This window comes from Bidens hawaiensis, unplaced genomic scaffold (genome assembly GCF_021521415.1).
Source record: "Bidens hawaiensis isolate Kalapana, Puna unplaced genomic scaffold, B.hawaiensis_p1.1 tig00015252_1, whole genome shotgun sequence".
In the NCBI taxonomy this organism is placed as follows: Eukaryota; Viridiplantae; Streptophyta; class Magnoliopsida; order Asterales; family Asteraceae; genus Bidens; species Bidens hawaiensis.
Genome location: NW_027492360.1, coordinates 290,400 through 353,418, shown reverse-complemented (window position 1 = coordinate 353,418; position 63,019 = coordinate 290,400). Strand labels below are relative to the sequence as shown.

Genomic DNA, 63,019 nt, shown 5'->3' with positions numbered 1-63,019 from the left:
TCTTTGTAAATAGAAAAGGTTTTGATACTTGTATTTTTTCTTGTAGGTTGTGCATCGAGTCTTCACGGACACATCATACGACGATGCCATGAGCGCAGCCCTCAACGCTTCTCATGAGGATGGGGAAAAGGCCGGCTTCCTGCTTGGTCTGGGGTTCGTTGAGAAAGGTATCCCGCCTTCCAACTTCCCTTTGTACGATGTGGATACTGAAGCTGTTTATGACCAAGTAGTGAACCAGTATGCCGCCTTCCCGCATCCGGTGGTGGAGAAGGTGAACGAAGTTGCTGCTGCTGATGATGGGCTAGCTATCCTTAAAGCTTTCCTTGAACCGCCACGCTCTACTGATGGTGCGGGTCCAAGTGGAAGTGGTCCTGAAGCTTGATCCTGAAGATCCCTTTCCACCATTAGCGTAGATTTTTGTTTTTGTATAGCTTCTTTTTTATGCGGGTATGCACCCAGCAATCTTTGTAATATTTGAATTTTGATGGAATAAAGATTGTGTTAATTCCTTGCCTTGTTTATTTTACGCATGTTTTGATTTAACTTAGCAATTTCTTTAGTACTTAGATAAGTTAACTTTTTAACGTGGCAAATTATAAGTTTGTTTCGCTTCCTCTTTCATGATTATGCGGGTATGACCGTCACTTACACTTAGTAGGATGGCTTAACTTTACTTATATCTGACCTGCGTGGAAGTTTTCCTCATCTTTTCCTTTGAAATTTTCTAAGTGTTTAGAATAAGTTAACCTTTGAACATGGTAGATAATAGGTTGAAGTTTTGCCTCCTTGTTCGTGATTGTGCGGTTAAGACCGTCACTTGCACTTAGTAGGATGGCTAAACTTTGCCTACATCTGACCTGCGTAGAGGTTTTCCTTAAAACTTTTGAAATTTTTACGTTTTGTGTTTAAGCGGGTTTTGCCGCCTTCCACACGTAACGACTTACTTCTTCCCATATTTATGCGGTGAATACCGGCACATCAGTGTGGGAAGTTCATAAGTATAAAGGTAAGGCTATCAACACATTGTGAAAGGAGAATCATTTCCATTAGAAGTGGCTCTAGGCCTTTTCTTTACAAGTTTGGAATTGATCTACATGTAACATTTGCGTAATTGAGCTCCATTCCATGTTCTTGGGATGGGAGTGCCATCGAGCCTTTCGAGCCGGTACGCGCCCTTTCCCAGAACTTTTTTGATAATGTATGGCCCTTCCCAAACCGGGGCCAGTTTTCCTGGGCGTTGTTGGTTCGAAGCCTCGTTGTTACGCAGTATGTAGTCTCCTACATTGAAGTTGCAGAGTTTTACCCGCGTGTTGTAGTACTTTTGCATTTGTCGCTTGTAGTTCTCTTCACGCACTGCGGCTAAGTCTCTGCGTTCCTCGGTTAGCATAGGTCTAACCGTCTTTCCGCATCATTGTCTTCTGGCTGAATCAAGACCCTTGGTGAGGGTAAACCAATTTCGACCGGGACCATGGCTTCAGTGCCATAAGTGAGACTGAAAGGGGTTTCTCCCGTACTGGCCTTTTTCATCGTTCTGTTTGCCCAAAGGACGTGCGGAAGCTCGTCCACCCAGCCGGATCTGTGTTCCAAGAGTCTTTTCTTTATGCCTTCGATGATGCTCTTATTTGCTCTTTCTACCTCACCATTACCCTGCGGGTGCGCCACTGAGGTAAAAGTGTGGGTGATTTGAAGTTCTTCCAGCCACTTTTGTAGCTTTTTGTCCGCAAAGTTGGTGCCGTTATCGCTCACCAAATTCTGTGGAAGTCCAAAACGACAAATAATAAATTCCCAAATAAAGTTCTTGATATGTTTCGCGGTTGTTTGGGCTAAGGGTTTTGCTTCTATCCACTTGGTGAAGTAGTCGATGGCTACCACTAGGAACTGAACATTTCCTGCTGCTGTAGGAAATGGGCCTGTCACATCGATGGCCCACTTCTGAAATGGCCATGAAGAGGTGACTGGAACAAGTTCATTTTTCGGGCGATGCGTGTTGGGTGCGTAGAGCTGACAAGACCTGCATTTTCTGATGTATGCCAGCGCATCCGTATGCATCCCCGGCCAAAAGTATCCCGCGTTGTTTAGCTTAGCTACAACAGCGCATGGACCTGCGTGTACTCCACAGATGCCTTCGTGTACTTCCCTTAGGAGGTAGTCAGCATCTTGGTTGTCCACACATCTTAAGAGTGGGCCAAGAAAGTTACGTCTGTAAAGGATGTCATCGATGAGTTGATAATTCAGTGCTTTACAGCGTAGTTTTCTTGCCTGTGTTTTTTACTCTGGTAGTGTACCTGCCGCAAGGTATTTTATTATTGGTGTCATCCACGTTTCTGTGCCGGTTTGGATGACACAAATTTCCTTGTGCGGGACCGAAGGTGCCTCGAGGAGTTCAATGCGGATGTCCTTTCCCAAGTGGGTGAAAGCTAATGATTCAAGCTTGCTTAACGCATCCGCATATTTGTTTTCACTACGCTTGACGTGTATGACTTTGCAATCGTTAAAATCGCGCATAAGGGTTTTTGCTTGTGCGAGGTACAGGGCCATTGTGTCGTTCACGGCCGTGTACGTCCCGTTGATTTGATTGGCTACTAACATGGAATCCACGTGGGCTTCCAAGTGTTTCACTCCCATCTTACGCGCAATTCTCAGCCCGGCCAAGAATGCTTCATACTCGGCTTCGTTATTCGTACTTGGAAAATCCAGTCGAATAGCGTAAGTGTATTCTTGGCCTGCTGGGTTGGTTAGTTTCAGCCCTGCGCCTGAACCCTCGTTACTGGCTGCTCCATCAGTGTAGAGTCGCCAGACATCATTTATGTCCTGTGCTGGAGAGGGTTGAGCCTCTTCCTGGCACTCTTTTTCCCGCGATGCAGGCACTTCCGCAATAAAGTCGGCCAAAACCTGGCCTTTTATGGCTGGTCTTGGCTTATACTTTATCGCGTATTCCCCCAACTCAATTGCCCATTTGGCTAGGCGTCCCGATAACTCGGGTTTGCGTAGAACGTTTGCAAGTTTGAAGTGTAACACCCCGACCAAAGGCGGATTATACATCGGGGCGCCACATATTGTTTCATTACTCGTGACACTATTGGGTGTCAATATTTAATAAATACATTCATTCGCGCACGCGCAAGGTAAACACAAGATAACATAAATCAATATATTATAAGGCAAAATATTAGAACAACAAATAACTTGTCTTGATACATTTTAATCTAGGTCCAAAATAAAGAAAACTTCCTATGTGTCCACAAGCTCCAAAACGGCTACTGCAAACCTGAACATGTGTTAAAATAAACGTCAAACACTTGCGTGTTGGTGAGAAATCAAGTTTAATAGATAATAGATAACAATAAATCTGCGCGCAACACGTGTATGTCTGGTGTTTAACAAGGGTGTAATCAGATTGTGATCAAGCCTAAATAGATCATAGCTCATAGTTCATAGTTCAATCCGTGCTCCCAAATGAGCAAAAAAACGAGAAAACATCTGTGCAAGTGTAAACAAAGAAAACCGTAAACGATAGGTCTCCCGTGTTCATCTAATGGATCCATGAAAACTTCGGAATAGGCCGAACAAAGCGGTTAATGATACACATGCAAATAAACAGCCAAGTAAACGTCCTCAACACATGGGATACTGCGCGACTAAAGTTCATAAACAAGTTTAAGACTCAAGTTTGTACGAACACATGAACATCCCAAAACATTAAAAATAAAAAGGGATTAGGTACGAGATTACTCACTTGATAAACGATGCGGTGTAAGATAAAGCAAGAACCAACTTTAAACAAGCACAAGTTAACCTAGAATTAAAGATTATTGTTTTAATGATTTGTTTTAAGTCTTGATTATAAGTTAGCATAATTAATAAGTAAATTATTATATATAATATATATTACCGGAAAAGCAGGGCAGAACAGGGAGGAAGACGGAGGCAGAGAGGAGGCGGCAGAGAGAGCAAGGAGGAGGTTAAATTAAGTGTTGGTGTGTGATGTGTTAGGAAAAATAATACTATTATTTATAGGGAAACCCTAGGAGACATGAATCCAGAAAAAGGGGAAAAGATTCCAAGACAAACAGAACAAGACAAAACAAAAGATAACAAAAGATATCAAAAGCAAGTTCAGAAAGTAAAAGATATCAAAAGATATGGCAGCAGGGAAAAAGAGAAAAAAGGCTGACAGGGAACAGTAAAAAGGCATGGGAGGGTCAGATAAAGGTACTGGTCAAGCATGGAAAAGCAGATCTCAAAAGATAATGTCAGTCACTTTTTCTGCCAACCAATGGGGTTGGTGCGCATGCTGCGCCAAAAGTGGCTTTTCAGACATAAGATAGGTCAGGTCAACAGCACAGAAGATAAGACAACACAAAAGCAAACGGCTAGATTCAACAGAAGAAAACTCAAAGGGTTTAGCGCGAGAAGGCTAAGGCGCGCCGCGGGAAGAATCACATTTCTTAGCGCGCCGCGGGAGGAACTTCAATTCCTAGCGCGCCGCGGGAAGAACTATAATTCTTCGCGCGTCGAGGGATGAACTACGATTCTTAGCGCGCTGCGAGAAGAACTACAAATCCTTAGCGCATCGCGGGAAGAACTACCGTTCTTAGCGCGCTGCGAGAAGAATTACAATTCTTAGCGCGCTGCGAGAAGAGTTCGTCTCGCGTATCGCTGGAACAGATGGTCTTCACGCAGGCTTCCTTGAAAGGAGTCTGGCGCGTGGAGCTGCGCAGACAACCTCAGGCGGGAAGAAACAAAGGACAAGGAAAGAGTTGGAAGAGGGAAACAAGGCTTAAGGGCGGAACGACGGCAAGAGAGAGAAAAAGGCGGGACGGCGACAAGAGGGAAAAGAAGGCGGAAAGAGAGAAGAAGAGGGATGGGACGGCGGAAAGAAAGAGAGAGAAAGAGGCGGGAAGGAAAATATATTATTATTATTAAAAGTAAAATATAAGTATAAATAAATATTAAATCATAAAAGAAAGAGATCGGGTCAGAGAAATGGGTACCTGGGTCGGGTCGGATCGGGGCAGATGTTACAGTCTCCCCTACTTTAAGAAATTTCGTCCCGAAATTTATCTCGAAGTAGGTTGCGCAGAGAACAGGTGCGGGTACTTGATCTTCATTTGATCTTCCATTTCCCATGTAAACTTGGCTCCGCGCTTTGACTCCCAGCGAACTTTCACGATAGGGATGCGACTGCGCTTGGTTTGCTTAACCTCACGATCCATAATCTCAACAGGCTTCTCAACGAAATGCATAGATTCATCAACTTGAACTTCATCAAGTGGAACGTGAAGGTTCTCGTCAGCTAAACACTTCTTGAGATTGGATACATGGAACGTTGGATGCACATTACTGAGCGCGGGCGGCAGGTCAAGTCTGTAGGCAACTTTCCCTACACGCGCGAGAATCTTAAATGGTCCAACATATCGAGGAGCAAGCTTACCTTTCTTCCCAAAGCGGACAACACCCTTCCAGGGCGACACTTTGAGGAGAACAAGATCACCAACTTGAAATTCGAGAGGCTTCCGCCTACGATCTGTGTAACTCTTCTGTCGGCTTCTGGCAGTCAGCAGATGATCACGGATCTTGGCGATTTTATCGGTTGTCTCTTGAACAAGTTCGGGTCCTGTGATTTGAGCTTCTCCCACTTCGCTCCAACAAATCGAGGAGCGGCACTTACGACCGTAAAGTGCTTCAAATGGGGCCATACCGATACTGGAATGATAGCTGTTATTATAAGAGAACTCAATCAAAGGCAGGTGTGAATCCCAATTACCTCCAAAATCAAGAACACAAGATCGGAGCATATCCTCAAGAGTTTGAATAGTTCGCTCAGACTGACCGTCAGTCTGAGGATGATATGCCGTACTCATGTCCAAGCGAGTTCCTAGCGCAGATTGGAGAGATTTCCAAAAGCGAGATATAAAACGGCCATCGCGATCGGATATGATGCTCAAAGGAGTACCATGACGGCAGACAATTTCCTTGACATAAAGCTGCGCGAGTTGCTCAACATGGTAGTTTTCACGAATAGGCAGAAAGTGAGCAGACTTAGTCAAACGATCCACTATTACCCAAATGCTATCATGTTTGCTTGCTGTCAAAGGTAACTTGGTAATAAAGTCCATCGCTACACATTCCCATTTCCACGTAGGAATTTCTGGTTGTTCGAGCAAACCAGATGAGCGTTGGTGTTCAGCTTTCACCTTAGAACAAGTCAGGCATTTAGCTACGAACACAGCAATATCCTTTTTCATACCGGGCCACCAATAAGTTATGCGCAAATCCTTGTACATCTTATCAGCGCCAGGATGAATAGAATACCGAGATTTATGCGCTTCACTCATGATATCAGCGCGAAGATTCTCATCACAGGGAATCCAGATGCGATTAAGATAGCAGAGAATTCCACTCAGATTAGGGACAAAGTGCGCTTCCGCGCCACACGCTAACTCGGCGCGAAGGTTACCATTACTGATGGATGCGCGCTGCGCGTCACGAATACGCGATTCAAGGTTGCTTTGAATCGGCGCGAAGTGAAGCTGCGTGCGCGGCAAAATACAGTTGAGCTGGCAGGGTTTTCGGCTGAGCGCATCGGCTACCACATTAGCCTTACCAGGATGATACCGGATCTCACAATCGTAATCGCTGATGAGTTCGTTCCATCGGCGTTGCCTCATGTTAAGTTCCTTCTGATCAAAAATATGCTGAAGGCTTTTATGGTCAGTGTAGAGGATACACCTAGTACCATAAAGGTAGTGTCTCCAGATCTTCAAGGCAAAAACAACTGCACCAAGTTCGAGATCGTGAGTTGTATAATTCTTTTCATGAACCTTAAGTTGCCTTGATGCGTAAGCGATAACCTTGCCTCGTTGCATAAGAACACAACCGAGACCTTGGTTGGAGGCATCGCAGTACACGACAAAATCATCATTACCCTCAGGTAGCGCAAGAACAGGAGCTTCACACAACAAACGCTTGAGCGTTAGAAAGGCTTCTTCTTGCTTCGAGCCCCAAATATACGGTTTACCTTTGTGCGTTAGAGCTGTTAAAGGCAAAGCGATCTTCGAGAAGTTCGAAATAAATCGCCGGTAATAACCAGCTAAGCCCAGAAAGGAACGGATTTCGGTAGGAGTGGATGGCGTAATCCAGTTCTTGATTGCTTCAATTTTGGATGGGTCGACATGAATACCCATCATGTTCACAACATGGCCAAGAAACTGTACTTCATCAGACCAGAATTCACACTTGGAAAGCTTAGCATAGAGTTGCTCAGCTCTAAGCTTCTGCAACACCAACCGAAGATGTTGCTCATGCTCGGCCTTGGTCTTAGAATACACCAGAACATCATCGATAAACACAATCACGAATTTATCCAAGAAAGGTCTACACACCCGATTCATTAGATCCATGAAAACGGCGGGTGCGTTGGTTAAACCGAAGGACATGACCAAGAATTCAAAATGGCCATAACGAGTTCGAAAAGCAGTCTTCGGAACATCTTCATCGCGGATGCGCAACTGGTGATAGCCAGAGCGGAGATCGATCTTGGAAAAAACAAGAGGCACCTTGGAGTTGATCAAAGAGGTCGTCAATACGCGGTAAGGGATACCGGTTTTTAATGGTGAGTTTGTTTAACTCGCGGTAATCAATACACATGCGAAACGATCCATCTTTCTTTTTAACGAACAACACCGGAGCACCCCAGGGCGAAGAGCTAGGGCGGATGAATCCTTTAGCAGTCAACTCTTGAAGTTGGCTTGCCAATTCTTGCATCTCAGCGGGTGCAAGACGATAAGGAGATTTAGCTACGGGGGAAGCACCAGGGACAAGATCAATACGGAACTCGACTTCACGAGCGGGAGGGATACCAGGAAGATCATCAGGAAAAACTTCAGGAAAATCGCGCACAACAGGGATATCGCGAAGCTTCTTTTCTTCAGCAGGTTTAACCACATGGGCTAGAAATGCAATACACTTCTTCCGCATGAGTCTTTGGGCTTCGGCGCAAGACATAAGTTTAAGACCGCGGGAGGGTTTTTCGCCGTAGATATGAAGATCACCATTTTCTCGACGTATGCGAATCATCTTCTTGGCGCAAATAACTTCGGCGCGATTATGCGTAAGCCAGTCCATACCAATGATAACATCAAAGCTTCCAAGAGGCATGGGGATGAGGTCGATCAGAAAATCGTTTTCGTTAAGGTTAAGCGTGCAATCTTTAATCACTGAGTTAATTAAAACAGTTTCACCGTTAGCCAATTCAACTGAAAAATTCTCTTTTAAATCGTTGCGCGGTCGCGCAAGCTTCTGCTCAAACGCGCGAGAAATAAAACTTCGATCGGCGCCAGTATCAAAAAGTACAGAAGCATAAAATCCGTTGAGCAAAAATGTACCATTAACTACGTCATTATTCGCTTGCGCTTGATGCGCGGTTATGTTAAAAGCTCGTCCGCGTGTCACTTGGTTCGAAATCTGGTTCACCGGATTCGCTTGCGTAATCTGAACTTGTAGTCTCAGGCATGCGTTCCGGAAATGACTGGGATCACCGCAGTTAAAGCACGACCTGGGTCGTGGGTTTTGGTAGGTTGGTTGAGGGTTCTGCGGGTAGACTGGTGGTGTTTGCGCAATTGGGTTGGCGGGAGGGACTCTACAGTATTCGGCAGAGTGACCAACACGGCCACATCGGTTACATTGTCGACACGGGGTTTGGGTTGGGTGATGAAGTCTACAGGTTGGGCAAAAGGGTTGATTTCCTGTGTAAGGTTTCTTAGGTGGCGGGGCAGGGAGTGCGGGATTGGTTAAGGCATAGTTATGGACTACAGGAGGGGTTGGGTAGGCTGTCAGTGGGTTAGGCGCGTAAACTGGAGGTTGGTAGATGGGTTGCTGGACAATGGGCGGGTTGGTAAGCGCATAGGCTTTGCGCCTGCGCTTGAGGTTGTTACGGTTTGAGGGTTCTGGTTTGGTTTCTGTTGGTTCAGGGGCAGTCTTGGTGAGTTTGGTCTTTTCTGTTCCCCGCAGGAACAGGGTTCCTGCTCTGACATGGTTGTCGCTGAGCACAGCGGCCAACTCGATGGCGTCAGAGAGGGTTACTGGGTTTCTGGCCCATACAGAATCTTGAATTTCCATGGGGAGACCCCCAAGGAATTTCTCTATGGCTCGGCGGGAAGGGGTAACAAGGTGAGGGATCAGCAAACTTAGTTCATGGAAGCGCGTCGCGTACTCGCGCGCTACGCCACTGTACTGATTAAGATTCCAAAATTCTTCCTCCAGGCGCTTAACTTCGTTGGGAGGGCAGAATTCTCGCGTCAGAATTCCTTTGAATTCCTCCCATGTCATGCTGGAAGCAGCTTCTGCGCCACGCGCATGAGCTACTCCATTCCACCATGTAAGCGCTCTAGATTCCAGGACACTGGAAGCATACAGGGTTCGTCTGTCTGAGGGGCATTGGGTGTGGAGGAAAGTGTTTTCTATTTTCTCAAGCCACTGGAGCATCACGGTGGCTCCTTCAAGACCTGTGAACTTTGGAGGGTTACCCGCGTTAAAGGACTTAATGTTGTAACCAGAGGTGTTGGTATTGTTTTGGCTCAAAGCTTGGGCTATTGCGGCGGCCATTTCCTGGGAACGTTGCTGCGAGCGTCTGCGCGCGGCTTCTTTCTTCTTAAGATGGCGAGCTGATAGTGGAGGCATTCTATAAAAGTTTTAATTTTAGTTAATATCTTGGTTTTAGCGCAAAGTATAACCCTATAAAGCTTGGTTTCGCGGAGTTAGATACTATCAAAAGTTAAAGTAAAATAAATGACCCTAAATGCAGACTTAATAAAGGTAACAAATCCGAATCAAGAATCGACAATTCATGTATCACCATGACTTTCCGAATTCCCAATTTAAAATATACGAGCAAACGAGTATTGGAGATTGACGATTCATGTATCACCATGACTTTTCAATCTTCAATAAAAAATATACAAGAAAATGAGTATTGGAGGTTGACAATTCATGTATCACCATGACTTTTCAAGTCTCCAACCTCAGAACATAATCGTAAATGGAAATTGAAAATCAACTATTCATGTATCACCATGACTTTTCGGATTTTCAAATCCAACAAACGAATATGTAAGTAAAATCAATAAAAATCGAAATTCAACAAAAATCGAAATATCGCGGAATAAAACATAAAATCATATACTGCGCAAGCGCGAGCATATTCATAAATAACGAGTAATTAACAATAAGCGTGCAAACATGAGATTTCTCTCATGCGCGAGAAGGGACTCTTAGGTATTCTAGGCCGTTACGTCTAACCACCTATCCTAAAGTCAACGAGCTCTGATACCAATCTGTAACACCCCGACCAAAGGCGGATTATACATCGGGGCGCCACATATTGTTTCATTACTCGTGACACTATTGGGTGTCAATATTTAATAAATACATTCATTCGCGCACGCGCAAGGTAAACACAAGATAACATAAATCAATATATTATAAGGCAAAATATTAGAACAACAAATAACTTGTCTTGATACATTTTAATCTAGGTCCAAAATAAAGAAAACTTCCTATGTGTCCACAAGCTCCAAAACAGCTACTGCAAACCTGAACATGTGTTAAAATAAACGTCAAACACTTGCGTGTTGGTGAGAAATCAAGTTTAATACAATACATAGATAACAATAAATCTGCGCGCAACACGTGTATGTCTGGTGTTTAACAAGGGTGTAATCAGATTGTGATCAAGCCTAAATAGATCATAGCTTATAGTTCATAGTTCAATCCGTGCTCCCAAATGAGCACAAAAACGAGAAAACATCTGTGCAAGTGTAAACAAAGAAAACCGTAAACGATAGGTCTCCCGTGTTCATCTAATGGATCCATGAAAACTTCGGAATAGGCCGAACAAAGCGGTTAATGATACACATGCAAATAAACAGCCAAGTAAACGTCCTCAACACATGGGATACTGCGCGACTAAAGTTCATAAACAAGTTTAAGACTCAAGTTTGTACGAACACATGAACATCCCAAAACATTAAAAATAAAAAGGGATTAGGTACGAGATTACTCACTTGATAAACGATGCGGTGTAAGATAAAGCAAGAACCAACTTTAAACAAGCACAAGTTAACCTAGAATTAAAGATTATTGTTTTAATGATTTGTTTTAAGTCTTGATTATAAGTTAGCATAATTAATAAGTAAATTATTATATATAATATATATTACCGGAAAAGCAGGGCAGAACAGGGAGGAAGACGGAGGCAGAGAGGAGGCGGCAGAGAGAGCAAGGAGGAGGTTAAATTAAGTGTTGGTGTGTGATGTGTTAGGAAAAATAATACTATTATTTATAGGGAAACCCTAGGAGACATGAATCCAGAAAAAGGGGAAAAGATTCCAAGACAAACAGAACAAGACAAAACAAAAGATAACAAAAGATATCAAAAGCAAGTTCAGAAAGTAAAAGATATCAAAAGATATGGCAGCAGGGAAAAAGAGAAAAAAGGCTGACAGGGAACAGTAAAAAGGCATGGGAGGGTCAGATAAAGGTACTGGTCAAGCATGGAAAAGCAGATCTCAAAAGATAATGTCAGTCACTTTTTCTGCCAACCAATGGGGTTGGTGCGCATGCTGCGCCAAAAGTGGCTTTTCAGACATAAGATAGGTCAGGTCAACAGCACAGAAGATAAGACAACACAAAAGCAAACGGCTAGATTCAACAGAAGAAAACTCAAAGGGTTTAGCGCGAGAAGGCTAAGGCGCGCCGCGGGAAGAATCACATTTCTTAGCGCGCCGCGGGAGGAACTTCAATTCCTAGCGCGCCGCGGGAAGAACTATAATTCTTCGCGCGTCGAGGGATGAACTACGATTCTTAGCGCGCTGCGAGAAGAACTACAAATCCTTAGCGCATCGCGGGAAGAACTACCGTTCTTAGCGCGCTGCGAGAAGAATTACAATTCTTAGCGCGCTGCGAGAAGAGTTCGTCTCGCGTATCGCTGGAACAGATGGTCTTCACGCAGGCTTCCTTGAAAGGAGTCTGGCGCGTGGAGCTGCGCAGACAACCTCAGGCGGGAAGAAACAAAGGACAAGGAAAGAGTTGGAAGAGGGAAACAAGGCTTAAGGGCGGAACGACGGCAAGAGAGAGAAAAAGGCGGGACGGCGACAAGAGGGAAAAGAAGGCGGAAAGAGAGAAGAAGAGGGATGGGACGGCGGAAAGAAAGAGAGAGAAAGAGGCGGGAAGGAAAATATATTATTATTATTAAAAGTAAAATATAAGTATAAATAAATATTAAATCATAAAAGAAAGAGATCGGGTCAGAGAAATGGGTACCTGGGTCGGGTCGGATCGGGGCAGATGTTACATGAAGTTGGAGAGAATGGTGATTGGGTGACCCTGGAAATATCGTCTTAACCTGCGTGAAGCGTGTATAAGTGCTAAGACTAATTTTTCGAGGGTAGAGTACCGGGTTTCTACGTCTGTTAGGATACGGCTGACATAATAGATTGGCATCTGGATGCTTTTCCGTTCAACTAGCAGGACCGCCCCGGTTGCTCTATCTGTTGCGGAAAGGTATAGGATTAACTCCTCTCCCGCTTTTGGTGCTGTGAGCGTTGGGAGTTCGATCAAGCGTGACCGAATCTCCTGAAAAGCTGCTTCCGCTTCTGGTGTCCAGCGGAAGTGCGTTTTCTTTAAACAGTTTCTCAACGTTGACACGAAAGGAAACGACTTATCCGCGTGGTTTGCCAAAAAGCGATTAAGTGCCACTAGTCGTCCATTCAGTGTCTGAGCCTGTTTGATGGTAGTAGGTGATTCCATTTTGATAATGGCTTCGACCTTTTCAGGGTTCGCTCTGAAGCCATCTTTAGTGACGATGACCCCCAAGAACTTCCCTTCTTCCATTCCAAAGGCACACTTGCTCGGGTTGAGTTTCATGTTTATCTTCCTAAGCGTGTTGAAAGTTTCTTCGATGTCTTTCAACATCGCTTCTGCGTCAGGGCTTTTGATGACCAAGTCATCCATGTAGACTTCCAAGTTCCTCCCAATTTGGGCATGAAACTGGTTGTCCATCAGGCGTTGGTATGTGGACCCGGCATTCTTAAGTCCAAATGGCATCATTTGGTAACAAAATGTGCCATCGGGCGTCCGAAAAGCGGTTTTGTCCTGATCATCAACGGCCATGTGGATTTGATGGTACCCCTTATACGCATCCAGGAAGCATTTAAGGCGAAACGGTGCTAACGAATCCACCTTAAGATTAATTTCGGGTAACGGATAACAATCTTTGGGGCATGCTTTGTTTAAGTCCTTGAAATCTATGCACATGCGCCATTGTTTGTTATTCTTCGGTACCATAACGGGATTTGCAACCCATGTTTGATATCTGCTAACGCGTACGATGCCTGCGTCAAGGAGTTCCTTGACTTGGGTTCTACACGCGTTAGTTTGTTCTGGCCCCATTACTCTGCGCTTTTGTACGACTGGCGTAACAGCCGGATCGCACCTGAGCTTATGCTCTGCCTTACTTCGGGGTACACCAGTCATGTCAGCTGGTGTCCACGCGAAGATGTCAGCGTTTTTCTGTAGTAAGCGTTTGAGTAAGGTGCGTGTGGGATCAACAACTGTTGGGCCAATGGTAACGGCCTGGTCAGGGTATTTGCCGTTGAAGGCCCATCTTTCCGGTTCGGTGATGGTTGGTTTAGCCATCTTTGGTTTGGGTTTAGATGAGACAGATGCGATGCATACCTGGGGAATGCCGGTGATCATCGCTACACCCTCAGCTGTTGGCCATCCCATCATGCCGTGGACTGAAGATACCACGGCGTTGAATCTTGCCATCCCGTCTCTTCCGAAGAGAATGTCATATGTGTGGTGTGGCTTCCTCATCACGACAAAATCCACGTCTTCTGTTCGTGAGTGATTCCCGTCCGTAAGAGTGACGGGGAAAGATAGGATACCCAGGGGGGTGTTTGTGCTGCCGTCGAACCCTTCCATCGAGGCGTAGATCGTTTCCAGGCGTTCTTTGTCTTCGTCATCTAGCTTGTCGAAGAACTGCCTGTACATCACCGTTGACGAGGCGCCGTTGTCAGCAAGAGTGCGAGAAGTGATGTAGTGCCCCAGCTGGCTTTTGATGACGATAGGGCCTTCTTTGCTGGGTCCTCCTGGCACTCGTGGGAAGCGCACCTCAGCTTCCTTCCACGCGCATGGTTCTGTCGCTCGCCTTTTTCTTCCTCTGATCTTGCCATGAACCATGTTGATGCTGATGTCAACGGGCTTTCGTCCGTTGCCTCTGTACCGGTTATCATTCCTTCCTCCCTTCTTGATTGATGCCACAAGGTGTGCCAGTCTTCCATCCTTGACGAATGTTTCAACAATATCCTTCAAAGATGTACACTCCTCCGTACTATGACCTTTTGTCCCGTGGAAGTCACATGATTTGCTTTGATCCGCATTAGGTCGCTGCCGGATCATTGGAGCTTTTGGCCATGGTAGTTTTTCGGTGGCAAATATCTCCGTGACGCTTTTGGTGAGTGGCGTCCACCGGTGTTTTCGGCTTGAAGGGTGTGTGTTATCTCTTCCGCCAACAAGAGGGTGAGAGCTGGATGAGGTGTCAAAGTTTACCCTTGACTGCCAAATACCTAGCTTCCTCTTTTTGTTCTACCAGGCGATCCGAACATTGTTTTCTCTAGTCCTTTGCGTGTAGAGGTGTGTACTCTGGGGAAGATCCCTTCCCAGTTGCTTCTCCGTCTCGGCAAAGCGCTTGGCCGCCGTCATGATGGCATCCCATGTGGATGGCATGCCGTCCTTACCCGTCAATGTGCGGATAAGCTCTGGGTATTCGGCGCCCTGGATGAAAGCTGCGCGAACAAGATCTTCACTTATGTTGCCCAGACTCAGCTTTTTGGAGTTGAAGCGAGTGATGAAGTCTAGTAAAGATTCATCCTCCTCTCTAACGCAGTTGAGGATCGTCCACTGTTCTTCAGTATATTTCCTCTGTTGGCTGAAGTGTTGGCTGAACTTGTTCTGAAAGTCCGCCCAATCATAGATGTGGTGGACCGGTAAACGATCGAACCATGCCCTGGCCGCTCCAACCAGAGTCATCTGGAATATATAACACCACGTGGGTTCCGTCCAGTTACTGACGGTTGCCCCCGCAATGAATCTGTTCAAGTGGTCGTCTGGGTCGGATAGACCATCATAAGTGCCGATGTTGGACATTTGTTTGGCACTTCTCGGGGCGATTGCTTCCGCAATGTCCCTTGCAAACTTGGACTTTCCTGCATTTGCAGCAGTTGGTCTAAAGGTTTTGGAGAAGTCACGTGGGTTTCTCCCCGCGTTCGTTGGTTTAAAGGTTTCTCCAAAATTCCTTGTCGGTTGGAAGTCCGTTTCCTTACGTTTCCCTTTTGCCTTATGGCTAGGGTTTGCGTCGGTATCGGATTCTTCCCGCTCATCGTCCGAGTACTCGCACTCACTGTTCATGTTGAGATGTTGGCGAGTACTGCCGAATTCGTCAGCCTGTTGAAGTGAACGCAAGCGTTCATCCAACTCAGCTTGGAACTCTTTCTGACGTGCTTCGGCCCACGCCTTAACTTGATCGAGTGTTTGGCGAGGGACCCTCGTCCGTTTCTCCAACAGGGCATCAGTGAACCCTAGTGAAATATTGTTTACTGCACTTGTCCCGGCTTGGGTAACCGGGGTAGTGTTCGTAAAATTTGTGTAACCGCCGGTGTTTCCCCCAGTTGCTGGGGTTGTGGTTACCGGGGTTTCTTGGTCACTTACTGGTTTTGGGACCGGAGTAACGTTAACCATTTCTTCAGAAATTTTGAAAAAACTAAGAATTAGTTCTAGCTTTTATGCACGGATGGCGCCAATGAAGAAACACTAAGTGACCCTGGGCAGATTACGGATAATCTGGGGGTTAAGTAATGTTTCCCACGAGGATAAGGTCCAGCAAAGAAGGTTGTTCTTCAGGTGACCTGCAAAACAGACACCGTAAGCTCGTCACTGAGAAGGGGGGGGGGGTTCCTCCTTGTGACCACCCTCCGGCGTGAGAATCAGACTAGATTGCTCTGAATATAAGTGTATATTAAGAGATTGCTAGAGAAGATAAGATAATGATATCAGATGATGTCCTTACCATTCCAAGGTGTTGGAGTATTTATAGCCGAAGGTAGGTTTCCTAGAAGGTACAGCCGGCTGAATAGTATTCCTGTTCTACCAACAGTGGGCTACGCACAAGCCATGCTGGTTGGTGGATAGGCTGCGGCCGACAGTGACAAGGTCGGCTGTATACTGTTCCTTTACTGCCGGCTATGCACTGTTCCACCAACTGTAGGCTGCGCACGTCCCATAGTAAGGGTTGGTGAGTAGGCAGCGGCTAATAGTGAAACAGTACTAGAGGGTGCTCCTCCTCGTACTGTTGTCGGTGAGCTGTCACCCTGTGATTGGTTCATGGGCTGTTCTGGTCAGATCGTCTGTTTTGCCCATACCTTGGCAGGTATAGTACAAAAGATCTTCCAGAAGCATACGGACTGGCTCATTTGGGCGGGAGTATTCCCGCCTTGCTCATTCCTTCAGGTGACTACTGAAGTAGCAAGAGTTAGTGCCTTGTGCGTGTAGCCTTGCTATTAGTGCGGGTAGCCTTCCCTGATGGCTTGTATCCGCAACTGCGGGAACAAGCGGGGTACTTCACCATTGGGAGGCTTTCCCTGCGGGTACAGCTGGCGTACTGCGCGTAAGGTCTTCTCTGAGCATGGTGGGTCCTGCGGAAGCAGTTGGTCGTTGCGCAGACGTCCCTCTTCAAGGTGAGTCTTGCGGGTCTAACTGGGCTCTGCTGGGACCTACCTCTTCATTTCCCATGAATTTACAGCAGAATGGATTCTAATGAAAACTTGTTTTATAAAAGATGCAGCCATTGTTTTACATAGGTGCATTGGTTTTGTTTAGTTGATACACCATTTTATTCTGGTGAAACTAAAGATATAGAAAGAAAGCAGCATGAATCTTTAAGCAGAAGTTTGTTCCTGAAGTGGGTGCTATTTCCACCATTAGGAAAGCCACCATATAAGTATTTTTTAAGTCCAAAGAGTGGGGGCATGTGGTTGTGTTTTATTCACTTATTCCTCATCCACAATTATCTGTCATTTTACAATTGCTTCACTCTTATTTATATCACTTTATGGTCACAAATGGAGTGTTTTTGTTTCTAGTATTTATATGTCAATAATTTGTAACAATTATGTGCCATCAAACATCCATTCCAACTTTATTATTTTGTACTTTTAGTTTCTTACTATTGATCTTGTGATAGAGCGGAAGTAAACATGCATAAACACGCTCTTTCGAGGCTATAATATGTTATATAGACGATTCTAAATATGACACGTATCGTCAAATAATAAGTTTATATATATTCGCCAACTAATAAAATATGGCAACTAACGAAAGTCTAATATCAAACACTTTTTCGCTTACCAAACCAAGATCAAGAAGTGTCAAAGCATTAGGATAAAGGCTTTAAAGTCAAAATCGAGGCTCCAAATGAAAGCATTTGAGCTCGCGACTCATTTAAATTGCGTATGCATATTGTTATAACGTTTTTTGTCCATAAAGTTATGACTATTTTAAGCTGGATTTCTTTCTAGCCAGCTTTTTAAGTTCATACAAGAATCTTGTAGAAGTGTCCCACATTAGAGAATTTGAAACTTGTTAATCCTGTTAGTGAATAATCTTCATTAACCACCGACCACACACACAAAGCAAGCACCTGATGAGTGGGGTTGCCATTGATAATTTGATGGGTCAATTGGATATTTTCTTTTCATGCTAAAGAGAATCAAATAATTGGTCTAAGATACAAAAATCAAGAACCCATACACTGATACACACCTGTCCATGATAGCAACTTTGCCTAGATGGGACACACACCAAATTACTAGTTTCACAAGTGAAGAATCATTTTGACAAATCAAAATACATTCATCTTTTAACTGCTTATGCTACTACATATTGTTACCAATTATGCTGTGTGACTCATGTTACATAAATGAGTTAGTGTTGTTCAAGTGCACCCGTACGTGGAATCGGTTTTTGGGCTTTGAGTTAGTGTTCAAGTGTGCATCATGCTTAACAAAATGACCTCTCAACACAATGCGCATGGAGCACCACTTGTTGTGACTAAAGGGACCTGGTCAACTCATTAGTTGACTTGGTCAACCTCTCATGACTTCATGATCCAACATATTAGGTGTTTTATACACTAAACTGCATGATGTTATGTTTCTTTTATTGGTTGATGATCATGTTCTTTGTAGGTGTTACATGTAGGTAATAACTAAAATATAATGGAAGCAACATAAACCGACGTTCAATTATAGTTTTTACAATCGAATTTTGTTGTTCGGTTATGGTTTTATGGTATAAATAGTACCCGAACCAAACAGTCATTAAATTTCAACCTTAAATTTCTTTTTATAACTATAGCCTAGTTTTTTTATAAATTATTTATATAAAAATAGTTTATTGGAATTTTGAGTAATGTATCACTTTTGACTCATTATTTTACAAAATTAACAAGTTTATACTTTCATTTAGCTTGAAACTTGGTTGGATTTATAAACTAAAGTTAAATTATACTTCAACTGGCACATACTAAAAACCGTTGTTTAACTGATGTTAAACATAAGAAATAGAACACTTTCTCTTATAAGTTTGATTTGACACATAATCAAGTGTGTAACAATAATGTGATAATGCTACCAAAAGTTACATCTTTAAATACTATTAAAGCAATACAATGTGGACATATGACTTTTAACTAGGCTGTCCACATGTGTAATCCAGTCATCAAATTACCATTTTCAGAAGCTCTAATATTGTGTCATGTGTCATGTTGACCAAATACTAAAAAATTTATTTAAACCTTACTATTTTCCATCAAAATCATTTTAATTTCTCTCACTCTCCTCTCTCTCTCCCTCCCTCTCTCTGGTTACTAACTCCACCATCCACCATCTTCTATATTCCGGTAATGTAGATCGGGATTAATCGTTTTCCGGTAAGGTTATATGTTATACTCTAATGGCCAACAATGTTATTTGATTTTCCGGCAAGGTAATATCTTTTTTCCGGTAAGGTTTTCCGATATGGTTTTATAGTTATTTTAATTGTTATATGATTTTGTAGTAATCTCTTTAGGTTGTATATCAAAATCCAAGATTGAATTGATATTTTGAAGTTATTACGGTTTTCCGGTAATATTTTTGTTTTTCGTTTTTGTTTGTATTTAATCTCTATCTCTCTCTCCCTATCTCTCTCGGCTTACTAACTCCACCATCCACCATCTTCTATATTCCGGTAATGTAGATCGAGATTAATCGTTTTCTGGTAAGGTTGTATATTATACTCTAATGGCCAACAATGCTATATGATTTTCCGGCAAGATGATATCTTTTTCCGGCAGCATCATATTTTCTTCCGGTTATTTTAGATCTAACCTTTTTATCTTTGTTTTCATTGTTAATTGATTTTTTTAAAATCAATTTAGGTTTTAAATCAAAAACGGCGATGAAGCTAATATTTCTACGTTTTACGTTTTTCCAGTAAGTTTTTCCGTTCATGTGTTATACCTATAATAATGGTTGTTTTATATTTATTTAAATTTTTATATTTTTCCTGTTTTTTTCTTTCACATGTTGTTCTTCTAGGTTCTAAATAAAAAGTTTCATCCATGGACATTATCATTATTCTTTTTCCGGTAAGGCCAATAATAAATTGTAAATCAGTGGTTTAACGTCATTCCATAACATGTAGCATTACCGCGACTAATTTTTTTTATTTCTAAAACGATTACAATTTTGAATTTTAAATTCCAAATTTAAGTTAAAGTTGAAATTTGTAAATGGTTGGTCAATATTCCATAACGTCTAAACTTACCATCATTACAATTTGTTATTTTCTAAAACTATTTGATTAAAAAAGTTTAAACTTCCAAATTTAAATTAAAGTTGATTTGTTTATTTAATTGCTGGTCAAACGTTTAAGTTGGTCAAACATTTTTAAATTGTCTGGTCAAACATTAAAGTTGATTTTAACTTTAAGTTGAACTTTTTAAATGGGTGATTAAACAAACATTCATAATTTCTAAAATTACCATCACTAAAATTTATTATTTCTAAAATGATGCAATTTAAAATTTATAAATTTCCAAATTTAAATTAAAGTTGAATTGTATGAATTACTGGGTAAATTTTTCATAACATGTAACATTACCACGATTAAAATTTATTATTTATAAAACGAATATTAATATTTAATTTTCTCATTTCAGGTTATGTTCACAAGTTGATATAGCTAATTTCATGGGTTGAAGATTTGTTGATAAGATATCTTATTTTTTGTTTAATATTGATGTATATTTTTGTTATTATTCATGTATTTATGTATTTTTACAATTCATGTAATTTATTTGATTTTTATATAATCAATCATATATAGTTGTTGGTTTTGTCCATTTAATATATTTTAATCAAAACCGATGTATTAAAGAAAAATTTTATTTTTGTATCTTATATTTATCTATTTATTAATGATAATCTCTATAATTTATAATAATTATTATAATTTTAGTAATTTTGTTATTATTAATTCATTACCTTTTCTAATTATTTGTTACATCTTATTTTGAAAGAAATAATAACATTTACACTTTACCATTTTTATATTTCAATATATTTGACTTAAAACATTATTATGTTATTATATTGTATGATACATTATATTTTCTATATATAACCAATTACGTTATATATAGAAAACCCAATAAATAAGTTATAAAGTTTTCATAATTTTAATTATAAGATATTTAAACTTCTTTCATAATTATACAACCATCCATTAAGAAAACATCATATAGGAAATGGATTTATAAATAAATTAGCAAACAAAAAATAAAATAAAATAGTAGTTGGCTTTACAAGCGGCAAAGAGTAAGAGCCACACCAATAGTGATAGTGGGAATACAGAATACTTATCTACACATTTACAAAAGAAATAAAAAGCCAAAAAGAAGTTGCAAAGTTGAATCTTGTGTAACTTATTTTCTAGTTATTAAATGGTGGTGGCATTCTTTCACGTCTTCTCATTCCAAAGTGTTTCATGACATATAAAGACTTAGTGGTCACAGCAATGACATGTTGACATACAGGAAATAAGTAATACAAAAAAAACAACTTTTATTCTAGTGTTTTTGAGATTTAAGTATTATTTTTTGATGTCACTTGATTTTTAAATCCGGTCAGACCAGTAGACTATAAGACGACCGATGCATTGTCTGGTTCGAATTTGAACTCAACCCCTCAAACTAAACTAGATGCATGTGAAAATTTAGTTCATCATTTCATAATAATGAATTCCAGTTGGATAACTAAAATGAAGTTATAAAATAAAGATCAATATATTGTAAAACAAGGTGGTATGGGTGTAAAGGGGAGGTTATGGGTTTAATACCCATAGTGTAAAAAAAAGAAAGAAATTAGCTGTTTAAAAAAATAACTTTTAATTTAATGATTCATAAAAGTGAATATATTACACTTATCCACGGGTTAATTACTAAATATTCAAAGCATGCACCTTTGTAATGTAACAAGTTAGGTATGGAAAGATAAGTTCACCTTCAAGATTTGAACCCATCTTCATCATCACCCACTAGAACTTTTTCTTGACCGGCATAATATTAATATTAATATTAAATTAGTTTGTATTCATATCATTTTAGTGATGATGATAATCATATTTCTCTATCCATCCTTTGTTGAAATCGAATGAATCAGGCCTGCACTGATCACCCACTAGCATTATCCTAAATATACTTTTATATTCACTGTTACTTTAAACCAAATTTATTGTCCAACTTGTGAGATTAATTATTTAGTGTTGAGATTTGAGTATGTGTATGATAATTACGAAAACGCTAGATACGTTCTAGAGCAAACGTTTTAAGAAACCACTTGTCTACTTTAATGCCAATGATTTGAGAGGTTTTTTTTTTTGGTGCGGCTAAACGTACCCCTTTCATTCATTTTTACTAAACATACCTCATCCTTCAAGTTTTACATTAATACAATTTATACCTTTTTGTTGTTTATTTTGTCATTTTGTTATCTTTTATTATCATTATTATTTTTATAAAAACATTTTTTTCTATTTTTACTTAACAATTTTTTTTTCTATTTATCTTTTTATGTATATTTAAAAGCCTTTAATAAAGCATATTTTTTCTTACTTAGTAAACGTTGTTTTTGGAGAGCGTTTTTTTTATTAAGAGATAGTTTACATTCTTTTATAAAAAATTATATTGTTTTTTATAAATAAAAAGGTTAAATAACATAAAACTTGATAAAAAAAATTGACTCTTTCTCAAGTAACATTAATCTCATGTATCCAAACATAACAAAAAAAATCAAATTGTTTTGAATACATTTTATAAAAAAATAAAAAACTATCTAGAGAAAACATACAAAACGTTTTAATACATGTAAAAAATAACAAACTTTTAATAAGATCTTAAAGAAATAAAATAATAAATCTATAACAAAAATATATAAAAAAAAACTATAAAACAAAAATAAAAACTTAATAGTTTTTTATTTGTATTTTGAGAGAATTATAATATAAAATTAGAGGAACTAACATGTCAATTATAAATGTTAAAGGGAAATGAAAGTTCAAAGGGGCTGTATGGATAAGGGAGGGGGGTACGTTTAGCCTAACCCTTTTTTTTACTATGTCTATTGTACGTTGAGTTGATCTTCAGTTTCAAGTGTCCACACCCGATATATGGTATAACAATGAGATTCAAGTTAAAGAAATCATATGAGAGACATAAATTCATTTTTATGTTCATCAATGTGTGTTGTTGTTGGGCGATTGACTATGTTAAGCTATTCACAAACCACACATTGAGTATGTTAAGCTTTAACTCTCATTGTGTATCGAAATATAGGGCCCCATACTTGTGGCCCCTAAAGCAGATGGTTTTCTTATAACCAGTCTTTGAATGAGTGACTAATGAACGAGCGAATAACATGTTCATATTATTCGTTTATTTACATTCATTTATGTTTGTTCATATATATTTGTCTAGTATAATCTAGTATAATGTTGAATGCACATTTACATGTTCATTTTCTTATCGAACTTGCGGTTAATAGCAAATGAACAAACGTAAACTAACCTTCATTCAGGTTCTTTGGTCTTCACATAATGATCAGATTGTTTATCATGCGCGCCTAGAATTACTTATATAATATATAGTTGAAAAAGGCTATTAGGCCATTCCATAATAACTTTAACCAAATTCATCATTCATACATTCATAAAATCGAGTATACAAGCTTAGGTTACAGTTAGAATGACTTTTAGCTTAATGATGCCAAGGCGTTAGATAATGTGAATTCATTGTCAAGTGATGAGGGTTTAAGTCTCATTATGGACATCGTGATGTAAATTTAATAGTACTTTAAGGGGGTGCGAGTTTGTCATTAAAAAAATATATTGTTAGAATACTTATTGGTAATTAATAGGATAAATATACATCTTATTTATAATATTAAAGCGCGAACTGCGGTTTTTGTTCATGTTATTTGTTCAAATCTGCGGTTTTAGTTCAATAGTTTTAAATTTGTGATTTTTGTCCATGTGGTTTTATTTCACTTGTAATTAAACTCAACCCCACTAACCTTATTAAGTTTGGTCGTTAAACCCATCAACACGCCCTTCACGTGAGGGACGGTTTTGTCTTTTTTTTCTCCCTCAAATACACTCTGGCCCCTCATGTGAAGGGGCTTGCAAATTAAGGTTAGAGTTTATTTGCAGAGAAAAAGGACAAACTGCGCCTCACATGAGGAGTACATTGATGGGTTTAACGACCAGACTTAACGGGGTTGGTGGGCTCGAGTTTAATTGCAAGTGAAATGAAATTACATGGACGAAAATCACAAATTAATTTGAAACTGTTGAACTAAAACCACATATTTAGACAAATCACTGTGATGAAAACCGTAGCTTACTCAATATTAAAATTATTATACAGGTCATAATAAGGTTGATTTATGTAATGATAGTTTGTGTAAATCTTTAAACACATAACATTCCATGAGATCAAAACAGCTAATAATGTTTCATTAATCATTGCACTTCTTAATAATAAAAAAATGTAAGTGAAGCAAAATGCCATATTCAACAACGACATTCTTCTTAAGGTGACTAACTGAAAATGACATGTTTGTAAGGATGCTTTCTCTCAAAACTATTTAAAATAAATATTCTACTTGTTAAAACAAGTTAAGATGAGTTAGGTTATGAATTGTTATTGATGAGCCTTAAATTAGCTTCAATATTTTGATGAGCCTTGTGTGCATGCTTGGGATTTGGTTTTTAGAAGACTCTCAATAACTTGAATAACTCAAAAGTAATTAATACTGAAATAGATATATTTTCATAACTAGAATTGTTATTGAACAGTTCGGTTCTTTATTGATCTGACCAGATTTAAAAACCAGGTGACAATACTTTATCTTTCCTCCGTGTAAAATTGTGAATTTAAACGGATGGCGTCAATGAAGAAACACGGATCCAATCCCCGGATACGGGTCCTGGATCCAATGAGTCCACAGGGTATAATACGGTAACTACCAACACGATATGAGTAAGACTTCCCGAAGTCCAGTGACTGGAACCTGCAAAACAGACACCGTAAGTCTCGTTACAGGAAAGACAAGAGGGGGGGTCTTCCTGTAATCACCCACCGGCGTGAGAATCAGTAACGTTCGTAATCGAGAAAGTACTGAAGTATAAAGACTAAGTGTAGTCAGAATATAGGTGAGTGAATGAATGCCTCATACTGTTTGACAAGGTATTTATAGCCGAATGATCATGGAAGATGATTGGGGCAGCTGTCCTCTTCTAGAAGACCTTTGATAACCGTCTAGACACGTGTCCTCTTGTGATAGGTTGGGCTATACGTCTCATGTGCATGAGCATAACAACCTGGACACGCGTCACCTAGGATGGATCGCGCCCTGGTCATGTGCACGGTTATAACAACCTGGCCAGGTGTCCTTTGTTCATTGGTTAGTATGTCACGTATTCCCCAAGTAAGAATCATGAGCCTTCTTCTAGAGAGTACTTGAGTGGTGACAGCTGTCCCGCTGGCATTATCCTCCAGTTGTTTTATGCGGACAGATGTCTTGTCCTGCGGATGACTTTTGAGGATGCCCGGATGCTTCCGCGCGTGTTATGAGGACGTTCCTCCTCTATCGTGATATACGGGTGATCCGTATGTCCCGCGGGTGGCTTATAAGAACATTCTCTGTGACCCACGGGTGGTACTTAAGGGTATTTTGGTCTTTTTGGTACCCTACCTCTACAAAACGAAACATGGAGCCCGGGTATACCTTGTAATGAAATAAATACATAAATTTTGAAAATCGGTCAAACCATTGATCTAGCCGACCAAAATAAAGACATCTTAAGAATATTTAACTGGACCGATTGTCTGATTGTATAAACAGAATTAACTATCCAAAATTTCTATATAAACACAATCACGCCTTCAAACTTAAGTGAAGCTTGTTGGATACATGGTTATATAAACATAATCCCACTTAAATACATACCAATATTTAACAGTTCATTTTACAATTGAAGGATTAACCATAGGCAGAGGAGATGCAGGGCTTAGAGACCCAGTTTTAGTGTCACCAGTCACCACAGTTACAGGCAGCCCATTCTGTACCCATGCAAGATACCCACCTCCCATGTTGTATGCATGCTTGAATCCCTACAAATAATTTTTATATTCACTTTTAATTTCATAACTTAGATAATTATTGTCATGTTCACGACTTTAAAAGATAACTTACAGCATCAAGAAGATCAACCGTTGCACTCACAGAACGGACCCCAGATTGGCAACCCTTCAAATACAAATTTTGATAATTAGAATTTGTTAACCTTTTGGGTTGATCTGAGCCACCTAATCCGTTTGATTAAACATGTTTATGGGTCAAATTAAAATGATAAAGTATTTTACTGGTTTATTAGACTTACCACAATAAGATGATCATCCTTGGTACACACCTGCTGTACTTCTTCCAAGAAGTTGGGATTTTTCACCCTACCTGAAACCACACATTTAATATTCAGTTATTAAACAAAAACCAATGTTTTCACAACTGGACCGGAGACCGGTTATTGAGCACAAAACAGAAAGTGGGTAAATATACCTTCAGGGGTATTAAACATGTTCGGAATATTGAGAACACCATCAAAATCAACATGACCTTTTTTAAATTCTTCCTCAGTCCTATTAATAAAAATGAAAAAAAAAAAAGTTACTAACATAACCAAAAAGTCATGCCAATATTCATTAAACTAGTAACTTAATAAAAATCAATAAGAACAGATGCACCTGACGTCAAGGTACCGATATTTGCCGGTGTGGAGAAGATCGTTAGCTATTAGAACATCGATGGTTATTATTTGTGACTCTAGGCTACGTACATGATTAAACCAGAAGAAGAATAGAATACATACAAGGATTAAATTAAAATAGAAAAAGAAAGGCTTATTCAACATAGTGGAAATCAATAAAACATGTTTAGTTACATACCTTGATTTAGTGTTCATGATGGAGAAGGAGTGTTGATTTTGAAGGATAGAGTTTTGGGATATATGTTAGGTGCCAAAATGACCATACGAAAAAGATAGTATGATTGGGTATCTATTTTAACTTATTGTGACTTGCACATATTTAATACAGAGTTAATTAAAGTATTAGTATATTCTTCAATAATTTTCTAAATTTTGATTTGAAAGCATAAAGTGCATCTGACTGGACATTGTGTCCAAATACAAGAAGATCAGTCAGTGATTACTTTATTTCACTTGGTGGTTGTTTTCAGGGCCATCCGTGAAAATCGTTAAAATTTTGGTCTAGAGCTCCGAGAAAATTTGGGTATTAAGTAAAATGGTTTTTTTAATGGGTTTAACCAATTAAACTTCTAAATGAGCCTATTGTGTTATGGATTAGTTGTTCTCTATCTTGTAAGTCTAAAAAACAACCAACTGTTGCTTTGAATAAGCTGAATACATATCCATGAGGATTGTTGAATTGACATGGTTACTCCTATTTCACTTAGGGGGTGTTTGTTTGCCTCTGAATGAGGCTATTAAGAGGAGATGTCTGTTTCGCTCAGATGTGAGGGTGTTTGGTTTGCTTAAATCACACATCTGAATGGCTCAGATGGAGATTGAAGCTGAACCATTCAGTGGACTTTCTTTCTCCTTCTCTTCTAGTGACCTAGGCTCAACACCACCATACTCGCTCGATTTCAGCCAGATTCAAAGCACAAACAGGTATGATTTTTATTTCCCTACTCGATTTCTACTCTTATGTTTCCCCACCCTCGTCAATTTCTGTTTCATGATTCTTAGGGTTCTAACGTGTAGGCCTATAAGCTAGGGTTTATGGTTCGAACGATTAATTGATATTCAGTTTAAGCTAATTGATGTTCAATTTGATTGAATAGTGCTTTTATTTTGACAAAAAAAACTTTACAAAATGACTGTTGGTATTGGATCATCTTATGAGATCAGTTTTTACTTGCAACAATCATTCACTGTTTTAATTAAACAAGACAAGTTAAATAAGCTCAAACAAATTGATACACAGTAATATATAATTTAGAGTTGAAGCTAAAAGTATATGCCATATCTTTTAGGAGGATATTTACATATGCATGTGCTAACAGTAACACCTGTTATATGCAAGCTGCAGCCTTTTTTATGCTATGATGTTTTAACACCTTCTGTGATCCTCATGTTGTTCGGGTTCACCCGACTGTTGGAACCAAACTGAAATAATCGGTTTGGAATCCAATCGAAACTGAAACAAGCAATCCCTTTGAAGTAGGGGTCGCAATGAACCGAACCAAAACAAAACCTGTATGGAATTAAACAGACAACCCCTTTGAAGTAAGGGTCATTATGTAGTCGCAACCCAAAACAAAACAGAAACCGAAACTAAAACCATTTAAACCGAACAAACATAACAGAAAATGGCAATATCTTTGAAGTAAGTCAGTCAGTAAGGGTCGCTATAACCGAACCAAAACAGAACCAGTTTGATGATTAAGGGTTTATATTTGGATGTAATTCATAGCTCATACCTTATTGATGATTAATTTGTCTTTGTATTATTTTTAACTTTCAGTGCCAAACAAGCTTCACATTTCAAAATGCGATTGTTTCAAATAATATGGTGTTGACTTAATGATCACTTTCATCTCAAATAAAGGAATAATTTGTGGAATGGATTTGGTTTGTTACTGAAGAAGCTCCTAGACGAGAGATGAAAAATGTTACATTTGTGAATCAAGCTTGCGATTCATGTAAATTTATATTTTATGTAAAAACTTGAGATTTATTGGAACTTTTGAAATATTTTCAGCTTGATTCATGCAAACATTTGTGATTTTGTGTAACCTTTATGTTTTGTTTGTTAAAAAGGGCTTTTGCAACTGTTTTGACGCTCACAAATGGTCGCTTTTGTAGTAGTGGGGACTTATTTTAGACTCTACATAAATATGGCACCACAGTCATGGTATTTCGAGATTAATTGTTAGTCCCCGAATTGTCATAATGTTACGAACCTAATGAAACGTAATGGGGACTATACAAGGGTGGTTTAAACTTAAACATGGAGTGATCAAGCAGATATAGCTCAAGCCTTGTTTGTTGTTTAAGGCTCGTTATAATAAAAGTATGTATTAAGATGTATTTTGGTTGGTTATAATGAAATTTTGGTCGTTTAGTACAGTTAGTAAAAGCTTTGAATAAACAGATATTTTTCATTTAGCATTAAATAGTTTAGAGGGGTAAAATAGTCACTCTGCACAGTCATTCAGATGTCCAACCAAACAGCACATACCGGTTCAGCACCTACTAGGTCAGAGTCTCTTAATCATTCAGACATCTTACCGGTTCAGCACTTAATGGTTCAGCAATTGCCAAACAGCCCCTAAGGCTATGTGTAGTGAAGGGGTTACAAATAGGGGCGAATTGTGACACGTGTCGCCCAGTCAGCAAGGGGTGAGAATTTGTTTTTAGGGTGTAATGGTGTAGGACTACAAATTGGGCCCACAGTATCTTTTTTTTATTATTTTCTTTTTATAATTAAACTAATCAAATAAAAACCAATTTCTTCAAATAATTAAATAAAAATGGATTAAAATTAAAAAGAAATACAAAAAAAAAAATACATAACTAAAAATATAAAAAAAAAACATATAGCTCGGTTGGCGTACATGTTTAGGTTCGGGTCGGGAAATTGAAACGGATAGCTCAGTTGATTTAGGTTCATCGGGTTCCATTGTAAGTTCACGTTCGGTTGGTTTTGCGAACCATGGTTTTGATTCATTTTGCATATGCATATATATACACACACACACAACATATATATATATATATATACATATGTTTTGGTTCAATTCAGAAGTGTTTCTTAGCGCGAGAAGTGCAAGAAGAGATTCTAACCAATCAAATTATTTCTTTTTTATTTTATAATTATTTAAGTACAAGGGTATAATTGTAAACAAAAAGGTGTTTTGTTTTGTAACTAATACTAATTAATAGTTGAATTAATGATAAGTTATTAAGTAATGTAAGTTACAAACTATATTTTATTTCATTTAAAATTTGAACCATTTAAATCCATTTGATTAAAAATCATTTTATTTTAAACATGGGTAATTATTATTTTATTATTTGATCTTGAATGTAAAAATGTGAAGTGGTTTTTTTTATTTCATTTTTAATCAACTAATATACTTTATGTTCATCTTATGTAATGTATATATAGCTACGTAATGTTGTGTAGACACACTTTCAGATATTATGTACTCATAACTAATGTAGTGTAGGAAACACTAGTGTAGTATAGACACACTTTTAAATGTTGCGTAGTCATAATTAATGTATCGTAGGAAAAACTAGTGCATTGTAGGCACACTATTAAATATTGCGTAGTCATAACTAACGTAGTGTAGGTAAAACTAGTGTAGTGTAGGCACACTTTTAAATATTGTGTAGTCATAACTAATGTAGTGTAGAAAACCTAATGTAGTGTAGACACACTTTTAAATGTTGCGTAGCCATAACTAATGTAATGTAGGCAAAACTAATGTAGTATAGTCGTAGACATAGCTAAATGTTGTAGTGTAGGCAAAACTAATGTATTCTAGACACACTTTTAAATGTTTAAATTGTTTTATTGTCATTAACTAATATTGTATTGTAAAACTAATGTATATACACATTGACAAAGAACAATATTATATCCATTTCAAAAAGAACAAATGCTAAATGTAGCTAATTATAAATCATTTTATGTTTTGATAATTATAATGTTTAGCTTGATTTTAGGAGTAATAGTGGGAATTTCATTATTGAGTGTCTATATATAAAATACAAAATACCCCTTTCACACTAAAAACATGTATATGAGATTACTAATAATTACCAGTTTGCCATAATCAATATCTACCTTTGATTAATGTAATCAATGGTCTAGATTGATTTTTCGCACTTCTCGCTATAAATTGACTTCTTGCATGAACCATCCCCTATATATATATATATATATATATATATATATAGGGGATGGATCTTGCGAGAAGTGATATTACAGCGAGAAGTACGAGAAGTGAATGTATGACTCCATTAATCCCTGATTTCACTCCATTTCAAATGATGTTACATACATATATGTAGGTTGATTGTATTTATATCTTAATTACACATTCAAACCTACCTACAAACATATAAATGTACCGAGCCACATTCAAACCTATGTACCTACACACATACAAACATACGTACCTACACACATACATATGCACCTACACAACGCACCTACACATAAGAAATGGAGTGAAATTAGGGATTAATGGAGTTACACATTCACTTCTCGCACTTCTCGCTGTAAAAAAACTTCTGAAATGATCCAATACCTATATATATATATATGAAAAAGTGAATATGGGGCTGTTAAGCATCTAACCTTAGATGTGAAACCATCAAAACTACGTAGTTTTGATTTATACCTTTCTGATTTTTTATTCCATTCTTATATCAGTTTTCTCTAAAAAAATTAGCAAATTCAAATTAAATCCCTAGTTCTTAATTCATCATGGTCGATTCCTTTTTTCTTTTCAGATCGCAAGCAAATCACCTTCTTAATATTCCATCACAATTTCTCTTTTTAAATTTAAAAGGTTATTGAACCTTGTTCATTTAAATTCTATCCTACTATTCTAATGACTTCTCCTTTATAATTCTTTTACAAATCAAACACTTCAACATATTTTCCATTTCATATTGTTCTGATTTATTAGTAAAAGTATTAATTTACTAATACAACTAATTTAATACTTAAAAAAGTGAAAATAAGATATTTGAAATAGTCAAAAAGAGATTGTGCTTGGAGTTCATAACGTAAGGTTCAGAACTTGAGATTGGAAGTTTTTTTTGTTTCGAAACTTGTTTTCTCAAAGAGTAGTTTTAAATGAATTAGGCTTGAGAGATTTTTGAAATAAGAAATTGTGATTGAAGATGATGATATGCTTGCACTTAAGCAAGAAATTGATGCACTGATGAAACGGAATTAGGGATTTAATATAAATTTGCTAGTTTTTAGGAGAGGAAACTGATATTACAAAGGAATAAATCAATTTTTTTGAAACTCTGAATCAAAACTACGTAGTTTTGATAGTTTCACATGTAAGGTTAGGTGCTTAACAGCCTCATATTCACTTTCCTCATATATATATATATATATATATATATATATATATATATATATATATATATATATATATATATATCTCACACACACAACATATATACATATGCATATACATATATATACACACACATACATATAATATAATAATAATATTTCTTCTTCTTCCAGGCGATAAAAACATCCTGCCCCCCGCCCCTTTTCGGCCACTTATCGCCGGGGGGGGGGGGGGGGGTGGGCGGTGTTCGCGCCCAAAATTCGCCCAGATCGGCGCCCACTACACATAGCCTAATGTGATAATCAAGCTGTAATTTATAATGCCAAGAACCCTACTTTTCATGACCACACTAAGCACATAAAAATTGATTGTCTGTTTGTTCGAGAAAAACTACAAGAAGGTTTGATCTCTATATCGCACCCTCCTCAAGAGTAATTGCTTAAGCTATGTGTTGTGGGATAACTAGCAAGAGCTAATTATCGTACCACATCACTGCCATGTAGGCAGGAGAGTTATAACTTAACTAGCGCGTTGTGGGATAACTTGGTTGAACTAATATTTAAAGTAAAAGAAAATAAATGTGAGTGTGCTATATGGTTGGCGGGTTTGGAGTGGACCCCATCCATCAAGAGGGGATGGCGCCAAGGCTGAGATGGTGTTGGAGGGGAAAATTGTGTTTGACGCCATCATGGAGATTAGGGTGTTGTGGAATGGCGGCGCCCTTTGGTGGTGACTAGGACTATGACGCATGTTTTCTATCTCCACAACATGCAACCTTATATATTTATCAAACTTAGTTTCTCTACTCCACAACACCAGGACCTGCCGCACAAGTTGGGTGTTTCAGTATCGCCAACTTAAGTGGGGATGTTGGCTTTAATGAGTCAAAGTGTAAATGAATTACCTTTTTACCCTTATCGTATTTATCTAGCTAGTTAGTTAATTCATTTGTGTTAGTTAGTTAGACCATTCGTAGTGGAGAGTTATGGGGTGGCTTTATGACCCATAACTCTGGAAAACACCGCCCCCCTCCAAGTTATGTGGTTTTTTTTTTGCAAGTTATACACAAAACGCCGATAATGTCACCAAAATCAAAAAAGAGCATTATTTTTACCTTTAAGAATTTAAAAAAAACAAAGAAACAAAGTTATGGAGGCTTTATGACCACACTTGTTTTTTGTAAAAAGTCATAACTCTGACTAGGCGCCACGTGGCGTATAACGTCCGGGGGTGGGACTTTATGATTACTCGTGGTCTTAGTTAGAAACTTCATTTATGTTTTTGTAATCACATTTTGGGGTTAATGAAATCGTTCACTCAATTCTCAATTCTCAAATCATAAAACTTGGAGCCCAAGTATGCCTAATGAAAATAAATACATGAATTTTAACATCCGACCAAACTGATGATTGAACTGGTTTAGCCAGGCGACCAAAATAAACACATTTTAAGAATATTTAATCCTGAGTTGGCAGATATATGTTTACAATTGTAAAAAGAAATTATCTATCTATATTTTCTATATAAGCACAATCACAACTTCATTTATTCTTACTACACCCAATATCAAGTGAAGCTTATTGGACACACATAGAGTTATATAAACACAATCCCACTTAAAGACATCAAATATCTATTTAATAACATGCGGTACATTATATTCCATTTATTGGCTTAGAGGCCCAGTTTGGGTGTCACCGGTCACCACAGCCACAGGCAGCCCATTCTCTACCCATGCTAGATATCCCCCTCCCATGTTGTATACATTTTTAAATCCCTACAAAAAATATTTACATTCACTTTTAATTTCATAACTATTGAATTGAATATTTGGTGCGTTCATCAAGTTTAAATGATAACTTACAGCATCAACAAGATCAATCGTTGCATTCAGAGAACGGCCCCCACCTTGACAACCCTTCAAATACAAACTTTGCTAATTAGAATGCAAACTCGTCGGGGTTTTCTGAGCCTGCCCCGTTTAACTAAAGGTGTTTACGGGTTGGATTAAAATTAAAATGATAAAAGTAATTTACTAATTTTTTTAGTTTTACCACAATAAGGTAATCATCCTTGGTAGACACTTGCAGGACTTCTTCCACGAAGTTGGGATTTTTCACCCTACCTGAAACCACACAATTAACAAATTAACAAAAACCAATGTATTTATGACCAGACCGGGTTAAAGGCGTCATGGCGTGGCAAGGTATTGTATGTTCTTGTTAATGGGGCACGCGTTTTTAATGTTTTTTCCTAAAAATCTCATTTATTGATTAATTTACTACTTTAAGCTACATATTTTATTTATTTAAGTGTTTATATTTTATTAAAATTATAAATGTATACCAAATATAAACAACATGGAGTGGGTAAATTGCCAAAATAACATTTACTTGAGAGGAATCAACATAATGAAAAAAAGTGGGTAAATTTCTAAATTTACCTTCAGGGGTATCAATCATGCTTGGAACATTGAGAACGTCACCAACATCAACACGACCATTCTTGAATTCTTCCTCAGTCCTATTAATAATAAAGGAAAAAAAAAGTTATTAAAATAACCTAAATAACTCATTACTCATGCATGAGTTCATTAAACCAGTAACTTAATACAAAAGTAAGACAATAACAGACGCACCTGACGTCAAGGTACCGATATTGGCCATCGCTGAGAAGTTCGTTAGCTTTTAAAACATCAATGGTGACTACATTTGATTCTGAGCTACAAAATTGAACCAGAAGAAGAATGCATAGGATGAAATTAAAAACGAAAAACAAAGAATGATTCGTCATGCTTTGAGTGGTAATCAAGTCATGTTTAACTACCTCGAATTCGTGCTCATGATGGAGAAAGAGTGTTGAGTTTGAAGGATGGAGTTTAGGTGCCAAAATGATCTTAAATTTGTGGTCGAAGAAGAAGATAGTATGAATGGCTATCTATTTTAACTTCTTGTAAGTTTCACACGTTTATTTTATGGGACAAGGGATGTCATATTCAGGACATTATCTTGTATTTCTAAGAGCATTCTCAATCTATTCTCTAAAAATATGTGTGAGAAATCTGTAAATTATATGATATGGTTGTGAGTAGAGAAGAGAGAAAAATGTTACGGAGTATACGAGAAAGTTAAATTTGGGGTTTCACTATTCATATAATATTATTTTTTAATATTTCTAAAAAGGGTTGTGAGTGAAGGAGAGAGAAATATAATGATAAAAATATAAAAAAAATATTATTTAATTGAAAAAAGAGAGAAAATACAGTGATTTTTAGTGTAGTTATATGATATATATGGATATCCTCTAAGGGCATATATGCCTATATGGGTATAACATATGTAGCGTGTACAACAATGGTAAGAAACTGTCAGACCTGCAGTTTGATTCTTATTCGACTCGCATAAACACTGACGTCTCGTATAGTACGAGAGGCATATAGTTCATCACTAAAGAACTATATGCCTTGTATAGTTTTCCGTGGATGTACAATATGTTTCTTATATGCCCTATTTGACTCGTATAGTTCTTCGTGTATGAACTATACGCACCGTATAGCCCTAATATGTCAATTGTTCAACGTTTTCATATTTTTCAAATATTCACCTTCACTCGTATACCTATTTTACGACCTGCGTTTAGGTTTTTGTCAATGTCATATGACATTTATACAACTCGTGTAGACCTATATGAGTCTTATAGCTGGTCATATAATGTCTAGATATAACATCTTGCCATCTGAATATGTCATGCCTATTTTAAAATTACGTACATTAATTGTATACCTATTCTAAAGTTATGGGCATTAATTGTATACCATATCATAGCCAATAAATCCTAATTAATGATCAATTCAACTTTAGAAAGAAAATTCAAGCTCTCGTAAGTCAAAATAAGTCAATTTCAAGCCTAGTCGAGCTCACCTCTAGTTTGCACTATGTCAATTTAGCTTTCAAAGTTAAATTTTAATATTAATATCTAAACAATTTATGTTATTACACAAAACACGTTTTAGATAAATAAAGAAGATAAATGGGTGGTTAAAGCAACTCAACCGACGAACATGTTAGATTAACATGAATACTACTTATTTAGCTAAATGTGAGACCCAAACCTAACATCATGTGTTTAAGTGAACGGGTCGTTTACTTGTCAACTTGATGGGTTTATGGGTTGACCCGTTTGTTTACCTATTTAGCCTTTTAAAGTATTTATATAATAACTATAAATAACCCAACTATTTTTATGTCAAAATTTAAAAGTTTAGAAAGAAGTGGTGTGATGTAAACATAATTGCTCTAAAAAAGATAGCGTGTAAACTTGAAAATTTAAAGTATTTACAAGTAAAAAAGGTCAAACAATATGGGTTAAACTAATGCTGTTACTTTTAACTAAAACCTGAAGCAATCTGGATCCGAATTAGAGAATACCCAAAAAAAATACGATCTCGGTCAACCTGAACCTTAAATGGGTCGATTATCGGGTCACTTTTTCCGAGCAAAAACACCCAAACAACCGACCCGACAACCTAAACATATTTTTATAGATATGTTTTGGTTTAAAGTTTTTGATATTTGGAATATTATTTTGAGACTTTTGAACAATATTATATCATATTGTCAAATGATATTTGAATTTTGATGATATTTTCATATTTTATTTTTTACATCTAAACTCGAAAACTAAAAAAAACAAAAATAAAAGCACACCCATAAAATAAACAGGTCGTGTTTTTTATCAACTAGTACCGATTACACATGAGAATTATACAATTTGTGTAAAATTTTAGGTTCCAATCGATTCAACCCGCAAACCCGACACATTTAAAAGCAGTATTATGAAAACAGAGGAGTGAAAGAAATGAAATAATAGAGAGCAGATGGACAAGGGTACGAAGTCATCATCATCATCATCTTCTTCTTCTTCTTCTAAGTTAAGATGGGGAATTCTTCGTCGAGCCCTAATTTCTTCTTCCACCCATTCAGGTTTAACTCTTCACTCCGTCACTCTTATTTAATCCTGCATATCAAATGTTAAATTTTGAATTTGACCTAATGACTTATAAATTATCCAGTTGCTGATTATAAATCATTTATCTGATTATCTTCATTCCTTATGTATCTATGCTTAAGCATTTTAGATTTGCTGTTGTGAAATGTTTGTTTGCAGATGATGATCAATCGGAAACGAGTGTGAAAACTATTTCTAGAAAGGCTAACCGAGGGTTCGGTTTGATACCGTTCCAGTTAGTGGATAACGATCGGGTTAAAGCTGAAGAGTTGGTGCCTGCTTCCTTGTCGAAGGCTCGAGAAGCGCGTGTGTGCTATACTTTGCCTAATCAAAGTGCTACCAAACTTTACCTATAGTAAGTAAGATTTCATCATTTCATTTTTCTTTATGCATAGCAGCTGCTATTAGGTCGTAAGTTTGTTAAAAGAAAATGGGATTTTGCTTTATATGTGACCATTGTTAGTTTATGTGATTAAATGCAGTCAGAGAGTGGACAATTGTGCGGACCTTGATGATTTTAGGATCTGTAACATGTATGATATTGACAACACGGGCCTTGTTTGTAAGTCCTCTTTTGCACTCTCCAGATCAGTTTCCGTCACAGGGATACAGTTTTTAATATTAGCTTATAGTGTTATACAAACTTTAAGTCATAAAGGTGATCAAAGAATTCGTGTTTCATGGCACTACAATGATTTCTTGAATCATAACGTTTATTTTAGCATTAGGCCTTAATGTTATAGACATGTTTGCCATGTAGCTATCTTGTTAATTCAGTTATTTGTTGAAGATGCTTATGTGCTTTCTCATTGAACAGGTTCTTGGCCATCAGAGGAAATCCTTGCTTATTATTGTTTATTACAGCTAGACTTATTCAGGTTATTACATAACTTCTTACTAATGTTAAAATTTTTTGTTTTTTTCTGTTTGTACTTATGGAATGACATATAGCTTCACTACTAGTTCAGGTCTAAAAGGGTCATTGAACTCGGGTCAGGGTACGGGTTAGCAGGCTTGGTTATTGCAGCCGTCACCGAAGCATCAGAAGTTGTGATATCAGATGGAAATCCTCAAGTAGTTGATTGTATCCTTTTCGTTCCTTCATTATCATAACTTCAACGTGTCCTTTTAACATAAAGTATTTTCATTTCAAAGATCAAAACTGCCCTTAATTACAGTTAACACTTAGATCTTCAACGTAACATAACTGCAAATTCAAGTGTATTTGGCAGCACAAAAGTGAAATCTATGATGTTGCATTGGAATCATGAAGAGTTATCAAATGTTTCCAACACCTTTGATATCATTGTTGCAAGTGACTGGTAATCTTTCCATGTTAGTGATAATTACAATTCTTCCCCCCATTTTGATTGATAGCAAAGATAGTTTGTAATCTTGCAGCACTTTCTTCAAAGAATTCCACACAGGTCTGGTTCAGACTGTCAAATGCTTATTGAAGGAAGGACACTCGGAAGCCATTTTTTTGGGACCTAAAAGGGGAAGCTCATTGGATGATTTTCTAATGGAGGTTAAAGAAAACGGGTTGCAGTTCACTGTAGATGAGATTTATGATCAAGAAATTTGGAGACGGCATGAAAGTTTCATGAAGAATAATGCCACCTGGCCTAACTATGAGAAGGATCATTGCTACCCTTTGTTGGTGAGAGTTACACTTTAAAAGGTTGCAGGTTTTGATCTTATAGAGTTTTGTTTGCCTTTTTTTTGTAATACTTATTTGGGTATCTGCATATCTTTGGTTATATTTTATTTTTAATTTGTAGTCCTTTTTGCAGTGGATTATTATTTGTTATATAAGTTATAGCCTTATAGGTTATTGACTGTGTACCCGAACATTCTTGTACTTTTGTGCTGTTCAATGGATTGAGTGGATGCACCTGTGCGTGCAGCCAATCTAGTTGTCACTAATTAGCTTCTGAGGCAGGTGTAAACGAGCTTTTAAAAATTATTCACAAGCTGAGCTCGAGATATAGACAAAAGGCTTATAACGAGCTTTAGCTTAAGCTCGTCTTAGTCAACAAGCTTGAGCTTAGTGGGATTGGCTCTGTTAATTTACCCCTATAGCTGTTAAGTAGAGAAAATAATAAGTATATTCATTTTTAACAGCCTGCTATAAACAAAGGCGGGATGATTACAGTATACCACCCCCATGTTAACCGGATACCAGCCCTCATGCGGGTTGTACAACTAGGAAATGTGGATCATACGCGATGTATAAAAGAGCTAAGGCTACATGACCCATATGAGAGGGTGGTTCGCTCACATCATACAACCTGTGTGAAAGTAAGAGGTAACAAAATAATGACTGATGTGAGATTGATATGACCATACGGCCCGTATCACCTGTTTTCGCATTTCTATACCACCAGTATGATCATACGTTCAATATGATTGACAAGCGTCATGATGTCCACTGTTGGGAGTGGTGTACCAATCAAGGACCCTATAATAATATATACAGTATGGGCACAAATTTAACAAAGTAGTTATGTAAGTCTCCAAAAAGATACTTGAATATTTTTTGCATTAGCATAGAACCGTCTTCCCAATTATAGAAACCTGATCAATAGAGTATTCGGTATAGCTTGACCTATATTTTTCGCGTATCACAGTCCGAAAATCACTTCTGACATCTAAATGGACATATTTTGTAATTTCTTTTACAATGCGACAGTGCATATTCAGGTATTATTTCGATATCTCAACGGGATGATTTACTGAGGAAAATAGCAAACTTGTATGTGTTCAGTTAACTGTTTAGGACTTCAGTTGTAACTTTACCCGATTTTGTTAAAGTTACGTCTGGATGTTATATATTACCGATATCAGAAGTTAAAAATTACAATGACTGTTATCTTTGATTTCTAAAATATACATTTTGAATGTTCTTTGTTAAAGCATTCCCAACAGCTCCCCAAATTTTTGGGAGAAAGTTTTGCAAATGATAAGATAGGGTTTTGAGTGGTTGTTAGTAGAGGAGACATAAAAGTTAATGATTTTTTGTCTCATTAATTTTTTAATATTTGTTGAATTGTTTGTAAGTAGAAAAGAGAAAATATTGTAATGATAAAGATATAAAAAAATATTTAATATATTTTAGAGATAAATATAATGATTTTTAGTGTAATGATAGTAGGGATGGCAAAAAAACCCAAACCCGATGGGGAAAACCGAAACCCGCCCCGAACGGGGCGGGTTCGGGGACACTTAATCGGGGACGGGTCCGGGTTCGGGTTTTCCCCGTTTAAGTTAATCGGGTTCGGGGCGGGTATGGTATAGCCTGTACCCGCCCCGTATACCCGCCCCGTATACCCGTTTAAAACCCGTTTAATTAAATATAATTTTTATATTTATATATAATATATTATTTATTATTTATTTTCCCAATATACCCGTTTAAAAATTAAAACATTTTTCCTACTTTCCCAATCCATTGTAGCCGTAGCCGTCTTCATCCAAAAACATTGGAAGCGTTAATGTGCGCCCAAAGTTGGTTGTTGAATGAAATCAAAGGTAAACAAACATTTTATTTTTTATTTTTAACTTAGCTACTATATAAACTTTTGACTTTTGTGATATGAATATAGCAACTTGTTCAGAAGAATCCGAGGCATATTGCCAAACTATTGAATATGATTGTGACGATGGTATTGAGGTAATACATATATATATGGTTTATCGTTTACATTTTAATATGGTTTAACATTGATTCTTATATAGTTTCCAATTAATATGTTAATGTTTGATTATCATAGCAATCCGGCGTGACAAGTGTTTGAATGGTTGAATGGGTGCGGTATGGACGTGTAAGAAGGATCAATCATGAAGTTAATTTCCGTTGTGATGGGAGAAATAAACATTTTTATGTATTAATAATGTCTTTTGTATGTGTAATGTGTTTGGATATTGAACTTTTTGTGTATTAATATTGTATTGTAATTTTGTATCATTTTCTTACAATCGGGTTTTAAACGGTGAACCCGACGGTTAAATGGGGATCCCCACGGGGAATTTAGCCCGTTTAAAAACCATTTATGCTAGACGGGTTCCCCGAATACCCGCGGTTTTCCCCGAATCCCCGATGGGGATTCCCCGTTTAGTCCCCGCGGGTTTTTAGACGGTTTTGGTAATGAGTTTTATAAACCGGGGCGGGTATGGGATTGGCATTCCCCGCCCCGAAACCGCCCCGTTGCCATCCCTAAATGATAGAGACGAGGGACCTGTCAGGATTGCTCTTATTACTAATTTATTTCCGGTATTCTTACCTTCAAAGAATCTTGAATAGTTGTTTATGCCAAATCTAGAAAGTAAATATGTTTATTACGTTTTTTTCCTTATTCAAGATTGATAGATGGTGGATGCAACGCGATACAATTAGTAGTCTAGTTTGTTGGCTAATCTTATGAGTGCCCGTTTTGCTAGGAGTATGAAGAAAATTTTGAGCATTCATTGATCTCGTGCTCATTGACGGATATGGTATTGCTAGGTGGTGCAAAATCCACATTTTTATGCCTTTTCAATATCGGATGTTATGGACTATCATAGTCATTTGGGCCAGGATCTGAATCATAACAAGTTCACCAAACAATTTTCCAGGTCGTAATATGAATATATGGAGAGCAAGAAACGATAAAATCTTCAATGGAGTCGGCACGAATCCAAATATGTTTGTGGAGGAAATAAAGATCCTAACTTTCCTTTGGGTCACCGCTAGATATTCAAGCGCTATTGGTGTGGATCAGATCAAATGGTGTAATTTTGAATTTACAAACATGTAAATAGTATTTATCTTGTATTTTCAGCTTATAGCTTTTGCTAGTTGTTTGTGAATATAATACCGTGCTTCTATGCCAGACATCATGTATCCGACGTGTCTTTGTGCAATACCGTCTTTAAAGAAAAAAAAAAGTTATATTGTGTATGGGTTAACAACATAACAAACCATTTGAAAGCACAACCCTTAAGGGCCTGCAAGCTCATGTGACTTATGACACGACAATTGTTGCTTTAGCGTCAGGCATGACAACACCTAAGGAGAAACACACCCATGTAACACTTTCGAGCCTACCAAGCAAAATTTGTAAAGACATTTCATCCGTCTAGCTTTTACCATTTTTAATAAAAAGTTTCAAGCATTGACGTGGCAATTTAAGATATATTGTAGCTTCATATGAAGAGACAACTGACAAGTCAAAGGTTATATATGACTCCAATTTGTGCTCACATGACCACCATATGAGTGATCAAAACAAACATACATAAAGCCAGACAATATTCACATGCATGACGTCTAAAATGTCTAATTGATGGTTGGCATACACTTGAAAAGCAAATCAATGCCTTTTCAATTATGTACCTCGATCAACATCTTGTTTAATTATCAAAACATGTTCCGGTTTAATAAGATCCAAGTAAGTTTGATTAGACAAAGCATGAGAGGTGCCAATCATGTGATAGAGGGACAATACATCTGAAAAAATTATAAATGCGTGTACATAACCACTCAAAAAGCAATAACTTTTGTATCTGGTTTCCTGCGATAATCTTCTGAAGTACATTATATAGGTGTATAGATCAAAATAAGAAAAATAAAACTTCTCATGAAAAAAGGCGATCTTGTCTAAAGTGACGATGGTTCAAGTCATATGGTAGACAAAACATGAGCATATTTAACAAATTATACGTCATAAAAGAACATAAAAGATGTAAATCAAAACTCCCTAGTAATTATAAGTAATCACACATAATTATTTAATGTTATCGGTTAGCGTTCTGTGTATACTTAATAGTTAATATGATGTCTTGTAACTAAAATCGTGAAGCAGGTTTTCCCATGAAGTATGTATTTGCGGTTTTCAGTTAGGATATTGGCCGGTTAAAACCCTTTTTATCCATTTTGTTTTGGGTATCTTGTTCACACACTTTCCAAAATTCCCAGGCATATTCTTCATTCCCCCCCCCCCCCCCACCACCACCACCACCACCACCACCACCATGGTGACACCTATTTTTGAATTTAAAGTTATGTGTATTACACTATTACATGGTTTCTAGATGCTAATACCACTTCATGATAATAATAATAAACTATCACCATCACTGTTTTAACTCGTTGTTGGGACGATAATGTGGTTGTGCCCGTCACAAGGACATCGATAGAGATAAGAGCTGCCTATCCATTGGCATCAAACACAAGCTTGTGAAGGGTGGTATCCAAATGCATGAATCGGACCCATGTGACTATTAATTTAATTTGTTCTCAATTTTATTTGTGGTGTTTCAACTGATAATACGTCATATGCTTTAGTAATTCGTTATTTATAGAAAAACTATATATATTTATCGAAATTTTACACTACTTATATTTTTTACATACACTTTAATTTATATAACCTATTTTGCAAATTAACTCTTATTATATGTTAAGTTAACCAAAATTTTTATATGTAATTTCATTATATACGGAGACGTAAGGAATATTCAATATGAAAATAAAGGTCCAGAATGGGGAGAGCATAAATGTTTTGAAAAACTAATACAAATCTGATGTCCCAACCGACTTACTACATATAAAAATAGTTTTAACTCTAACTAATGAAGATAATCTAACTTACCACATAATATAAACAGTTGACAAATAATTATAAAAACTAAACAAAACAGGACTAAAATTCTATAATCTCCAAAGCCGAGCCAATATGAAAGCAATAACGGTAACAGAAGAAACACCGAAAGCATTAGCCAATGAGCCACTGCCGCTACTCTCTGCCGATTGGTTGCCTCCGGTGGTTTTGCGGCTGCCCAAAATTTAACACTTTCAGATTCAGAGCATTGAAAAATTAATATTTAATAATTAACATAACATAGCATGCATGATTAACCACACAACATAGTGTCATAGTGACGTGCCGGTATTTTGTTTCTTCTTCTTCACATTGTTATTTTATATTTTTCTTTAGTCGGCACACCGACTTCTAGCTATATGACAACATATCAGATATTTTCATTTACATATACCAACATGTTTTGGATTTTGTGTATGGCCAAATATCGCTAAGCTGTCAAAGGGTGTAACTTCACATAGAAGAGTGACCACAGAGGATGCATCGAGTTTCATAGTCGTAGTCATATCTTCATACTTCACTTTCATTAATAACCATTATTATATATTTATTTATAATTAATTGAGAAGATAAGAGAAAATACAATGGTTAAGTGATTACTCTACGTGTATAAATTAATTCACGGTTTTAACCGTTCTCTACGTACGTACTATAAGTTATCAAAGTAATATTATTTGTTATTCAGATCATTCGCGTTTTTAGTTTCATTGTTTGAAATTTTAATCAAAACTTATTTAAGTTCTATAGAAAATAATGGTTTTCGATATCACCGTGAAATTGAATATGGTACAACGAAATGTAAATAAAAACAAACATGTCCCAATTAATGACATAGTTGATACTTTTATGGGAACACAACGTCATATTCATCTATTATAATATATCATATATCAAAACTTATAAAAGAATGCAAAAGACATAAAAAATGAAAAAATTAACTAATGTCTCCCATAATTTGGTGCAACTACTATATAGTTTGGTGCAAATAGTAGGACTTGTTAAAACTTAAAAAAAAAACTATAAAATTATGTTAGAAACAACAACCGAGCTAAAAGAATGAAAAAGTCTAAAAGATAAAACCTAATCGCATCGTAACTTGTATAACAAAAAAAACCAAGAAAATGATGTCAATTATGTACTTAAAATATACAAATAAAAAGAACTAAATTAGTAAATTATAATATATATACCTGTTCGCCGGAGTAGGACAGAAAGTGACGGCATAGTCAGCGGACATACAAGTAAACGTGCTTGTTCCATCATCGTACGCGTAACTATAAGCTGTCGGACACGCGGTTTTAAAGTACTCAGAATACGAAGTCGGATTACACGTCTGGGGCGTCGAATACGCCCCGCTACAACAATACATTGGATCACCAAACGCCTCACAAGCACTCCTACACGCCACGGACTCACTACCGTCTCCGGCACTGGCCAACCGCAGCTCCGCTGGACAGTTTATGTTCAAGTCGACAAGGCATCCGGTCACGTTACAGTTTCCACCATATGCACCTGTTATAGAATATATTATTAGAGTTTGAATATTATATTGTTATAAAAAGAACATTTTTTTATTATTTTTTTATTGATGTTTACACCGGGACAATTACAGACTAACGGCAGATAGACGGGCAACAAGCTGCGCCGCTACCCCCTTCTGAATAGCAAACACTACCCTACTAAACACAACGTTCCCTTTAGCATGGGCGGAGTTACTGCTGACCACCTGCTGAACCCGCTTAAGGAACTGAACCGCGTCAGGGCCGAGAGCGCCAAAGGTGTCAAAAGCAAACGGTATGAACACGTGCTGATTCTCAAGGCAAGCTTTCTCGTGCTTAGCTACTTTACCCGCCTCTGCCTTGTTTATCGCATGACCCAACCCATGGTCCCGTAGCCCAACGAGGGGGGACACACCTGTCAAATCAACGCACGCGTGCTTCCCTTTTTCCCATCCAAAAACAAGAATGTCAGCGGGTCGTAGGGTTGATCTCCCATCTAAAGGGTCGGTTAAGAAGTTCACCGGCGCTTCCTTTTTTGCCGAGATCCCGGCCCGCTTAAGGACGTCGTAAAGCACATCTCGAACTAGATCATGTCGATATTTAAAGCCTGGTAATTCTTTGCAATGGACTGCATGCTCCCCAAAAGAATCCAAACAAGCCTTTCGGCATACGGGACACGGGTCATCCACCGGGAAAAGGGGTACCATCTACCGGTATTTGAGGATGGCCCGATATTCCACTGGCGACATACATTGCCCTAAACCTTCAATGGGAACAACTGACAGGAAATCCTGAGCGTGAGGGGCACGTAAACACTCAAACACGGCTCGCTGTCGCGGGGACAAAGCGAACTTCTCTTCAACTGTCTTGACGATTTCACCATATAAGGCATTCGCCAAAATTTTCTGGGTTTTAGGAGGGGCGGTGTCTTTAAAGTCGAAACCGCCAAGATCAAGATCAGGAAGAGAATTATACAGGGTATCCAACGCACCCCTATAATCAGAGTCAAACAACCCACCCCCACACTCCCGTAGGATGTGGTCTTGAAGAACCCAAGATTGGGCCCTTGAAGCCACAAAAGCGTAGGAAGAGGCATCCTCGGCCGAGCAAATCCCAAGACCCCCAAAACGGGTTGAAGGGAAGCTAACCTCCATTGGAGGTCCCCAAAAAAGGCACCACCACAAACAACAATGTCCTCGATCACTTTCCGAAGACCCGTGTCAAAAACAGAGACGGCTCCTCCGACATAGGAAGGCTGACACGTCCTAAGCCCAAACAGTAGTTTAGCGACCCCCATACACGAACGAAGCAAGAGGAGTTCACTTTGAGGGTCACGAAGGCCTTTGAGGCATTCCATCAGCTCAACCGTATGTTTTGCTCTTTTGAGGGCCAAGCCATTAATAAACTCCTCGTTTCTACTGACAGCACCACCCAAAAGTTTCACACCACGTTTTGCTCTTTTTAATTATGATATTGTTATCATAATTAAAAAATATTAATAGATTATGTTCCTATGGACAGGTGACTAGCGAATAATTAAGATTAATCAGATTGAAATTTATATGTAAATTATACAAATATACATATACATGCCAAAATTTGTAGGTGAATCTGAAATTTATATGTAAATTTTCAAATAACTATATACATACCAAATTTATATACAAAATTTTTAATTGATGGGTATCGACTAGGGTTTATTAATCGACGCCTAGACACGACTTTTACAACCAATTTATACTAACTATATTATATATATTTGATTGATAATACTCTTTTCATTATTCCACATACCTTTTGGCACTATCATTATTGGGAGATTGTAACCGTCAACAAGGCTAACATCATAAAAATCCATTCCATCAGCTCCATTAAGTGTAAACTCGGCTAACGTAGCCGGAGGTGCGGCTCCAGAGCCGTTGCATTCTACGGCTCCAGAGCCGCAATCCCCCGTGACACAGGTGAATTTGCCTGTGTCATCGGTGGAGCACTTTGTCCGGCCCCATATGCGGCCGGACCAGCTCGTAGGAATAGAGATTGAATTGGATAGGCTCGGTTCGAGAGGGAAGCTGGTGGTGGGGAGGGGGGGAGTGCCGGCCCCGGATAGGAGGCCGGCCCACACGGGATAGGTGCATTGGTTGGTGAGTGTGAATGTTGCTGATTGGATTGGAGTGAATGAAGATATTATGATAGATAGTGCTAGAAGAGTGATTGAGAGGTTAAGTTTAGCCATTGTTGAATGACAAAAGTGGAGGTGATGCTTGCAGTTATGCAGGGGATCAGTTTATGTCTCTTATTTTTTTGTAACTGCTTTGGTTACATGAAGATATTTATAGTGAATAAATAAAGTCTCACTTTGTTAACCCTTATTTTATTTTATTGTTTTCTAAAACCCTTATATTAATATGAAAAATATTAAGTAAGCAATAAATGGTTTGATAAAGAATCCAAGACGATAATCGATAAACCAATTTAGTTTTATTTATAGATTTATTATGCTATATAAGGTAAGTTAAATCTTTGATCAGTTTTAAATAGAATCGTAACGATCTATAATATATTTGTACGTAATGTCCACTCAGTTTTATTAAAGGCTATGATTAATACTCGTGAGTCTTTGTTTCTCGCCAAAGATTCTTTCGGACTCGGTTAAAGATGCCCGCAATGGAGTAGTGTTACATTGGTCGACGTTGGGTATGACTTCAAAAGACAATTATTGTGAAAACGTTTTTTTTGTACAATTTACTGATTTAGAAACGAGAAACCATCTCATGTGACGGTGTTTCAATATTAGATCACGTTGTTGTATATTAGAATATGTCTAGGGTAGTTTATGTAAATATGGGTTATGATTTATACACCTTGTTTTACATGTACACTAAAGGGTCTCAATTTTGAATTTTCAATATTGAAGCATGGATATCTCTGTGATAGAATCATACAAATATGGAAAAAAGAAAAAGTAATGCTTTGATTTCCACCTGTAATCCTATGTTTGACTCAATGATCATGTGAAGATTAAATCATATGGTGGTATCCAACTCTACAACCTCATTAAAAAGCTACATATAAATGAGTAACCATGTGTTGTTTGGAAGATACATGTACTATTAACGTGGGACGTGGATATGGATGTGGATGCATGGGATATGAGTATTAAAGTTCATGTACCACTATATCGGTTACAATGTTACATTAATTAAAAGTAAATATATTCTACCACATCCAAATAGAATGCGAATGGGCAGCCCCTTTTCCAGTGAAAACCCAAGGTTTTTATAAAACTATATTTGATTGATCTTGAAGTGATAACACTATTATACAATACCCGTTGGACTCCGTTAAGTAGCATCCAACAAAAAGATAGATTTGCCTACTATGAAAAATCCATTAACTAACATGGCTATGTTGCATTAAAAGTATATAAATGATGATGCTCAACTTGCCACAAACCAAGTCTTAACAAATCTCTTAATAATATTTTTAATCTCATGCTTATTATACAATTAATGAATAAGTATGATATATGAAAGGTCCTGATAAATGACATTTAGTCAATGTACTTTTTCATCCTTCTGTTAGATAATTTGATTCATAGCTATATGTGCGACCTAAAACCGTAGTCATGCGTTATGCAGGCCTTTTGGGCTATAACGCCGAGGGCACACCGCCCCCCGGCGTTTTTTTTTTTCTAGCGTTTCTCCTATAACGCATGTTTGGTGGAAATTTAAAAAAACAACAATTGCAACACTCCTAACGGTCATATAACCGTTGTAAAAAAATTATTTTATATATATTAACCAACTCCATCTCTAATCAAAACTTATCAAATTTATAAATCTTTATTTCTACTCTACATTTCTTCACACCAACTTCCCTATAAATGGATTCTCCTACTTCTATATATAATCAATTTTTCGGGCTTAACCGACAAGCCGAAGACGACGCGGGGGAAGAGGCGGTTACGAGTGCGATTGTGCTCGTGACGACTTATATGAATTCTTTTAGCTCTCCTCCACCCTCGTTTCAAAAAGAGCATATATTGAACGAGATCGTATCGAAGCCAACAACCGATTGATGGCGAATTACTTCGGCGACTCGCCGAGATACAAGAACCCGAATACCTTTAGGCGTCGCTTTCGGATGTCTAAAAATTTATTTATGTGCATCACCAATGATTTGGAGCGTGAGCATGATTACTTTAAGCAAAATCCGAACGGTCGAGTGGCACTAGGATTCACGACTATTCAGAAGGTTACGTTAGCCGTACGCGTGCCCGCCTATGGATACACGGCCGGCATATACGACGAGCATTTAAAGATGGCCGATAAAACAACCTGGGACACCTTGGAGTATTTTTGTTACGATACGTTTCATTTTTTAAATAGTTATATCACTTGTTTACTTTAATCAATTATTTTATAAAAGTTGTGTAAAATAGGAATATTGAAACTATATGGACCACATTATCTGAGAGAGCCCAACTGGAACGATCTAACGTTTTTACGAGGTCCATGCAAGGGTGCATGGTTTACCATGCATGATAGGGAGTGTAGATTGCATGCACTGGGAATGAGCTAATTGTCCAACTGCATGGCGAGGTCAATACACACGAGGTGACCAAAAGGGACCAACGGTGAGCCTTCAAGAAATTGTTTCATACGACCTTTGGATTTGGTCGGCATTCTATGGTGTTCCCAGTTCCAACAATGGCATAACCGTCTTAGAACAGTCGCCTATGATGGAGAGTTACATATATGGGACCGTTCCCGTCGCTTCGTTTTGGGCTAACGGTAACTTCTACTATCTGGGTGATGGAATATATCTAGAGTATGCGATTATCGTGAAAACATTCAGAGACCCGGTGGATGAAAAAAGACAGTATTTTAAGAAAGTACAAGAGTCTGCGAGAAAGAATATCGAGAGGTGTTTTGGGGCTCTTCAACAACGTTGGCATTTTGTTAAAAATCCTTGTCATCTATGGTATTTAGAAAGAATGAAAAGTGCTATGTATGCGTGTATATGACATGATCATCGAAGACGAGGGAAGAGCAATATGTCTGACTGTCATACCGGACTCGAATCCACCATGAACTCCAACAAGTATGGAGCAGACTCGAAAACTCGGGTTTCGTGCGGTCAAGAGAGATACATAACGCACTAAAGGGGGATTTGGTCCAACATCTTTGGATAAATCGGCGTTTGCGAGGTGAAAATGAGAACAAAACGAGGGCAACAATGCAGACGATGATGAAGACGACGACGACGAGGGTGAAGACGATGGAGACGAGTAGTTTTTTTTTTAATTTTAATGTAATATTTATTTAATAAAATATTATTGTTATTTGATTATTCTTAATAAAAAATTAAAAAAAAAACAAAAAAGTGTAAAAGTGACTGGACGCCACGTGGCGCATAAGTAGGACTGTCCAAACTGCTCGTCGTTTGCCGCTCGTTCGTCGTTCGCTCAAAAATTACTCAAAAATTGCTCGTTCGATTTCGGCTCGGTTTGGAAGTGAGCCGTTCGGCTCGGTTCGGTTTAAAAACAATCCAAGCACGAGCAAATCCCCGCTCGGTTTGGTTCGGTTCGTTTTGCTCGAATTATTTTTTATTTATTAGTTTTATATATAAACTTTATGTATATATATAAAAGTATACTATTTTTTTAAAGTTTTAAAATTTCCCTCTTTGTGTTGAATTCAAAGTTCAAATTTAAACAATAGCCGCTCGTTTTATATATGTTTTGTGTTAACTTTGAATTTTATACATTTTAAAGGTGAAAGTTTAGACAATTTAGAGTTGAAAGTCTTGAATTAATGATATTTTGAAATTTTAGAAATTTAAAATTGGAAACTTTGTACAAAAGCAAGCAAAACCAAACCGAACCAAGCTGCTCGGTTTTAAAACCAAACCAATTTCAAGCATAAAGATATCACTCGTTTATTTAAATTCAATCCGTTCGGTTCGGCTCGCTTTCAAACCAAACCAAGCATGAGCATTCTCGCGTTCGGTTCGGTTCGTGAACAGTCCTACGCATAACGTCCAGGAGTGGAAATTTATGACTACACCCTCTTTTTGCAAAAAACCATAACTTTGACTCTGCGCCACATGATGCATAATGCCTAGGGGTGGAAAGTTATGACTACACATGGTCTAAAAGGATCACTTTTTCTCATGTCAAGAGTAGGTCCTAACGTAGTGTTTGATAGATTAATGAAAGTTAGAAAATGAGTACGAAAAAATGGTAAGAGATAACCGTTCTATGTATTAATCACTATTAAAACAATTAAAACAAACTAGTATGTTCTTATCGTGAGTTGTGCGAGGAACTTGGTAGCGGCCTTGAGTTTTTAAATGCAGATATACAAACACATCATAACGACTATCACGTCGATAAAAAAATGTTTATCTAACTATAAAAAAACTTGGTCAATGGAACTTATATACTTTATTGTGAATACACGTTCGTTTTAACGGCGCGGCATAGATGAAGTAAACATTTCGTAATGACATACTAAAAAATTTTAAAATAACGAAACTTATATACTTTATTGTGAATGTACCTTCGTTTTTACAGTGCGACATAGATGAAATAAACATGTCGTATACTAAAGAATCTAAAAAAACAAAACTTATATACTTTATTGTGAGTGCATGTTCGTTTTAACGACACGACATGGATGAATTAAACATGTCATAACGGCATACTAAAAGATCTTAAAAAAACTTCATATGGTGGTCATTAAAAAGATCAGTAATTTAAATATACTTATATAATAACAAAATAGAGAACATATTAAAACCATGAATACTTTAAAAGGGGGGAGGGGGGGGGGGGGCAAAATTAACAAAGTTTAGCAAAAAAAATGTTTGAAATCAATTAAAAAACTTTAGAAGTTTGAGGGGACTAATTTAAGAAAAATTAAAAGTGAAGGGACTAAATTTACAAAAGTTGAAACTGCACTGTAACATTAGCTTTCCTATTATATATAGTATAATATGTATAAGTACCTATGAAGTTTTTTTATTCTTAAAACTAAGTATTTATGAGTGGGTGTAGAAAGTGGTTCACGGTGACTCACAAAGCCCGATGAACCAATGATTGATATTTAGTAGAATAGGCTTTGCGATTCAAAATAGGATAGCGACTCAACTTGTTGCTCGCTTACTCATTATCCAGATATAGCTCGGTTTGTGTTTATACGTATAAGAAAAGTTAATTTGATAAATATATATAAAGCACATACATAAGTACAACATTAAAAAAGTATTTATTAACTGTTATTATTATTATTATTTTATTAAATTAAGTATTATTAACTACTATTATTATTATTATAAAAGAACCTAGTTTTTACATCTCATAATAGGGATTCGAGTGATCACCACTTGAGAGGGACTTCTTCATCTTGTCACAACATCTTGGTATAATCATATATTAATGGGATAATTTTCAAAATGATCCAAATGAGGAGAGAGAAAAAAATAATAATCCTAACTATATCAAGATTCTCAACATAACCCTTAAAATATGTACTGAGAAGACGTACTGGGAAAATAAACGACCATATTTTTTAACTAGTCAAAATGTGACACGTGTAAAGATACTGACACACCAGACGAGATTTTTTAAAATCTCGTCTGGTCCGACCATATTTTTAAGTTAATTAACTTTTTAAAAAACCGTCTCTCTAGATGTTTTTTTTATGTTTCTCGTCTGGTCCGTTCAAATCATTATTAATCCTAACTTCATCTTCTTCATCTTCATCTTCATCTTCATACCTACAAGATCAAATACCCATTAACCAAGTCAAACACTAAATTAATCCAACATGCAAAAAAAGTCAACAAATCTAGTGAAGACCGGTTTAGGGGAGTACCCGTGGCGGCGGTGGTGATCGTTATGGTGGCGGAGACGGTGGTGGTTATAATGGAGGTGGACGTGACGGAGGACGTGGAGGTGGGTATGGTGGTGGTGATCGTTACGGCGGCGGAGGTGGTGGTGGTTACGGTGGTGGTGGTGGTTATGGAGGTGGTGGAGGCGGTGGTGGTTGTTTTAAGTGTGGGGAGGATGGTCACATGGCTAGGGAGTGTCCCAATGGCGGTGGCGGTGGTTACGGCAGTGGTGGCCGTGGTGGTGGCGGTGGTCGTGGAGGTGGGTATTAGATTTTGTAGGTATGAAGATGAAGAAGATAAAGTTAGGATTAATAATAATTTGAACGTACCAGACGAGAAACATAAAAAAACCGTCTGGAGAGACGGTTTTTTAAAAAGTTAATTAACTTAAAAATATGGTCGGACTAGACGAGATTTTTAAAAATCTCGTCTGGTGTGTCAGTACCTTTACACGTGTCACATTTTGACTGGTTAAAAAATATGGTCGTTTATTTTTCCAATGCGTCTTTTCATTACATATTTTAAGGGTTGTTTTGGAAATCTTAATATAGTTAGGATTATATTTTTTCTCTCCCCTCATTTGAATCATTTTGGGAATTATTCCTATATTAATCGTACGTGGTTCTATATTTTAATGATTTGGATAGAATAAAAATTTAATAAACATTAGTTATAATAATAAAATTATAAGTTATGGGCTTTTGTGCTATGAATGAGGCTCTCCAAGGGTCGGGCTACCGTACCCAGTTGAACACATCATTTTCACATTTTTTTGTATTGTTTTATTTATTTATATAATATTTGGGTCATTTTGAATCTTTTAAAGGTTTTACCCATTGGCTATAACAAAAAGGCGGCGTTGTGGTCATTTTCATCACATCTTATTCTCTCTCTTTTTTCTTTGTTCACATAAATTAAAACCATGTTGGGCAAGTGTAACCGTCCACACCCAAAACATTAAATTAACTTAAAAATCATAATACAAGTAATTAGTTGTTTACAACTTAAGGCAACCTGTCACATAATAAAACAGTAAAGACAAACAGTGAACTGTAAAAGGGTCAAACCATAAATGATGAAAAGATAAGTTTGAGGACTGAAAATGTCAGTAGCAAGTATCTAAATGTTAAGCGATGACGATTGACGAATGGTCTCATATTGGGTCATGTCAAAATATAGTGCTGGGCTTTCTGGGCCGATCCAGCCGGTATCAACCGAACCCAATATGGTTCCTTCACATCAAGTCATCAACGTATCCATTTGTTACAGGAAACCCCTCTAAAAGTTGATACTTCATGTGTAATTTCCATATGTTTGATATTTTTATTTTGTAGGTGGTCCTTTTAGGTTTTTAATATTATTTGGCCTTTAAAAAAAACCGATTTAGTTGATAGTTCCATCCCTACTGCTTAGGGCATCCGGCCATCCGTAATGGGTATCACTAAAAAGGTGAAAATCACCTCGTCACGTCACCACCAAATAGGTTTTCTTGAAAAACGACCTGTTAACATGTGTAATGGTTTCACTTGGACTTAAAATAAAATAAAAGAGCTAAAATAAAGTGTGGTGGGGTGTTTTATTTTTTTTGGCCTACACTCGTGTCCCACACCCGTGTTTCTCCCAACACATGCGACCAAAACGCCCAAAAATGCTCACCCATAATGGTGTGCGGGACGTTTTTGAGCTAATGTGGCTTAACAGTGGCGGATCTAGAACATAATTTCAGGGGTAACACAAAAATATTTTTCTAACCGTGCATTAGGGAAAATTGTTTTTTACCCATCTTCGCACATAGTGAGGCCCGTAAGGTGTTTAGGCTGTCTCAGGCCCAGTTTTGTGTGTATTGGGGTTCGTAACGTGTTTCAAGCGTATATGCGCCAAGTAACACAGGCTCCCAGTTACATATCATGCGTACGGGCTCCCAGTTACGTGTTTTGTGCATACCGGCGCATGGTAACGCATTTCATGTGTACCTTCGCCCGATTATTTAGGTTGGGCTTTTAATAAAATTGTGAAAGGTGAAGTTTGGGGCTTTTAAATTTTTTAAGGGATAGCGTGATATAATTTTATACCAAAGAAATGTCAAAATTGTTATTTACTCAAATTGATAAAGAAATGGAAGCATTAGCTATGAATTCATAGAGATGATCTGCAATATATATTATACACCATCAAAATGTAATGACTATCTCATAGCAATAAGGGCATATGAAAGACCATGTATAATGTATAACCATCAAAATGCTTTGCATCATACCAAAGTTATTTTGAAAAAAAAAAGAAAAAGAGTGAACCAAAAATACCCTTTGTCTAAAAAACCTGTACTCAATCAAAAGAGGAATGCCAAAATTGTTATTTTACTCAAAGCCTACAAAAGAGCAATGCAGCCGTTTGGTTAGTTGGTTTTGGTTAATTCAGTAAAATTTTAAAATTTTCAACTAAAATAAACATGATACTTCTCTTTATCATCTTTTATCTAATGGACCAAAAGCACATACCCAAACCAATATTTCTATGACAACGGTCAACCAATGATGATACGGTTTATTCGAGACAACCGTCAATCTCCCAAAAACACAAGAGAAGAAGAGAAAATAGACCAAAAAAAATAATTCTTATTCTTTTTCTCAAACAAAGATTACAATATATAGGAAAACCAAAGACATAATAATTGGAAAAGATAAAAATACGGAAACCTAATTATAATACAATAAGAAAATTAAATAAAAGATAAACTTAATTAATATATTAAACTTAAATTATATTTATGATCATATCAAATGAACTAAAAAGGACATCTAGATTCTGCATTCATAAGTTTCTCTTACTAACTGCATACCATCAGACAAAACATATAATTCTAGCGAGTCAGCATAGCGTGTATACTTAATGCATAAAACCCTCCAAAAATGATAGTCAAACAAAACAAACAAATACAACCCCGAATAACAAATTTATTTCCACCTAATCCCTGTTCTGTGTTTGCATAACAATACGAAACAGAAACTAATCAAACATTAACTTATTGACTTTTATAGCCAGATAATATACCAAAAAGGCTAAACAAGATAACTCTTTGGAAAAAAAGAAAGTACTAATCAACTGATCACAGTGTATGATATCTAGAATTGGCTCCAAAAAAGCTAACCTCATCATCAATATACAAAACACTTCAAAAAAACAAATATATAACAAAGTAAATAGATTCATGCCTGCATTAGTAGCAAAAGTTATATGCTGAGTAATGTTGATATCAGAGAAAATCCATCTAAGCTATGTCACCTTCAAAGAATAGGTGATGAAATTTGTTCGATTTAAATTTTTTATAATAGTTTCTCATCTCTCTTCGATATGCATACAAAAGTTTTTCACATTCTACATACATACAAAACTTTTAACATGAAGACTGCATTAACTCCTCTATGTCTCTATCTAAAGCAACATAAACTTCAAATCTGCATAAACGCATGCACTTGAATCCTCTCGAGCATTGACATCAACCTGGACACAACACCTAATCGTGGTTAGGTGTTGATATCTTTTGCCAATCGTCTCCTAAATCCGAAGATAGGAAATGATCGGCTGGTGAATCAAGGTAACTTTGCCTTGATGTTTCAGAAGATTCAGAAGTAGTTGTCTTCAAGGAAACAACTTCTTCACTCTTGGAAAAACGTCCACCAACACCCCTAGGCCTGTTCATCGCATGTAGATGGCGCGACTCATGAACATACGACTGTAGGATACAACCAACATATCATGCTATTTACCATTTTGCACAAGCAAATTCATCCTTGAATTATAAAGTCATAATTCACCTTACGGCCTTTTATTAACTTCTTTCCATTCTCTAGTTTTGCACGCGATTTCCTTCGCCTCAGGATCGCGTGGTACCGCTTGGCATTTACGAAAACAGGCTCTGGTCCCGTTTTAGGTGCCAACGGTACCCTTGTTGACACATCCAAAGAATGAGGTGGGATCTATTAAAAACAATCAAAATAAATCCATACAGTGATAGTGATGATCTTTAAAGATATACAAACATATATAGATATATGAAATCGTGTATCTTACCGTTGGTGGACCATAATTTGCCATCATTCCACCGTAGTATTGATACGGAGCACAACCCTGTACAAGTCAACACAACCAAGAACTTTGATGAAAATCAAGAATCTAAACAAAATATATGCATACCAAATTGACCCGCTTTGACCCTAACCAAATTGGTGTTAAACCTTAGACAAATGAATCAAGAACACAAAACACGATTTTGCATAAAACGTTTATGCGACTCTTTTCATTAATAAGAAACATGAACAAAATACTTTATACTCTTTCTACTCTTCTCTACTACCAACAAAAGAAAACTAATGATGGGTTTATATAGCACCCACAATTCTAATCCTACTCAAACTAGGAATCACAATTAAACTAGACCTCTAATTTATATAATAATAAGTAAAAGATAATTATGACACCAAGTAATTCAACTTGGTCCTTGAACTTTGGATCTCCACCAAACCGCCCCTTGAGATCTTCCGTACCACCCTTACACTTTTCGTATTAGTCATTCGGGTCCTTTAAGTTGGTGTTGCTCCAAGTTTTACACTCCCTCTCAATACCAACTTTCATTGTTCCTCCAAGATCTTTCACACCTTGTAAAGCTCGCACCTCTTTGAGCTTGATCCTTGGATTCAACTTCATAACCCTACCATCAGGTTTCTTTTTCCTGTTATCAATTGAGCTAGTTTCGAGATTACCATTATTTATAACTGCATCACCCGTTTTCAGATGGGAAACAACTTTTGCTTTCTCAACTCCATGACCAACTATCATGGTACTCAAAGCAATTCTTCCATCTTCAGTTGATGCATGCTCCCTCTCGAACTTAACTCCTTCATTCGTTCGTTCATTTAGATCACCCGAACTTTGCATGAACCTCATGCAAACTCCAACATCAACTTTGTTGGTTTGTTGATATTCAACCTTTTCTGTTCCACCATGATAACCCGTAACATGAGACGAAACTACCTTCTCGTGCACTTCATCCAGCACGGCTTCTTTCTCGTCTTGTTCGGTTAATGTCACAGTTACGTCTTGATCAACCGTATTTTCTACTTCAACCATGATTTCCTCATCATCTAGATTCAAAATAACAATAGATGGTTCCATGGTTACCTTTAACGGACTCGAATCTGGCACTACTTCTTGACTTGTCCACCAACATGAGCCTTCTTCAAACCATTCATCTACCAGATTCGGTTTGAATTCGGTGTCAAATGTGTACTTTCCTTGAACCTCGGCCATATTAGCCTCCACATCCCACGGTTCTTCTTCTCTAACAACAGCTGCATTACCTTCCTCCATTTGTTCTCGACAGTATTTTGCCATATGCCCCTTTTGTCCACAGTTATGGCACCTAAACGGAAACTGTTTTGATTGGTACCTTGATTCCTTGTCTCGGTTCTCTTCGTCCGATGAAACTTCTTCAGAGTTATCAACTCGACTCTTTCTATTCCATTCTCTCTTCTTGGGTCGGTCACGTTTCTCGTTCTCCCAATATTTATCTTTGCCTTTCTCACCATCACGATTCTTATTTTTGTAGAACCGATACTTCTCCTTCCTTCCGACATACAAGGCTTCACTCTCGGTTTTAACCGACACACCGGCTAACTGTTTCGCTAAGGCTTCTTGTCCGGCAAGAATATTCTCGAACTCGGTTATACTCGGTTGGGTCGCCCACCCTTGAATAGCAGTAACGAAGCTACGATACTCTGGCCTTAAATCGTGAATGAGTATCCGCTTCATACGAGCATCGCTAACCCGAGACTGTGGATCGAGTTCTCCAATCTCGCGACATAAGTTCTTTACCTTACGAAAATATTGTGCGATTGGAAGATCCCCTTGGAAAACCGTCATCAACTCACCTTCGACTAGTTGCAATCGAGCATCGTTCTTCTTCGTGAGTAAGATCTCTAGCGTATCCCACGCTTGCTTTGGGTATTCGAGATCTTGAATATGATCAAGAACATCATCATCCACCGTCGTCTTGATGATAAACATTGCCCGGCCCGCTTTTACCTTGCACTTCCCGATACTACCGTTAATATCGTTTGCAGGTTTTCTCGTCTTGGTACCGTTCGTTACCTGCCAAAGATCTTGACCTTGAAGATACGATTTAATGCACGTCGACCACTGTTTGTAGTTACTCTGGTTCAATTTCTTGATTCCGCCTACGACTTGTAATTCTGCCATTGTTTTATGTTTGTTTTATTTACAGATCTCTACGGTTTGTGGCTGTGGGTAAAAAATCAAATAGCAATATAGATTTTGATGGACTTTTCACGACAATTCCTTCTCCTCTTCTTTGTGAGTTAAATCTTCCACCGACTTTCACTTTGGAACCCAATTCAATATTCACAACGAATTAATTGTAAACCTTCCACTTACTTTTTAATTATTGGCCACTTGTTCTTGCTTTTTTTTTTATTCGAACAGAAGCATCAACAAACCAAAATCAAAAACAATATATTAAATAATACTATAATGCTTAAACCTTCTTTCTTCTACTCAATAGGACAAACAACTGAAACAAAGGGAACTTTCTTTACTATCTTTACTCGCCTCGGGATACCTCTGCAGATAGCTCTCAATCAATGTTCATGTAGTCTCTGGTTTTTCCTCGTAGCGATCTTGAACCGTTTCTTGACCACGATCGTTTTCTTGGCCTCTTATATATTTGTCGGAACTACTACCGCAATCAAGACTTACCGCCGATCAACACGAGCCTGGATCGTTAGGCTCTGATACCACTTGTTAAACCTTAGACAAGTGAATCAAAAACACCAAACACGATTTTGCATAAAACGTTTATGCGACTCTTTTCATTAATAAGAAACATGAACAAAATACTTTCTACTCTTTCTACTCTTCTCTACTACCAATAAAAGAAAACTAATGATGGGTTTATATAACACCCACAATTCTAATCCTACTCAAACTAGGAATCACAATTAAACTAGACCTCTAATTTATTTAATAATAAGTAAAAGATAATTATGACACCAAGTAATTCAACTTGGTCCTGAACTTTGGATCTCCACCAAACCACCCATTGAGATCTTCCGTACCACCCTTACACTTTTCGTATTAGTCATTCGGGTCCTTTAAGTTGGTGTTGCTCCAAGTTTTACAATTGGTACCTTTTAAAATGACCCGTTTTTTACCCTGACCAACTGATACCTTTTTAATGACCCGTTCTAGCTCGAAACAATATGATATCTTCTTTAAAAATAACCGCTTTGACCCAAAACAAATTCATTCGTTACTAAACTGACCCGCCTGTTTAGCCACTCATATATAATATATAACCAACCAACCAAAAGGTGTAAGAAACTTACAATGTTATGCCCAAAAAAATCAGGTGGTGGGACCTGATTTAGTACTATTCCGCTGCTGACGGGAAGCATGTTTGGTAGTGCATGCTGCTGTTGATAATTTGCTACTAACTGTTGGTGTCCATATATATCTAATTACATCAAAAGATGGAGTTGATCATCAGTAAGTATTACAACCATATAATAATTTACTTAACTAATTCATCCTATATTATCATAAGTACCTGGTGTAAAAGATGGAACATTAATAAGTGTTGTTTGGCTTAAAACATCTAGTGAATGGTCTGAAGAAGACGAACCGAGTAAAGACGGCTGCATGTTTGTGAAAGGCATTGAGATTATTAAATGCAACAAGCAACAGCAGCAAGATTACCTGCAATTACATATTCAATTATTCATGCATGGAGGAGGATATTGAAGAGGTATGTACCCGCCTCAACACCGAGCAAGGCGGGTCAACCCACAAGATAAACACATTATGAAGGCACAAAGCCAAAACCTATGCGCATGGCGCATACAAAACATGCTCAGGCATCATATGCCCAGGCACACATATGCTCGCGCATCACATATGCGCGCGGCGCATATCACATGCTCGTGCATATCACATCTGCCCAGGCACACATATGCTCGCGCATCACATATGCGCGCGGCGCACCAGCGCGCGGCGCATATCACATGCTCGTGCATATCACATCTGCGCATGAAATATCTGCGCGTGAGAATAAAGAGAAGACCTCGCGCATCCTCAGGATTGGCGCATATCACACATGCACATAATCGACCTCGTCCTTATCCAAATCAGGATTAGGGCAACCTTGATTGTGCACGTCAGACAACCTTCCAGAAGGCATCTTTTTAAGGAGTAAGAATATGCTGATGTTGACAGCTGCCAAATGAAAGGTCGACAACTCAGCATGACACATGTGCTACCACGTGATTACAACCAACGAGAAAGCGCCAGGTGTCCCAGAGGACACGTGGCGCAGTGCGATTGGAGGAGGCTAACGAGGTTGTGCCCAACCAGTGGAAACCCTAGCACTATAAATACAGCATCAACTCCACTTTGATGGACACATTCATACTCAATCATTGACAGTTACAAGCAGTGATATCACATTCAATCATATTGAATTACATTCACTCACAGTCAGTTACATACAAAAACACAATCACATAATCATACAGAGTAACATACAGTATTCAGCTATTAAGCAATACTCTCCAAATTCCCTTACTCACACATTATTGTCTTCTCCTACACATACTTATTCTCACGCCGGAGGGTTACCCCAAAGAGGACCCCTCTGTCCCTTTCTGAGGGGTAAGTTAACGGTGTTGTTCATTTTGTAGGTGGAAGAACACAGATCCAGAAGAACCATCAGTGAAATAGTACAATCAAAACCCGAGGAAAGTAGATCTGCTGCCAGCGAGTAGATCCACGTTTCTTCATTGGCGCCATCCACTGTTACAAACGGCAATCAGATCTCATCAGATCTACATAAAAAAAAAGTCAATCACCATGGTTTCTGGCGTTCGTAACGCTGATCAAGCTCTGGAGGATATTGAACGTGAGGGTGTCAATGAGGGACAGCAAATTCTGAGGGTGCCGCGTGATTCTACGCGCACCACCAGTAACCGTCCCTTCATCACAACCCCTCACGGCCAGACTGAAACTCCTCCAGACGATCTCACGTTACAAAATCTTGCCGGCGCGAAACTGAAAGGACCAATGGGTCCAGAAGAAGAAACAAATGATCCGAATGAATGGCTCATAAACGAGCAGCGGCGTCTACTGGAAAAGTACAATGACATGGTCAAACAGAAAAAGCTAGCCGACCAAACACAAAGGCAAGCGTTTGATAAGCAGACTACAAAAAGGCCGCGCGCGCCGGAAGAAGGACATTCTGTTCACACTGCACACACTGAGTTCAGTGATGAAGAAGTGCATAGCATGAGGAAGACGCGAGATACTCATGCAGGAGGCTCACAACTCCGCGCGCCTGTGAACATGGCGCCTGGAGCCAGAGCAGATCTGGATCTGCACATGCCGTACAGCCCGCCAGTGAGGGGGCAAGTGGACGTAACCACGCCGTACAGGCCGGCCATCTTAGTGAAGCACTCAAAATTTACTGAGCGCATCGCTAAGGCCCCCATCCAGCACAAGACCAAGATGTCAAGTGGTCTGGGCAAATATGATGGTACAACAGATCCAGATGACTTTTTGCAAGGTTTCTATAACACGGGAAACCTAGAGAGCTGGACGATGCCAACATGGTGTCACATGTTTGCCCGCTGCCTTACGGGCGCGGCGCGGGTCTGGTTCGAGAGCTTGCCGACTGGGCAAATTGATGGGTTCGAGGAACTATTGGAAAAGTTCCAAGCCCACTTCGTACAGCAGCGCAGACACACGCGCGATCCTGATGACATCATGCACTGCGTGCGCAGGAATGATGAAACGATTGAGGACTACATCACTCGTTTCAATCAGGAGTCTCTGGCAATCGGGGGTATAACTGAGCAACTCCTGCGCGTGGCTTTTATACAAGGCGCGCGCAGTGATCAACTCCGCCGAGCTCTCGTAAGCAGAGATGGTATGCCCACCACTTGGGCAAAACTAATGGAAGCATCGCGAGAAATGAAAAGCAGATTGCCCAAGATAGGGCAAGAGAAAGAGCGCATCAGGCTGAATCACCGCGCAGCAAAGAGAAGAGGGCCAAACAGAACTCTGT

General features: G+C 37.9%; 3 protein-coding genes across 3 annotated transcripts; 1 reads left to right on the top strand and 2 right to left on the bottom strand.

The window, feature by feature from the left end:
* Positions 1-25,602: 25,602 nt before the first annotated feature.
* Positions 25,603-34,819, bottom strand: LOC143548819 (uncharacterized). Its single transcript, XM_077039893.1, has 12 exons — positions 34,674-34,819; positions 34,486-34,569; positions 34,291-34,370; positions 33,902-33,972; positions 33,712-33,765; positions 33,522-33,624; positions 26,660-26,720; positions 26,459-26,542; positions 26,274-26,353; positions 26,098-26,168; positions 25,911-25,964; positions 25,603-25,828 (listed from the first exon to the last, which is right to left on the bottom strand). The coding sequence occupies exons 1-12, from the start codon at positions 34,688-34,690 to the stop codon at positions 25,679-25,681; spliced, it is 909 nt and encodes a 302-aa protein (XP_076896008.1). The 5' UTR covers positions 34,691-34,819; the 3' UTR covers positions 25,603-25,678.
* Positions 34,820-36,723: 1,904 nt separating this feature from the next.
* LOC143548818 (calmodulin-lysine N-methyltransferase-like) lies at positions 36,724-38,629 on the top strand. The gene is made up of 7 exons (XM_077039892.1): positions 36,724-36,829; positions 37,014-37,209; positions 37,337-37,416; positions 37,672-37,732; positions 37,823-37,938; positions 38,044-38,176; positions 38,256-38,629. Exons 1-7 carry the CDS (start codon positions 36,724-36,726, stop codon positions 38,530-38,532), a joined length of 969 nt encoding a protein of 322 aa, XP_076896007.1. The 3' UTR covers positions 38,533-38,629.
* Positions 38,630-43,377: 4,748 nt separating this feature from the next.
* LOC143548813 (thaumatin-like protein 1b) lies at positions 43,378-47,329 on the bottom strand. Its single transcript, XM_077039890.1, has 3 exons — positions 46,789-47,329; positions 44,686-45,007; positions 43,378-43,669 (listed from the first exon to the last, which is right to left on the bottom strand). The coding sequence occupies exons 1-3, from the start codon at positions 47,225-47,227 to the stop codon at positions 43,546-43,548; spliced, it is 885 nt and encodes a 294-aa protein (XP_076896005.1). The 5' UTR covers positions 47,228-47,329; the 3' UTR covers positions 43,378-43,545.
* Between the last annotated feature and the right edge of the window lie 15,690 nt (positions 47,330-63,019).

Bases quoted from the DNA above. Each gene is read 5' to 3' on its own strand.
- LOC143548819 (XM_077039893.1), bottom strand. The intron at 26,543-26,659 runs GTATGTAACTAA...TCATGTACGTAG, and splicing joins ATCATGAACACTAAATCAAG to CCTAGAGTCACAAATAATAA. The intron at 26,169-26,273 runs GTATATTTACCC...GTGTGGTTTCAG, and splicing joins CATGTTTAATACCCCTGAAG to GTAGGGTGAAAAATCCCAAC.
- LOC143548818 (XM_077039892.1), top strand. From the start codon at position 36,724: ATGGACAAGGGTACGAAGTCATCATCATCATCATCTTCTTCTTCTTCT. The intron at 37,417-37,671 runs GTAAGTCCTCTT...CTCATTGAACAG, and splicing joins TGACAACACGGGCCTTGTTT to GTTCTTGGCCATCAGAGGAA. The intron at 38,177-38,255 runs GTAATCTTTCCA...GTAATCTTGCAG, and splicing joins ATCATTGTTGCAAGTGACTG to CACTTTCTTCAAAGAATTCC.
- LOC143548813 (XM_077039890.1), bottom strand. From the start codon at position 47,227: ATGGCTAAACTTAACCTCTCAATCACTCTTCTAGCACTATCTATCATA. The intron at 45,008-46,788 runs GTATGTGGAATA...ATTCTATAACAG, and splicing joins AATAATGATAGTGCCAAAAG to GTGCATATGGTGGAAACTGT. The intron at 43,670-44,685 runs GTATATATATTA...AATTTTGGGCAG, and splicing joins TGTCCTACTCCGGCGAACAG to CCGCAAAACCACCGGAGGCA.